The sequence below is a fragment of the Manacus vitellinus genome, unplaced genomic scaffold (assembly GCF_001715985.3).
Source record: "Manacus vitellinus isolate BGI_N305 unplaced genomic scaffold, ASM171598v3 scaffold_2_pilon, whole genome shotgun sequence".
Lineage (NCBI taxonomy): Eukaryota > Metazoa > Chordata > Aves > Passeriformes > Pipridae > Manacus > Manacus vitellinus.
This window is the reverse complement of record NW_021940208.1, coordinates 38,797,844-38,869,932: the sequence shown is the minus strand read 5'-3', so window position 1 is coordinate 38,869,932 and position 72,089 is coordinate 38,797,844. Positions and strand designations below refer to the sequence as shown.

The following is a 72,089-nucleotide window of genomic DNA, read 5'->3' as shown; positions in this document are numbered from 1 at the left end:
CTGGGACAGAAGCCCTTTTGCTGTGGGCACCTCCTGTGAGCCGACTGGTACCCTACTTGACTCCCTACACACCCCACACTGACAGTCAGACCAGGTTGCTTTACTGACTCAAACCCAGGTTTCCCATAACACCGTCCTAGACATCTGAATCCTTAAAATAATCACGCACGGTGCAACAACAGAAAAACAGCTCAAGCTGATGCCTCCGAGGAGGAACCCTGAACGAAGGGCTCCCTGGGCTTTTATACTCTCACAGTCTGTGCTGGTAACCTCTGGTGTCTTCCAGCTGAGCCCTCGGCTCCTGCTGTGTCTCTGGGCTCAGTCAGGTCCCCTGGGTGGGCTGGAAATCCCTGTGCCCTTTATTATGCAAAGGATCGACAGTTCAGGGCCTCTTTCCTGGGCTTCCCAACACGCAGAGCTCAACATTCAGCTCGCACTGCAACTGCAACCCGAGCTACCGGCACCACGTATGTTCCTCAGCGTGAATATCAAAATAAGTTCTAACCGTGATTTTCTGATTAGAGATCAGCGTGGAAACATAAAAAGGATTATAGAAAACAATTAAATTATTCTTTATAAAACATTTTTATCTCTAACTCCATCACCTAAATTTTTAAATGTCGTCAGTTATTTTGAATGAGTTTTTGGAAACCTTACCTGAATTATAAATGTGTCTGGTTTTGAGAAAATGCTATAATCAGAAAATACTAAGCAATTACGCTCTGAAAAGTTGCCCCTTTTCAAGTATCTCAGACAGAAAATTGAAATTTAGATACTTCAAACCACAGGCTGATATTATTAACTATTAGAAGAAATTCAATTCCTGTTCAAATTCTTCCTAAAATTGATTGACTTATGTAGGGATGGTATTGTACAAGTTCTTAATGTAAAAGTTGCTCAACAAACAAGAAACTTTGTTGTTGATTTTTTTTTTTTTAATCAAAGCACAGTATTAGGGAATTTAACTAGCAGAGAAGTTTCCCTTGAACTTCCTTTTCTATTGATCTTCCTCCATTCAAACCTCTGTCCTTTGGTTTGTTTATGTATACTTCATTACATTAAACTATTCCACATGTATCTTAGTATATTTATAGGAAATATCATTCCATCATGGATACCTCTTGCTGATGACAGTAACTTCTATTTTTAGTTGAACAACATATTTACTGAGTGCTGGTGCAAGTGTTTGGCTTCAGATTTGTAACACAGTCAAGGTTTACTGAGCCAACAGTTTCATGGACATATTACTGCAGATGATAATGAAGATATAAATACTTGTGTACAAATTGTGTTTATTCTTACATTTACAAAAATTATATATCAAAAATTTTGCCAGCTTCATTCCTCAGAGTGTGCAAGGTGTTTTTTTGAATAAACCCCCCAGCAAATATGTAACAAAAAAAAAACAACCAAACAAACCACACAAAAAAGAAAAAAAAAAAAACAGGAAAAAAAGGGAAAAAAGAGCAAATACCAATATAGAATTCTTTTTTTCAAAACCTGACAGAGATTTCACTTAATTTATTTAATTTTATTTATTTTATTTCACTTCAATTTATTTCACTTCATTGAAGGCTAGCGTTTACCATTGGCCCAAAACATTCCTATAAAGGCCTGTTTAGAGCAGAAGAGTCCCGGTCCGTGCAACCGTCTCCCATGAGCATTTTGGGAGAGCCCTCCCCCTAGTGGGAAAATAGGAGAGTTTTTGCAAGAGTTATTTTTCTATCACACCACATGACTGATATACATGATGGGCCTGTGCTGCAATATGGGAAGAGGAAAGAAAAAAAGGCAATTTAATAAGAAGTTAGATGCAAAAAGAAAATAATCACTGTAGACCAGGTGCTTTATGTAACTGTATAAAAAGTGATTATCATCTTCAGCTTTTTGTAGAGGGGAAAGATAAAAAACAAACAAACAAAAAAAACCAAACAAAAGCAGGTTTCTTTTATCAGATGTACTGAATCTTTTATTTTCTGTTTTTTTTTTTAATATATATATTTAGAAAAATCCTTCAGAACTTTGCATGACAGCAGGTAGAAAATCCTTGTATGGTCATTGATTATTCTAGGAATTAGTCCAGTTTCAGACTAATCTCTGAGAAAAATCTCTGTTCTTGCTGTATCAGCATTTAACATGAGCATTTAACATACGTGCCTTACTAAAATCCAGAAAAACTACATCCATTGCCTTCCCTTCATCCACTGTGATTCATCCATTCTGAAAAGGTTCATCCATTCTAATAAGGTAGATACACCTTCCTCAGAGGCTGCAGAAGAAAATGTAAACATAGTCTGGAAAAGGTGTTAAAAATGGGAAACCTTCATTCACTTCATATTACTATACCAGCCATTCCCTACAACCCTTTGAGCCCTACCATTCAGCCAGTGCTTCACCCAGCACACCATATACCTGATCATCTCACAGTTGGACAACTTGTCTAAAAGGATGCTATGAGGGACAGTATCAAAAGCCTTACTAAAATCCAGAAAAACTACATCCACTGCATTCTCTTCATCCATGAGGTCGGTGACCTTGTCATAGAAGGATATCAAATTATAGTCAAACAGGACTTTCTCTTTGTGAGCTCTTGTTGATTGTGCCTGATGATTGTGTTATTTTTTTAAATGCCTTTCAGTAGTACCCAGCATGATCTTCTACATAATTTTTCCAGAAACTGAGGTTAGACTAAAAGATCTCTAATTCCCCGTGTCTTCCCTCACTCCCTTTTTGTTGATCAGAATAACTCTGGCCAATTTCCAGTCATTAGGGACTTCTCCAGACTTCCAAGACCTTTGGTAGATGATCAAGAGGAGTCCTGCCATAACATCCACCAGCACCTTCAGAACTCTGGGATGAATCCCATCAGGCCCCACGGACTTGTGAACATTCTGCTGATACAGCTGGTCCCTTACAATTTTGGTGTCCACAAATGGAGAGTCACTGTTCCTGCAGCTCTCTGACTCATGTGACTGGGCACCCCAAGGTTTTCTTCATTGCCATTTGTCACGTGACCAGCTTCATCAAGTTTCAGCCCAGTATTTTCCTTAGACCTCCTCTTTCTAGGAATGTACTTTAAAAATCCCTTTTTATTGTCTTGACACAACACTGGCCAGTTTCAACTCTTGGCCTTTGGTGTTTTCTCCCTACACATGTGAACTACAACTCTGTGATCTTCCTGCGAAGTCTGACCTCACTTCCAGAGAACATATGATTTCTTCTCCCACTTGAGTGACAAAAGGAGTTCCCTGTTCAGCCAAAACAGTCTGCTACCCCGCTTCCTTGACTTATGATACCGTGGCATGGCCTGCTCCTTTACTTTTAGAAGGTGGTTCTTCAAAACTGACCTGCTCTCATAGACAGTCCTATGTCCTCCTAAAGGGGGGGCATTGCAAACTAGCTCCCTGAGTAACTTAAAGTTTGCTCTCTTGTAGTCCAGGGTAGGGACTCTGCTGACCTTTTTTCTCATTACACTGAAAATTTTAAAAAACTCCACCATGTTATGATTCTTTTGTTATAGAGCATATCTTCATCCTACAGTTCTCAATAGGCATTTACAAATCCTCTCCTGCAGGCTGCAGTTCCATTGGCTCCAAATATGCTAAAGCATAAACTTTTTCATTGGGGAACGTGACCATCCTGAGGTATCAGCATAGGAATATGTCCTCAAAATATAATACATTCACTAGCATATCCAAAATACAGTCTAGCATATCCAAAATACAGTGTAAGTAATATTCTCCCTATGTTATTTTGATGCCAACAAAAATAATTCTATTTGTGGAATTTTCCTGAGTTAATGCCTTTGGGACCTCAAGTTCAAACCTAGTCAATAGGATCTGTAAAATTAATTTCAAATACAAATAAACATCATTAATAATCTGATCACCCATGGCAGTTCTGAAAAGAACACTGAAATTAGGAATAAATTTGAAGGAACGTGTATGGTACTATTTAAAAGACAGACATTGGCATGAAAGAAACTAAGAAAAAAAGCTGGCTTCATTAAAATCTATGGCAAAATCCACTCACATTTCTGTGATGTCAAAAATCCATTAATTTACTAGGGTTTAATTTATCTCACGGGGGGTAATAAAAGAGCCAAAGTTTGAAGAGTAGCTGCAGTACTAAACTACATTTATTCAAGAGGACAAGACCAAGATCATAATGCTACACTTCCCTTGCAAATGTCTACTCCCACAAATCCCACACAGAAGCTAGTTCAGGCAAAACCAAAGGCATAAGAGTGGATCTTTTTTTTCAGTATCACAAAGCCATCACACAGATTATACACTTGAATTTTATTTGGGGAATTCTTAAAAAAGCTTAATCCAAGTCCTGCTACAGGAAAGCAATGCAACTCTCCTACATCAACAGATTAAATGGTAGAAATGACTGTCAGGGTGAAACAAGGCATTTTCTGATGATCTTCTCTATAAAGTCAGGAACATTTAAGTGGTACAAGAAATTATAACTGAGAAATCTAAGAAATTATGACAGAAGTGAGATATGGAGATTTCCAACAATTACTATTAAAAAGTTGGAGAGAATTTATGCACCTTTTGTATCTTTAAAATAACGTTTTTAATACCTGAAAATTACTAAGTAAATATATGAACTGAAATTAGAATAAAACTATAAAAACATGCTAAAAAACACTTTCTAATACTAGACTGAAATGATTCAAGTTTTTCTGCTATATTTGGATTCTGGTAAACTTCACCTTTCTCCGTGGCTGCAGAAGAAAATGCAAAAATACTCCTTAAAAATTTTAAAAATCTTTAAATACTATCCCAGCCATTCATAAAATTGCAAACATTTTTTTTCTTTGATAGGAATTGATGAAAATATCAAGTTTATAATTTCCTCTAATTAAATATTATTAAAAAAACTTGGGGGGGAGAAAAAGAGAAGGAAAAAAAGATTCCACAATGCCTCCTCTAAAAACAGATTTAGTGGTTTTCCTCTGGGAAATAATCCAAGTTGCCTCTACAGCATGACCAAGAAGCGGCAATGCTGTGCTCCCTCTCCTGGTTCCGCAGCAACATTGACCTGAACAAATCCTAAACAGGCTGACATCAGAGCCAAGGCCTGTGAAGAACAGAAAGAACAGGAGTGTAAAGCACCATACAGTTTCAGCGTTCTCAAAAAGAAAAATAAAAAGTTGCTTCAAATAGAAATTAAAATGATTAAAAAATTTATTTCCAAGCTTTCTGAAAGTTTTTTCCAAGATCTGACAGTTTGAAAGATATAAAATTGCCTTGCACAATGGACAACAGCCCTTTTTTCCATATTTGTAATACTGCAGTATTTTTTAAGAATCCATTCAGTTATAGAAATCCTTATCTCCCTGGTGGGAAATCTGAAAACTTTAATAGTTTATCTAATAAGTTGTTCACAAAGAAGATCTAAATAAACTTTTTAATGCTAAAATTAGATCCTTTCTAAATGTGTAATTGTAAACTCGGTAACTCCCCAAAACCAAACAGTAACAGAAACAAAAAATAGCCTCATCCCCTCAGGAGTAATTGATTTGTATATTTCTGTAGGAAGAACTCATAGAACCAAGAATTTTTTGCTTCACCATACATGATTCTGTATAGTCTATTATGAAGAAGAATAGTTAGTGTGAACAATACAGCTTTCACCTCAAGTCTATTATGAAGAAGAATAGTTAGTGTGAACAATACAGCTTTCACCTCAGATATAATAGAAGGTATCCTTTAAAATTCTTTGCAGTGTTTCTACTACATTCAACATGGAGCTCTTACATCTGTAGTATGAAGCCATCCGTGCTGGGTTAGTCATCTGACTTTTCAGAGCAGTCTTTAACAATGGCTGGCATTCAGTCTTAACTGAAAAAAATATTTATTTACAATTAAAACTAAATTAGTGGTTTCAAGATAAATGGACAAAGTTCATTATTGCACTTATTTTTTTTCTTAATTTACTACGATTTTGATTATGATCTTAGATAGCTGAGCCATCTCAGAGGCAAAGGAGGTTCCTACTGTGGCTCAGGGATGCCTTATCTCCAGCATGGTGTACCCTGCACAAAAACTCAACAAAGCAATTTTCCTCTACTCTTGTTCAACAGGAAAGTGGGCTGGGCATAAGACGTAGCAGGAAGGGCAAAATCAAGACCCTGCTTACTTCCTCCTATGGTTTTTGTATTATTAACATCTGAAATGGAAAGGGTACCATGTCTTCTATTTCTGTGTAGGATTTGCAAAGCAAAATACACTAGACAGCACCAGCCCCAAATCTGCCATTCCAGGAATCAACTGCCCACATGCTGTGCAATGTGGCCCAAAACTACGCTTGAGGCCAAAAATGGGACAGGGCATTAGGTGGTGTGTAAGACACACAGTTGACAGGACTTTGAAAATAAAATTTGGGATGGACCAACTTAATTAGTAGGGAGCCAGCCTCTCTTCCCTAGCAGTAAATCCCACACACAGCACATGTGCTCCATGACATGAAAGCTGAGACCACAGCACCATCAGCAGCATCACGGTTGCCTCCAGACTCACCCAGCCACTTCCTTGGCTGGTTTGCCCGAGGGAATTGGGGAACGTGGGCGGCCACTTCCCCCACATGCAGGCACAAATTCAGGTGTGGCTCTGCCCCATAATCGTTTGCTCGTGCAAACCACAATGACACAGATGGTAGCTGCTGAGTGCATTAAGAAGATTTCTGGAAGATGAAGTTCTGCTGGTTGGTGTGTGTCATAGGGGCAGAGTTACGAGCTATGTCTTTCCTTTCCTGCTCCACCGAGATCTCGGAAGAAGAGGAAGTATTAATTACAGCTTAGGTCCTTTTAGAGTCATCCTTCCCATAGGCACAAGCAGGGGCTAAGCTTAATTTTGCTGCCATTGGCAAAGCGGAGCAATCCTGCCCCTGTGTTAGTACAGGTTAATGATCAAGTACACAACAAGCTATCCTTGCATCAGTACAAATTAATGACGTTCTACAACACCAGCATCTTGAATTACAAAACTGACCCTTTCTACCTTTTAAAACACAAGGCCATTCAGAGATACACAATAGAGATTTAGCATAGTGTGACTTCAGAAGTGTGATGTATTTTCTTTAATATCCACTAAATATGCACTACTGGTCTCTATATTTAAACAATAATTAAAACCACAGAGTTTGTAGGTTTGACTTTTGACCGTAACAACTTATTATGACCTTGGCTTTCAAGAAAACCTGTTGAACAACTGTTAGGTCATTTCAAAAAAGCACTGCTCAATTCTATAACTTGCAATCTCAAGCTAAATGCTACATGCACCAGCTCCAAAGATTTCAAACACTCATGGCTTTGAGACACTCTGCCCAAAGCCTTTCATAGAATTGTGGCAGGGTTGAGGTTGGAAGGGATCTCTGGAGGTCAACCCTGCTCAAGCAGGGCCATGTTGAGCCCTTTTCTCCAGCTATATCACCTATCTACTTCCTGCAGCAAAAGAAAGCAGGAGACATACATAATCCCAAAGTTTAGGTCTGTTGTATAGAAAGACCATGGACAAGGAAAGTTGTCAAATGTCCACAGCTTATTTAATAATTAAATTTTTGTGGTTTCAAGATTAATGGAAGACATTGACATCTTACTGACTGTCTGCTCTGAGAGCTTCTACAGGCCCCATTTTTTACGTGGCAATGGCTCTGTTTGATTCAATTCACTATGCAGGAGTCAACAATAAAGAAGCAAAGGACTAAACATTCATATAAACATTGATCTTTTTGGGGCACAGTCAAGTAAGAGTAGTACAAAGCTGACCTGCTGCTCTGTGGAAGCGCTATTAGGTGTATTTATGGGAAAAGGCAGAAGTGCCTCAGCTTTCAAGAAGTGATAGACATTTGCTACTTGTGAAGGATGGAAGGGGGAGTATTCAGGTTTGGATCAATTCTGTGACATGATCCTCAAAACTCATACTGATGCCTTCTGAGATGAAACTCACTATAGACAAGCCAAGGAGTATCATGAGGAATATCACTTGACCCTTTTACACAGAGTAAAGGCAGTACATCTACAGATGTGTGTCCATACATGTCTAAATAGCAACTAATAGCAAACCCCAAAACTCTATGAATGCACAAACAAAAAATCTGAACAACATATGGGAATGTTTTTGTTGCATCAGTCCGTTCTGATGCCATCCAGTTTCATCAGCCCTGCTGTTTTAGCCAGTGTGTTGATGCTAGGGACTGTGGGATGCTGCAAGGACGTGGAACCCTCTATGTCCAGATCATCCACTTGGTCTATAATGCTTAAATGCTTTCTCTGGGAGACACTAGGAGCCCCAAGTCTGGAACTGGCATATTATATCCACTATGCCAAACCAGAACCACATTTAATACTGGAAGAAAACCTCCAATCAGAGATGAACATTTAAATCCAATTTCAAATGCAATCACATTTTCCTAAATAAAAAGGTGAAGCATTAGAAGGATAGATTGATGAATTTCATAATGCCATATACCAATCTGGCAGCTTCAAAGTAAAATTAAACTCACTAAAAATCAAAAAAACCAAACCAACCAAAACCCATGCAAAGAAATAAAAAACAAGAAAATTTAACCTTTTTTCCTGCATGACATAAACACTGACTGATGAAGGTAGGATAGGTTTGGCAAAAAGATGAAAGTGTCTGAAAGTTACTCTCTTCTACAATTGCTTTTTGTATTAAAAAATGAAAGAGACAAATATGAGTTAAAAAGAGATCCATGAACATTGAAGACAACGTCAGCTTTCAAAGAAAAATCTTTAACACTTAAAAATTGCACCTTTACAAAGAAAATTGCAAATTGACAAAGATTGTTTATGAGCACAAGTATAATGGCTTTAGAGAGGATTCAGTGAAAACAAAATCTCAAGAAATGTAGGAAGGATCAATATCTCCAGCTTTGCTGGCTACATTCAGCTCTCACGTGAGCAGGTGATACAATAAAAACGTGAATAAATACAACTCATTGTTTGTAGACATCAAAGGTCACTACATTGAGTTAGATAAGATTACTGCAAACTAACTGCACACCAAACCTATAAACTTTGGGAGTTATATGTGAAAACATCCATACTACTCCGAAGAACTCAACAAAGTTTTTATAAACCAAAAGGGCTGTTAGGGATCTGTCATTGTGATGCATGAATAAATAAGAGAATTAGATTTGTATTACTTTATTAACAAAACAATTTATTTATATTTTAGTTTACTGATGTTAAAACGCAGTTTGTATATTAATCCACAGAATATATATGTCTATTTTTGTAGTTTTGAAATTTCTATTATTTAGTTACTTAGTTCTTATGAAATGTTTGATATCCATAGATCATATCCATGATACAGAATATCACTATCATTTATCAGCTGGACCTGATTTTTTAAGTGAAGGTGTCAAATTGTTGAAACCTAAGGAAATGTATTCAGTTCTTCTTTTGTTGCTTTCCAATCTTTTCAAAGATCCATTTTTTTCCTTGTTATCTACTTCAGGGCTTTAATTGTACTGGTAGGGATAAAATCTAGGGTCTGTTTTATTTTCTCTTGGACAGTTTTTGAGTTTTACATTGAACAGCTACAGGAGAAATAGATACTTATTTGTCTCACAGAAATATGACAATCACAGAAGCACAGAATATTCTTAGTTGGAAGGGACCCACAAGGGTCATCAAGTCCAACTCTTAGCTGAATGGCCCATATGGGAACCAAGCCCACAACCCTGGCATTATTAGTACCATGCTCTAACCAACTGAGGTAATCTCAGGGTTGTAGAAGTTAATAATTACTTTGACCCTTTGCACAGATTCTCCATTATGTTGCATTAAATGAAATATGATCTTCATGATGAGTACATTTTTATTTAAGTAAAGACTATTTCTTTTCTTGTGTGTTTTAGAAACTGCTATTAAGAACCTAAAGATGTGTCTTAAATAGAAACCATCTAAGGTATAGAAGTGACTTTATATTTCAGAGGAAATTATTTCCTCAGATCTAATAAATGGTTTTATTTTGTACTCCTCTAATTCTAGCTGTGAAATGAAATTAAATGAGCCTTGCACGAAAAATGCTACAAAACATTGCAGTCACTTCTGAAGATGTGAGATGTAAATATTTATAAGGCTTTTATTATTTCAAGTCTGCAAACTCAAGAACTGGGAATATTAGCAGCATTTATTTATTTATTTATTTCAGTTACTCTGAATATCACCACAGAACTGTGATAACAGTACACTTCTATAAAGACAGAAATGTTCAAAAATTACCACATGCAGACAAGTCTTATCCATTGCATAAAATGTATTTGTGAAAACCTTTTGGTGATCACGAATTTAATTTGCTTACAGCATTGTGCTTCTGAATGGCTGAAAAGCAGTATAGAACATGAAATATCAAACAGAAAAGTTGCTACTCTGATTATATCTATACATTTATGTGGGGAAGCCTTAGAGAATGTGTTTTCTTGCTGCCTGTTGTATACTCAGGGATTGATGGAGTTACAAAGATGAGAGTGGACTGATGCAGTGCTTGCCAGAATAATTTCCACTAGACACTGGTTTTTGCAAAAGATTAAGGGCCAGATCCAGAAACAAATTAAGATTCTTATCACAATGTCTAATTTCTATGTGCCTCTCCCTTCAGAGACCCCTCAGAATCCCAGACTTTGTGACCTTTCTTACATGTTCACGGGGAGTTAACTTACAAGCTGGTTACTATGAGCCAAGGACTTTTTACATGTCTATAGAACAGTCTCCAGAAAAATTCAGGCTCTGATGATTTTCTGTCTCCTGACTGGAGGTGCTGTTCACTCTCCACTATGCAAGAAAACTGAAGTTTATCTTGTAATTGGGAAGTCCCCACTGAAGTACCTACTAAGCTTTCAGTTTATTTGGTTGTCTTGCTACACTCTTGAGTTTTCAACAAGCTTTCAAGGATGATAATCAAGCCACAAATAATTATGGGTAGGCACCTTTAGCCTCCTTCAGCTCTCATTTAGCTGTCTCAGATCCTGGATTTCTTGGCAGTCTCTCTGCTGAGGTCAAGTGGCTCTCGGTGACATGGAAATTGGAAATAAGGGTAATAGTTACTGATGACCCTTGCTCTATTTCAGGTGCAGCAAACTTGAGCTTTTTCAAGCAGAAGTAAATAGTAGTGGTGTGTGGTGGGTTCCCGTGGGCAGGATGAAGCTAGTGAGAGACCTTGAAGGAGTTCCCATGCCCAAAGAACAGGCAGGTATCATACCTTACATCCAAACATGACTTCTTGCCTTCATTCCTGCTCCCTCAGTCTCCCTCTGCTGTTATCCTGACACCGCGTGACAATGGTTGGACTTCAGGATGCTCATAAATTGACAGGTCAGCCAAGACCATCGCTGCTGTGTAATCTAAGTGAATTATCTGAAGTTCATCTCTCTCTGAGAACACCAGGCAGGCAGCTTGAGAGTCATCCACTCTGCCCCAGGAAAGGCAGAGTGAATGATTTTCTTGAAACACTTGCCTTTGTTCCCTGTCTGTGCAGAATGGTTGGCTCAGGAGCTCAGGTGTGGTGCAGGTCCTTCAGAAGTCCACCAACAGACTGAGGCAAATTCAATGTGGACATTTTCTTACAGCACACAGTTAACTCTGGGTACCAGTGAAAGCAGCAGAGTATGAAACTGGGACCCTCACATCAGAAAGACACGGGACTTCACTGCCAACTCCCGTGGGGGAGTACTGGCTGTGCCTCCCTTTTGGCTTGTGAAGGGTCCAGTTCCTTACTGCAGCAACTCCCCTGGTTACCCAGGAGGCCAGGGAGCCACTCTCCCATTGCAGGAATGCAGTGTGTCCTTGTGTTCATGAAGACCAATGGTATCCTGGGCTGCATTAGGAAGAGCTTTGCCAGCACACTGAGGGAGGTCATCCTCCCCCTCTTACTCAGCCTTGGTGAGGCCACATCTGGAGTGCTGTGTCCAGTTCTGGGCTCCTCAGCACAAGAGAGACATGGAACTCCTGGAGTGGGTCCAGGATGATTAAGGGACTGGAGCATCTCTCTTATGAGGAAAGGCTGAGGGAGCTGGGCCTGTTCAGCCTCAAGAACACACAATTGATAAGGGACCTCATCACTGTCTCTGTCTGAAGGGAAGGTGTCAAGAGGATGGAGCCAGGCTCTTCTCGGTGGTGCCAAGCAATAGGACAAGAGGCAATGGCCAAAAACTGATGCACAGGAAGTTTCACCTGAATATGAGGAAGAACTTCTTTACTGTGCAGGTGACCGTGCACTGGAACAGATTGCCCAGAGAGCTTGTGGGGTCTCCCTCACTGCAGATATTCAGGAACCTTTGGATAGAATCCTGTGCAATGGGGTCTAGGCTGATCCTGCTTGAGCAGAACGTTGGACTAGATGACCCACTGTGTTCCTTCCAACCTGAACAATCCTGTGATTCTGTGACCACATTAGCAATCAGGGTTTTCAGGAAACCAGAAAAAGTACATGCGCATTTCAGGCACAAGCTGGTAAAATACAATGGATTTTTATGGTTCTTTTGCCAGTGGAGCACCGTTCCGTCCAACCGCAGACCCACAAACAGCTCATCTCGGAAGGCGCCGACGCCGTCCACCTTCCAGCCTCTCTCCTCGGCCCGGCCCCGCCTCCCGGCAGACCCCGCGCGCCGCCCGCCCTCGCGAGATTCCTGGTTCTCGCGACAGCGCGGCGCCGCCATCTTACCCGTTCGCTCGGCGCTCGCTCTGTCGGGCGCTGCGGCTCCGGCAGCGCGGGGGCCGCTCTGTCTCGTCCCGCTCCGTCCCGTCCCGCTCCGCACCCGTACCGCGCCCGGGCCGCGCCCTGCCGAGGAGCGGCGAGCGCGGGCCCGCGGGGAGCACCGCTGCTGGGCTGGTTCCGCCCCTCCCTGTCGCTGGGCCTCCGGCCCCTGCCAGGTCGGCTCTGCCGAACCAGGAGGCGACCGCGGCCTCGGCGGGGGGTGCGGGGAGGCGCGGCGGGAGCCAGGGGTGCCGGGCGGCGGGGCGGCGCGGACCCCGCGCCGGTGCTGGTGCTGCTGCTGGCGGGGAGCGGGGGGCCCGGGCCGCTCTGGATGGTGTTAAAATGATCATAAGAAAACTTCGAGGCGCTGAAATCCTGGCCAGCAAAACCTTGGAGCCCATGTGAGTAGCCGCGACCCTTCCTCCCCTCCCCGCCCCCTCGAAATAAACCTGCCTCTTGCAAAAGGTGGGAACCCGCAGGGAAGGGGAACGCAGTGCCAGAGAGGCCCGTGGCGACACCCGGGAGGTGCCCTCCCAGCGCCCTTCTCCCCCGGCCGCTTTCCGTGAGGGGCTACGCCGCTCTCCCGCTCTCCCGTCGCCGTCCTCGGCCGGGAGGTAGGACCGTCTCCCTCCGGAGGATGCAGCTTCCCCCCCTAGCGACCGCGTTCTTGTTTCCCTTTGTAGCCTAGGGGAAGCGGGAGACGCTCTGTGTTTGTGCAGCTCGTTGTGCCCCCTCAGCCCCCGCAGAGGCGACGGTAATAACCACGCCCCCCCCCTTGGCCGGGGACCTGCACCGAGACAGCTCAGGTGCCACTGGGACGTCCTCCAAGATCCTAGGATGTTCCCGGTACCATTTGATGTAGACTCCTCGCACATCGTTCTCGGTTGTTTTGAGTATTTGGCGCTCTCGTTTCCATGCCCTCAAATAAAAATTGCATCATAAGAGAGCTTGGGAGTAGGAGCTCCAGAGAATAATTTGCTTGTTTGTGAATATCTCCGTGGCCTCTAAGCATAATATTCATGTGAGTAAGTGGGGCTCCTCTGCAAATAATCTACGTCTTCCTTCTCTGGATGATATTTTAGTGGAACTGAGGTGTGAACTTAGTTTTAAAGGTTTCCTCTTCTGCAAGTATGGTGTCTATAGACATTTCAGATTAAAGCATACAATTGTTTTGTCATTTTAACTACTACTTTAACATGTCTGAATTAAATTGCTGGAGTTGGTTTAAATCAAATGAATTAGAACTTCTAAATTCATTCTGGTGTTAACTTTTGCTCTGAAATGTTTGCCGACGATCGGTTTTACTCTCTTAAGTTTAAATGGGGGGAGGGGGGAAGTCTGCTTTATGCCACAGGTGTTAGTTAAGTGTATGTATGTACAGGTATAGTTTGTATGGTTTATGCTGAAATAACTTGAAAAAGTTGTAAAATGTAAAATATTTTTAGGAGAGTTGGGCTGGGTTGGTTTTTTTGTCTGTTTGGGTTTTTTTTGGGTGCTGGTGTTCTTTTTTCCATAGTACCGCATCCAGACCACACTGAAATGGATGAATCTTAAAACTTAATTTCAGTGGACTTTGAATCTGGCCTGCAACAAATTGCACTGAGTGTCTTTGTAATAAAAGGTTTAACTGTTGAGATATTTATTTTGGGAGAATAAAAGAGCATCATCCTGTAAAGGATGGTGAATTACTCTTCCTCTTGGGTCAATGTAATGTAGTATTCGAATAACACAGCACATTGTGTTCTGGGATAGTAGATCCATCTAGTTCTTTGCTGCATTATACTGACTATTAGTCTCTGGATACTTTCCTGCATGATTATTCTGTTAATGGCAATCACCAGTTTGATGTCGGTATTTTAGAGTGTACTGGTTAAGAGGCTTGGAACAGACTTGGGCTGTTCCATGATTCTCTGTTTGAATATGGAACCATGAGATTTGCTAGCAATAGTCAGCAGTTAGGGGGTGAGATTGGAATTTTCAACTTTACTGATCAGTGCAATTTTCTGTTTTGTTTTTTTTTTTTTTTGTCCTAAAAGGACCAACATGTTTCTGTTAAGTTAAATGTGGTTTATAAGCAGATCAAATGTGGTTCCTGGTCTGGTGGATTTGGAGTTGTCTGAATTTTTAGGTTTTAGGAGGAAACAAACCAGCAGGGACTATTAAATTCAACTGCCATTCAGTTTTCTGCAGTGTCCTATGTAACTGCATTATTGAATAAATGTTGGAATTGGTGGAGATGTACTGTCGTTTCCTAGCAGTCAACCACTCTTGGAGTGTTCCTGATCTCGGTTATCTGATGTTGGCTGTCTGAAATGTGCCTACAGCCATAGCTTCTGGCTGTATGTAAAGTTACTTCTAAAGAAGCAGCTGCTGTTGGTGCAGTAGTGATACAGTGAGACCCTAAGTGCTCGTCCTCTGGAGGTATTGCCATAGCCTAAAAATGATTTTTGGCTTGTCTTTTCCTGTTAATGAAACAAAAACAGGTGCCAGCTGTTTTTGTCTAGTGACTCTTTCTGTAACCTTTAGCTGCAAGATATGCTGCCTGATTTCCTAGCTAGACTAAGGAAGACACTACTGTATTAGATCATTATGGAGGTGCTGTCTGTGTAGTTTTAAGGGGAGAAGTGCAGTTAAGAAGAAACGTAACTAAATTCTCTACACACAGATATAGACCTGTAACTGTGCCGGTTATGTAGAACTGAGTAGTTAGAACATGATATACTTTCCAAGTTGCCCTTTTCAAGCAGCTATCATTTTTAAATCAGGATATATAGCTTATTCCAAAGACCATAACATATGTACTTCTGAAACATAATGGTTCAGATTAGAGTACAGAAGTAGCCATAAAAATTGTTTCATTTTATTATTTAAACTGTCTTAAAAATGCTGGCTTTTTAGTGTAATGAAACAAGTGTGTTACATAATTGTGTGGACTGGACGTCATTTGATTGTTGGATTGCTTGCATGTGGAGCCTCTGGGAAATTGTCCATAGACAAGAAGGGAGGAGAGAAGGGTGATGGAGGGTTTAAGATTTGGAATTTTTTGTTAATGGTGGGTTGTTGGGTTTGTTTGTTTGTTTTGGACTGCTCTAATGCCTGTGGCAAAGCTTGGTGATCATCCATACAAAGAGGCCTTATCTGAGTTTTGTCTTGTTGCAGTGAGGCAGAAACTGCAAAAGCTACCATGCTGGAGCATTTGCAGTCCAGCTCTGCTTGAGGGGTGATGGGTCTCTAGTAACTTGCTACAGCTCTCCAAGGAGAGGCTTCTTTTTTAGTTTTGGAAATAACTCTTTGAGCAGCTCCGTGTAGTGCCCAGAGAATTACTAAATATACATCCAGAACCATTGCAGATACAGCTATGTAAATACAGTACCAGCGTAAACAAAGCAGGAAGAGGCTTTTTTTTTGTGCTGTGGCTACTCTGTGTTTTACTAGAACTATCTTGCATGTTCAACTCCAGTCAGCTCCGTAAAGAAGGCATTTGTCACCAGTTGTCCTCATTGCTTGCAGACAGCAGCACGCTTAGTTTCTAGTGTTACACACCTTCTTGTCCATGGCATGGTTTCTGTCAAGCGTTGGAAAATAATGTTAGACTTGGAATATAACCATATGCCTGTCACCTCTTATTTCTGTACTAACAAGGCACTCACTGAGCCATATCTACTGTGATGGGTTTCTTTTTTCCAAGTCCATTGCAGATACTATATAAACAGTGTACATAGTCCTTGCTGGAATGTCAGGTTCTGGCTTGGCAAAGTTCCAAGGAGAGGTCTCTTCAGGTTTTTTTTTTTTCCTGAATTTGTTTGAATCTCTACTTGTGAAAAACCTACTTCTTTTGTACTAATGCTGCACTCACCCATTTTGCTTTTAAGACATTGCAATGTTCTCCCCCTTGCCCTAATTCTCTACAATGGAAAATTCTCTTGGTTTTAATTACTTTGTGTAAAATAAATTTAATAAAAATCTTTCTGTGGCCCACTGAATTTTACTTTCAACTTGATTAAGGCTCCCATATCTAATTTTTTTTCACTTCACTGTATTTACAGGCTTGTTCCTCTGCTAAATCAAACTTGCAAGGAAGATGAAATAATATCTACAACAACTCTTATGCAGTATTTAGGCATACCTCATTGAAATGGAAAGGTTTTGTGCATTAGTTAATTCTGGAGGTGAACATGATGTTGTAACTACTTATGTCAGATGGAATAAAATCAAAATTGTTTAAAGACTATTTTGAATATAGTTATCATTGGAATATTTTATGGCAAACGATCAGTGTTCTCTGATCAGTGTTCAGTTATGGCTTCACTATTCTATTTTTGTTTGTCATGCTTTTCAACCCTTATTTTTTGGCTTCACGCAGGTGCTGAAGAAAGGTAGCAAATAAAAAAGGTTTAATAGTGATGTAAGGAATATGCTAATAATCCAAGACATGGAAAGAATAGAAAAAAGTTAAAACGAAAACCCTGTCATTCCTTTCTACAAACATGTGGCACACCATCCTCCCAGTGACACTCATTGGCCCATCAGGAAGTTTCTCTCATTTCCTGTGAAACTTCCCAAGAAATTCAAAAGCAGTAGATGTTTCTCTTCATTTCACTTCCTTTGTTAACACTTTGCATGAAGCTATTTATAACTAAGATAAATAAAGCATAAATACCCGTCACTGGTATGTCACTTTTAACACTGGTTATTTTTCCACATGTGTTATGAAACTTGATAGTCTGTTCACCTCATTTATGTAGAGCTACTGTGTTTGAGAAATCGAGATTCCTGGCTTAAAGAGTTGGTACTGCTAAGCTTCTGTGTAAAAATACTGTGTCAGAAGTAAAATATTGGTATTTCAAGGTATAGTTGAAAGCAGAAAATACAATGGAGAAAATTATTCCTGTTACAGGAACTCCTTCTTGTTCTTACAGTGAACATCAGCAGTGGAGTGGAACCCCTTGACTGCATTGCAAGTCATGAGATACTGTGATGAGTTTTGTGTTCTGCATTGAATGTGTGTTGGGCAGCCAGCAAGCTGACAGCTGTTCTGCCTCTCAAGAGCTGTCTTGAATCTGGGGGTGGCATTTTAGGCTGCAGCTGTATGAACGTGTCAGATCTGATTATAATGTAATTTAGAGCTGTTTTAATGACATCTGTAATTTACGTAGCAGCATTGGAGGCTGTTGCATTCCTCGATGTATTTCTATTACATTAAGTACCATTAGAGGGTTAATGAAAGTGAGCATCCTAAGAGTGGTCCTTCTCAGCCGCAGTAGTGCTTCAAGATAAAAGATGGATCTTGCTGAATGAGCCTGTCATTCATTTTACTTACTGAACGCTGTAACTTTTTATAGATTTTTTTTAGTAGCAACACAACAGAATGGTACAACTGCCTAAATCAGACAAACTGCACTGCCCAATACGCAGTGTACATCTTTCTGCACCCACTCAGGCCTGAAAGTACAAGGCATTTCTCTCAACCTTTAAACGTAGCCGTGTCCACTTTGACTGATATCAAGAACTGAGCAGTATTTTAGTAATTAATCTTCAGGCAACAAAACCAGACTCTGAAATTTAGGTTATTAATTCTCTGGGTCAGAGTATGATAAATAACATGCATCTACATGTAATTTCTTTTACAGCAAGACCATTCACTGTCTGGAGGACTTCAGACATGGTCTTGAGGTTTCAGTGTATTGTGGTAGTTTAAATTTGTCAGGGAACTAGTTTCAGGACTTGCAGCACCTCTTTGTTTTGTACATTAATTTTAAAACTGAAGAAAAAGAAATCCCCATAGTTTTTTACTGTCTTAAAGTTGTGTGTGCATACTAGCTGTGTCCAGAATGAAGTCTCAATTGAGAGTCTTTGCATTAGCTTGAAATAAAGAGGATGAAATATATCCGAAATGTACAAGTAGTGTTTTCACTACAAGGAAACTTTTTGAAAGTTTCTTTTCTGTCTTCAGTCTTCTTCTTCCAAGCAGCTTTTATCACCTAAGTGAGTAACTGTGTTCATTTTGTGGAAACTATCAGGTTTACGATTTAACAGCTACAGCATGGGAATTCTTTTTCCTTAGTGCTTCCTTTTCCCTACCCTAGTCCCCCCCCCCAAATTGTAAAAAGGTTACATAATGTATAGTTAAATACTGCTTTTGTATATTTCCCTTGGGGAATTTGTATACATTTTCCAGATATTTTCACCAGAGGGTAGACCTTGAAATACTAGATTTTTTTCATAGAAGAGACATGTAGAAAATTGGGAATTAGGTTATATTGCCCAAAAGCTTAAAAATATCAAATTCATTTTCTGTGTAATGGTTGAGTTGTTGTCTAATAACTGTAAAATTTAATCAGCAGTTTGTTTTGTGATGCCACTGAAATTTTTAGCAAAATAAAGGATTATCCTACTGTTCAACTGGCTTCTCTAGTGTTTGCTACAGCTCCATAGTACCAGACCTGTACCAAATACTGTAGATACTACTTTTTAAAAAATGACCAGAAGTAATTACTCTTGTAAGACTCCAATTCAGAGTGGCCAGTTCACTTATTAAGAGCAGACTTAAAGGTTAAATTGCAGCATGAGAAACTTTATAGCACTGGAAATGTGTTTTTTCTGAGACGAAAATATTTGGGCTTAGATATATCAGATGTTTCCTCAAGCTGATTATTTGATACATTAGAAGACTTCAGCTTTGTATATATGTAGGAAACCTAGAGTATGTATGTTTACTCATTCTGTGCTTTGTCACGTTAACAAACATTTGAGGAAGGTAAAGGAGCAGGATAGGCAATATTAGTAAGCTATTTAAATATGTGAATTTTTCAGGTATATTGTAAACTTCACAACTATCATTCTTGAGTCTGCTTGATGTTTTATAGTTCCATGTATTTCTTCTTCTTTCTCTTGGTTTAAGAATTCATCATATGGTGGGGTGTTTTGGTTTTGGGGGGGTGTTTGGGGTTTTTTGTTTGGTGTTGGGTTTTTTTTGTTTGGGTTTTTTTTGGTGTGGATCTGAGCATTCAAACAGGAGTTATAACAGCCTTATATTCAATATTTGCTTGGTGGAGAGTTCAGAACCCTGTTGGGGAGACATGCCCAAATGTCTCACTTGATAGTGGAATATTTAATCCACCAGGCTTTCAGATCACTCTTCCCTTTTCGTACCTTTTAAATTAAAATTACTTGAACAGCATGCTTTGTCTTTCATTTCAATAAGTTTTGTACTGATGCTGAAACATATTCTTGGGCACTAACCTGACAAGATACGTCCTCAGAATACTGTATTAAAAGTTTGTCTTTATTCTCTCTTAAGGAGTGAGAGATGCTTCTATTCACTGTCTTTTAAAATTGTTCTTCTGCAATATTTATGTGCAAAGGTATTTTTTTAGTTTAGCTTATCTGCCTTTTAAAATTACTTTTAGGAAAGTCTTTCAGTGTAAGCTCTGTGCTAATAAGGGCTTTTGTATGTACAGCTACACCAGTAACATGTTTTTGCAAACACCTTTAGTTTGTATTCCACATACACTACATTTCTAAGTTAAGACTGATGTCTGTAATTGTGTGGTGATTATAAAAGTCAAAGTGCGTTGTCAGAAAATATTTTATATTTTAAAATATGTAAATCTGAGTATTGGAAATGGATAGATTGAGAAGTGTTTAATGAATTGCGAAGTATTTAAATGAGAAGGAAAGACTGTATAGAGGTGAGTTCTCTTCAGCCAAATTACTTTCCCCTTCTCAAATATTCATTATTAAAATATTTAAGGCTTAAAGTTACTTTGACAGTTACAACTTTTCTTTTCTGGTTTATCTTCTTCATTTGAATGGTAATTTCATATGATGACTGCAAAACTGGATGAGATCAGAAAAAAAGGATTTTGAACTTTTCTGTGAGCTTTGTTGCAGTTGTGAACTCTTTGTCCTGTGATTGAGCAAGATATTTGATTGGGTATTACTTTCCATTTTGAAGCTTTTATCTACTGCATAGCAGTTTGAGGTATCCATATAATTCTCTGAAGAACATGTAGAGATCTAGCAGGAGAATTCTTCTGTCTTAAATATTGTTTATTAAAGCAGGATTACATGAGCAATCTCCCTTGTTTAATAGACACTATGTATTCTCTGAGAGAGTACAGACTGGGAAAAAGCATTACCAGAGATAAAAACATTTAACTCTAACGTACTAGTTACAATCGTATATATTCAGAAGAAAACATGTAAGAAAACATGTTATGGTGTTTAATTGTAGCACACACTGTGATGTACTTGCTGCAGTGGAAATTAATTCAGATTACTTGTGCCAGCTGGTGTTTGTTTGTTTGTTAAAGAAAACATGAAAGTGAAAACAGGAGGAGAAATATGATTACAGGTGCTTATTAGTGCTTGCAGCACATGGCTACAAAATGTTGAGGGAATGGAGAATTGGGAGTCAAGGTTGGGAAGTATTGTCATTTCAGTGCATGTGAATGTTTTCCTAGTAGCCAGATTTTAGCATAAGAATGAAGTTATGTATCAACTTCTGCAACACTTTAAATGCACAGATTGCATTTCTGCTCAGGACTGTGATGTACCACACCATGTTCAAGTTCAGCTATGGATTCAAACCTATATTTAACAATTGAAAATATGTATCATTCAGTGAGCACTAGAATCAAAATATAAATTTACTTTTAGTTTTGAATGCAACTTAAAGTATTTGAAATGCGTTGGTGGTATTCTCATTTTTCTGAGTGGTCAATTAAGGACTTTATTAATCTTATAATATGCAAAAATATAGTAAGATATATACTGCATGATAAATCCTTGTGCTACACAGTATATTTTGCTGCCATCAGCATGGGTGCCTTTCCTGTTTTCTTTAATCTCACATTACTTGTTACAAAACAATGTCGACTATAGGAGCATAAAATGCAAGACAGAGAGGTTTAGAATAACTGATATAGCTAGCTCAAAAGGAGTGAAAAATCCACATATGCACAACACAGATAAAGCAAGCATATTGCATATTATTCACATACAAAGGCTGCTATTCTGTAAGAAAATACTGTCAACTAGAGAATATAAGAACTTGTTTATCAGAAAAACTCAAAGCCTCTGTAATCCAAACCAGCAGATTTTTCACTAAACCAGTGGATGGAGAATTTATACACCATACTTAAGAATTCAGTTTGAATGAAAAAATAGAAAGGAATTGCGTTTAAAAAAAGCAACTATCCCCCAAACAAAATCATCAAAGATCCAGAACTCTAATAGCTATAAAAACCAGAAATTTTCAGGCAGACCTCCTGTATTCACATTTTAAATTTTTTTTTTTACTTCATGAGACCAGTTACTCCTCTCTTCCACCGCTTGAAGTTTCTAGCAATTTAATTTTAGCATCATCTGGAAAAAGGGCATTTTATGAGAGTTTGAAAAGGAGTGAAGGTCAGATTATACCTTTGCTAGATCTATCTAAAATACTATTTCCAGAAACAGGCATGGCCTTCACAGAAGTGTGGAGAAGACAGATCAATTGTGGTTTTTTTCAAGCTTTGAACAACATATATGGAAGAGGAGACTTCTGTTTCAAGTCAGTACTTAAGAAAGAAAGTCAGCCTATGTCTGTGTAAAGATCATTTGCAGTTTAATTTTAAAAAGTAATAAGAAAGCACATTAAATCATACTGTTGATCTAGAAAAGCATCTTCTTCATCTCAGTCTACCACAAAATGCATTGTACTCATTATTGCTTAATTAGTATCAATTTAAGTAATTCATCTGTTAGTATTTAAAAAGAAGGTATTTGTTGAATAGCCAAAATAAATATACAATTTTAACTTGAAAGCATGTAAGTTCTTCCTGTTGTAGAAATTCCCCTGTACACATTGAAGAATAATAGTAGAATTCAGGACAATTATTTTTAGCTGTTCATATGTGGTTGTCTTGCATACAGAGTGACAAATGCTAAGACACTGCCACGGGAGAAAGTGATCATGTATTTTGGTAATGAAAAGTACATTTTTAGTGAGGATATTTTCTTGAGACTGTCTTGGAGTTGGGTGGATGGAATTCAAGTCCTGGGATGGACAGTATTGCTAAGGTTTTCAAAGTCATCATGGCAGGGAGGGTTGAAAGCACTAATTGTTCATTATTTTTAAAGTTTTTGTTTGTTTGTGTTTTGGAGTTTTGTTTGTTGGTTTTGTTTGGGTTTGGGGTTTTTTTTGGGAGACTGGGGGTATTGCAGGTTTTGTTCGTCTGTCTTTGGGGGTGGGGGTGGTGATTTGTGGTTTGGGGTTTTTTGTTACCTGTTTTGGGGAGTCTAGGTGGCTTTCCAGAGAAGATTTTCTATTTTCTATCCTGCTCATGAGAGAGGAATTGCTTTAAGCTGAATATGAGGTTGTCATATAGTCAACTGTAGGAGCTGGAGTATTAAAGTACATTGCAGTAACTAAAAGCAGGGTGTTTTTACTTTCTGGACTGACTCTTGGTTTTTTTCTTGTTTGTTTTTTTTTTTTTTTCAGTCTTTTCCCCCCACTAAATTTTGACTGCATGTGTCATTTAAATAAGTTTAGCACATTTTTTAGAGTGACAGCTGACTGTTTGTAATATCAGATGAGAACTAAATTTGTGAAAATTGAAATTAAAAAAAAAATCAGCTTATAATGTTTTATCTGATTTTTGTGAAGAATAGAAAGGTGAAGAAAAACTGAGGATAATCACTTGAAAAAATTGTTTTCCTGTTATGATGAAAACAGCACACTAATTTTCCAAGGCATGATTCAACTTGAAACTGGGAGAGTACTGAAAGTCTCCTGAAGTGCCATTGAAGTTGCATGAAAGAGCGGTAAAAAAAGTTAATAATTTTGCAAATTCAAGGATTAAAAAGTTATGAAACGCTGGTCTTAGGGCCTACTGGGGGCTGTACTGAATGAGAACCCTCATTGTGGCCTGTGGTGAAAACTTTTCAGCATTGGGCTTTTGGATAATCTGCTTGTCTGGTGTGCTCAGGTGCTTGTAGCATTAAAGAGTCTCTGCAGTCATTCTGCTCTCACTGTGGAAGGTTATGTGCCTGCTTCCAAGATGACTTGTGAGTACTTGGACAGCATTTTCTTCTGGATAAAGAATTGTTAAATCTGAGAGGGGCAAACCAGATGTAAAAAATTTCTGAAGAATTTTCAGTCAGTGTGCAGTCTGTTTTTTTATTAACAGTATATATTTTCATTTTGTTCGTTCAGTGTGCGTGGGTTCTTTTGGAATGTAGACTGTGAACTCCCATGTCCTGTATCTATAAATAATGCAGACTAATACAGAATACTGTGGTACATCCCCTAGCATCTCAAGTATCTTTTACAGCATGAAATTCTACTACTGCCTGCTTTCTAGAGGATGCTGAATTACCTTTGAAGCTCTGACCTTTAACTTCAGGGCACTGTGCTGGGCCCAGGCTATCCTTAAGATCTCCTGAGAATGGATGCTGACAGATCAGCTTCCTTTGCTTAGTGGATATGTTTGTGGGGGGATGTTGCTTGCTGTGCAGGAGATAAGTGTCTTTGGGGAGGGGTGTTAGGTGGTGCAGTATGGTGATGGATCTGATTTCTTCCAATGTCCAAAATACATGTAATTTCAATGATCAACATTCGGATTGATAATTAAGATCCAGCATTTAAATCTTGTTTATTGTGGAAGGGATTTGGAACTTCTGTTCTATACCTTCATTGTGATTGTTGGACTTCTATGCTAGAACAGTATTTGTGTAGTATTCATATTCAGTGCAACTCCCTGACCACGGATTAATTTTGCCTATTTCTCGGTTATTTTTGCTAGAGAGAATGTACAGTTAGGATACATCATTCCATTTTTTTTTCCTCTAGTAGTTCTTTAAAATATTAGTACTAATTTTGATTACCACCCAGATAAGCTAGCTGTCTGTCTCACACAACTGATGTGCATCCCTTAAATCCTGCCTGATATTGTGGGGCCCGAAGTCTTCCTTTGGTTTATGCTAAATAACAGTATTTCAGACCAGTGTCTCACCATTTCATTAGTTACTGTCTTTGAATTATGAAAAATGAAATGGTTTTCTGCAGTAGTCTCACTTGCTTTGGCAGGTTTTACTCTAAAGCACCACTACGAAGTTTATTGTAGATTACTATTTGTGAAACAATATAAAAAATACGCCAGTTATATTAAATAATGTTCTACTGAATGTGAATGTACGGCTTACTCCATTGTAAGTTCTTTGTTCATGTGCACGAATCCATCAGCTTCAGCACTGAAGTGCTCCGTACTTAATTTTAGATTGAATTCGGATGCCAAATGGATAATGATCCCTTAATTTCCCTTTATTTTCAGAAACCTCTTAGGGAGGTTTCTGTGATAATATATGACTTTGGAATTTTGAAACTGAGTTTTTTCAGTTAATCTGCTCTTTATGGTGTTCACATGTAACTAATAAGATTCTCTAGAAGTATATTTGAGTCTCTCTTGAGAGACTGATTTCCCCCCCCCCCCCCCCCCCATTAACGGTCACTCAGTATTACATTTGGGATTAGTGATTCCATCTTTGGGAAATTATGAAAGTATTTGTTGTCTTTGTAATTGTTTCTAATACTATTAGGCAGTTGATACTGTTTCACTCTAAATAGTTCATTCTAGTTTACTCTCGTGTTTTCTGTGCAGTATTGTTAGGAAATATTCTAGGCAGTTGTTCTCTTGAAAAGTGATACTTAGCAATCTTACGTATCTGGATTCTGTTTTGAAAAACACCCCTGAGTATTTTTCAGTTACTTTGCTAGGAAGTGTTTTTGCCCTGTGTATGTATTGGTCATACCAGTTTCAGATATTATTTTTGTAATTAATTGCCTTTTTTTCTTCTAATTAATCTGTTTGCAGATGTGATGCAGATCCATCTGCCCTGGCCAAATATGTACTGGCTTTGGTAAAGAAGGATAAAAGTGAAAAGGAACTGAAGGCATTATGTGTTGATCAGCTGGATGTATTTCTTCAGAAAGGTATGGGCTTTGTCTTAACAATTAAGTTAAAATTCTGTCTTGTTCAATTCATTCAAACAATCTTTTACGATGGAATTGTGCACTGACCTCTTTATTACCTTTGTTGAAGAATGTAATTCAGTTTTCATGAAGCAATTACAAAAAAACTCAGGTGTATGGCTCATTATGCATAGATCATCCAATTCCAACCCTCCTGCCATGGGCAGAGGTGGCACCCACTAGACCAGGTTGCTCAGGGCCTTGTCTAACCAGGCTTTGAATGCTTCCAGGAATGGGGCATTCACAACTTCTTTGGGCAAGTGTTGAAATTCTGTATATATATTCCGGAAATATTCTTCCAAATGTTTTATTAAGAAACATTAAATAATTCAAGAATTGAAAACTTTTGTGAAACATTGTCATTGTTGACATGTTTCTTGACTTGGTAAATGTCCTTTTTAAATATAACATTAGGAACAGAGTATTTAAGGAAAATACTCTTCATTGTTTTAAATTTTTGCTGAATGCTGGTTTTGGTTGGCTGGGTTTTTTGTTGTTTTTTTTTTTATTTATTTATTAATTGTTAGAGCAAGTGTTATTCATGGTTTTGGATAATGGCTATTTGTTTGCTCCTTACTTGTAGAAACTCAGATATTTGTGGAAAAACTGTTTGATGCTGTGAATACAAAAAGCTACCTACCTCCACCAGAACAGCCATCGTCAGGAAGCCTGAAAGTAGAATTTTTTCAGCACCAAGAAAAAGAGACAAAAAAAGAAGAGGTGGGCATAAATGTACATAATTTTTTCCTCATTCATGTAATTTGCTTATGTGTTTCAGCTTCATAATGTGTACTTAGTTATTACTAATAGTTTCACAAATTACATGACAGCATTAAAATCTGTCAGAAGATTTGTGTTTGGCACATTGAACACTGCTACATAGTTTTTCTCAACAGAAGTGGGTGCTTCAAAGGTAAACCAAAGGGGTTTCAACTAGCAAAGGTGAATGAAGTTACTGAGTAATGTAGGAGTTGCAGTACAACCTAGATTAGTTCTCTGCTCAAGATTACTGTTGTAGTTATGGTGCCCTTTAATTCACTATAAATCCAGGTTGCCACTCTGAATGGCAATCCTCATTCCTTCAGCTGCTTGATCCAGGTAGTATCCTTCTGTCGCAGGTGTGTATGTTGTTCACTGAGCCAGAAGAGTAGGTTTGTGCTTTTCAACAACAGCCTAGGTTTGCCTGCATGGAAGTGTGTGGGTATGAACTGAACCAGATAACCTGATGGTGAAGAAAAGACTTTGGTGTCAATTTTTGGATATCCCATCCCAAAACATTAATAACGTTTTTTGTCCACCTGTAGCAAAAGCAGGTGTATTTTCATTGCAACACTATAAGGATGGATTATTCTACCTTATTTTCTCCCAAGCAGTGCTTTGAATATTCCTAGAAATTGAAATCTAATACATTATGAAGATTCTTTAATTATATTAAATGGTAAATGTTCCATTTCAGTGTTACTGCTGAATTTGTTCAACATTTTGAGTTTTTGGTTTTAGTAGGTGTGCTGGTTTAAAAGTTAACCAGCGGGGGAATGAACTCAACTCAAAGGAGAGATTATAAGTCAGAATAACAATTTATTAAAATAATGCAGTAAGTACAATAATACAAACAAACAATTGGTCTCAACCCACAAAAACCCAAATGTATAACCCAGTACCCTGGGGCATGAACAAAGTGGTGTTCCTTGGGCCCTGTTTGAGTCCAAAGTAAAGGGAGAGGGGAAGAACCTGCTGGTGGGAGAGCTGCTGCAGTCTGGCCAGAACTGGTGATCGCAGTCCAGTGGTGGTCTAAGTCTGGTTGAGAGCGATGAGATGCAGCCGTCCTCTGGATCCCATGAGTGGGTTGAAAAATGTTCCAAAACTCCAAGATTATATATCCTCCAGTTCAGGCAGGAATGTTCAGTGCTCCCCTCAGGGCGGGGAGTTCCACAAAGGGTGTGAGGACAGAAACATCCTCCTATCTCACAGGCCTCTTAACACCTAGTTTATAGCCTGAGGAGTCAGGCTCTATGGGCAGAGGGTGGGAATAGTCTATTGACAACAATAGTCTAGTTTCTGGGAAATGACATGGAAGGCTGTAGAATACAGTTTTGGGTTACACCCACCATGATGAACTGATCTCAGCTGTCCTAACTAGGACAGTAGGCTGTGCAGAACTCTGGGTTTTAGTATACTTGTGTTTTGATCTAATGTATATGCTTTGAATTCAGATAGTTAAAGAGGAAGAGCGAGAGAAAAAGTTCTCTAGAAGATTAAATCACAGCCCTCCTCAGTCAAGTTCTCGTTACAGAGATACCAGGTAATAAATTTTGCTTAATCCTTTGTATGATATTAGTAGTCAGATGGGTTTGGATTTTTATGATGTTACTAAATTAAATGTTTTCTTTCTCTATTGTCACCTAATAAGCCCAAAAAGAAGACTTTTATTGCTCTTATGCATATGTAGTTAAATGGCGAGTATATAAGTGGCAATGTAACCTGTCTCTCTTGAGTTGTGCACAGCTGTCACGTTTGAGTTTTATAATTCATTTTGATGTTAGATTTGTGGTTTATGTTACAGTACTTACTCTGCTTGGTACTGAGCTTGAATTTTAATTTAGAAGCCTTCCCTTTGATAACTCTTGGTGTTTTCAATTTGGGGAAGATGCAGTATTTGGCAGAAACAGAAATTTATATGTATTTTAAAAATCTTATGGGTGGTAAAATGAATAAACCAAATTAATTTTAAAATTCTTCTGAGACGAAGGGAATAGCCATAGTTAGATACAATTTATAGCTTTTCTTTAATTTTTCACTGCCATTTCTTGAAACTTTTAATGGTAGTTAAGATGTAAAATTACAGCTTCATAATTCTCATAATTAATTTCATGTTTAGAAGCCGTGATGAAAGGAAAAAAGATGAACGTTCTCGGAAGAGAGATTATGACAGAAATCCTCCCAGAAGAGATTCCTATAGGGATCGATATAACAGACGAAGAGGGAGGAGTCGGAGCTACAGCAGGAGTAGAAGTAGAAGTTGGAGCAAAGAGAGATTGCGGGACCGTGATCGAGACCGGAGCAGAAGCCGGAGCAGAACACGAAGCAGAGGTACCAACAGTTGGTCTCTAAAATACGGTGAATGTTTCCTACAAAATTTAGATACTAAGCTTAAAAACTATGTTGAAGATGTACTAGAATTTCCTCTATTGTTCTTGTTTCTTTATTCAAATTTAGCTGAAGAAATGTGGCTTATGAGATAGTGTTCTCAGGGCTTGTTTTCCTCTCTTTCTCTCCATTCTTCCTTAATACCTTTGTATTGAGATGACTATGCTGGACATTTTTAAGCATTGTCATTAGAGAGGCAGAAAAATCCAATGGAATTCCACTTCATTTAATTTTAGGGAGGGGCCGAAATCATTACAGTAAATATTTGCATTTGCGCATACATCTGTAGGACTTAAGGCTCCAGTACAGTAGTTTTTAGAATTAAACTTAGTTAAAAACAGAGCCATTTTTTCAGCTGAAAAGGATGCTTTTTCCCCTCAATAGTTTTTAGTGATAAATTGGAAAAGAGCACTGAGAGTCATTTTTTATGTTTGTCCTGTCTTAGACATAACTGTTCTGTTTTAATCAGGACGATTACTGTTTATTTGGTGGTAATATTAGGAAATTAATTTGTATGTATTCAGAATAAAATTCAGTTTGTATGTATTCAGAATAAAAGGTCATTTTCCTTACTGTATACCCAGGAGTGTTCCACATCTGTCAAGTACCATTATTTCCCCTATTGTGACAAAGCTTTGCATGCAATAAATATATGCATTTGAGTGCAGCATAAAATGAAGATAAAATTAAGATACAGCAATAACAGTGACTTGAAACATTAAAGATTTGTAACTTTTATAGTGTTTTCAAGTGATGGTTACCCTTTCCTGGTCATTGCTTTCCTTTATTCAGAAAAACTTTCTGTCTGAAGTTTGTAGAATACGTACATCACTAAAGAAGGTGTACTCTGCCTGAAGTTAAACAGGGTATCTGCTCTACTGTGGATATAACTGTTATTAAAATACCCCCCGTGTCTGACTAGGTACTTCTCAGGTTATTATTTTTCTGATTAAACCTTTGGAATGTAGAATCATGGAATAATTGAGGTTAAAGGAGACCTCTGAAAGTCATGCAGTTCAACACCCTTTCTCAAAGCAAATAAACTGGAGCAGGTTGCTTAGGACCAGTTGGGTTATAAATAACTCCAAGGATGGAGACTCCACAGGCACTTTGGGCAACCTGTAAAACATTTCAAGTATCATGGGTTTTGAGTTGATATGGAGTAAAAATACTTACACAGGTTAGTGGCTACTTCTACTGAAAATGTGCAGAAGGAATCATCCAATATAATTTTTATTTTTATTTTTTTGTTACAGAGAGAGATTTGGGAAAGCCAAAATATGACATGGATAGAACAGATCCATTAGAGAACAATTATACTCCAGTTTCTTCTGTGACAAATATTTCATCTGGCCACTACCCTGTCCCTACACTGAGCAGTACTATTACTGTTATTGCTCCTGCTCATCATGGAAACAACACTACTGAAAGCTGGTCGGAGTTCCATGAAGAGCAGCTGGACCACAACTCCTACGGAAGACCTCCGCTGCCAAAGAAACGCTGCAGAGATTATGACGGTATGTCTGTAGTTTCTTAATTGTTTCCTATAGCTATGATTAGCCCCTTTCTGAAAAGATTGAGGTAATGTGCCTTTCTTTTCCTTATCCTCTCTATTGCACTGGTTTTTTTCTATTACACAATTTTTGAATGCAAATTTTGTCCCACTCCTTATTAAATTTAGACAGCTTGCTTTGTTGGTTGAATATTTTTTTTAGTTGCTAGAATTCTTTGAGATGAAAAATACTATATTTATATTGAAAAGTTATTAAAAAAATCTGGTTTTACATAGGTTTTCTGTTTTATGTCATGTTCCAGCCAAATACTGTATTTGATAGTTTTGACCTTACTGATTTCATTGTTTTTTATTCCATTTTATCTAAGAGACAATTTTCAACCAGGAAGTTCTAGAGCTGAAACTTCCTAGGCTCATGTTAGCCCACTATTTTTTTCTGTGTAGATGTTTCTTAAGACTGGCTTGGGATTTTTTTTTTTTTTTTGCTTATCTGTGCCTTACACTTTCATTTTGAATGTCTTGTGCCAAACTCCACACTAAAGGCTGCTGCAGTTGGCAGTGCTTTAGCTAAATTCAACCAGTCAACCTGTTAGCTTAGGAGAGTTTAAATTTCCCCATAGAGATTTTTCTGAAGGTTTTGTTGTTGTTGTTGTTGTACCACAATGAGAAGTTTAAGATCTGGGCCAGTTTACATTCAGAACTCTGATCAGAATTTTTTTTTAAGTAAAGAAAATGGGAGGCTGAAGTCTCAAGTGTTGGCAGAGTTGTACTTGTGAAGAGTAGCTTTGCCAGTGTACAGTACAGCAATGCTGTGGAACGAGTCGAGTTGTAAGAGTGTAGTTTTGTTTTGAAATTTTCTCTCTTCAGTAGCTAACTGGTTCAGTCATACTGCTCTTCCTACCTGCACTTTCACATTTTGAGCTTGACCCTTTGCAGAACTTCTGTTTTTCTTTAACATTTCAATTTATGTGTTCTATAACTCTTACTGAAGCTGCTTTTCCACATCATATTTTGAGTAAGTGGACACTCAGCTTTCTTCCTGTTTTACCAGAAAGTGTTTTGACCTTTTCCTCTGTATTGCATTGACTTGTGTTGTGGTGTTTGTTAGTTTGTTTTTGGGGGGTTGTTACTAAACAGGTAATCTAGACCAGTTTGGGTTAGAAGGACCCTTTAAAGGTCATCTAGTCTAGCACCCCTGCAGTGAGCATGGTTGTCTTCAGCTAGTTCCTGTTCCTAAGAGCCCTGTCCAACCTGACCTTGAGTGTTTCCAGGTATAGGACATCTACCACTTCTCTGGACAAGCTATTCTGGTGTTTCTCCACCCTCGTCATCATTATTTTTTTCTTATATTGAGTCTGAATCTACCCTCCTTTAATTTAAAATGACTACCCTTGTCCTATCACTACAGGCCCTACTAAAAAATTTCTTGTAGTCCCCTTTTAAGTATTTGAAGGCTGCAATGAGGTCTCTCCTGAGCCTTTTCTTTTACAGGCTGAACAACCCCAACTCTTTCAGCCTTTCTTTGTAGGGAGAGGTGCTTCAGCCCCTCTGATCATTTTTGTGGCCCTTCTCTGGGCTTGCTTCAATGTTTTACTTGTGTGTAAAAGAAAAGAAGTCAATGTGTATTAATTTTAATCATATATGTGTTTAATATTTACATAGTCACGTAATACATACATATGTAAATAACAATTTTTTTTCCTCTTACATAATCGTATTAAACTATAGCAAAATATTCTAATTCTAATTGCAAAAGAGAAAAAAAATTAATTTTGTCATGTTGGAATTTTATAACATTAACTTTACAGAGGTTTCTCAATCCCAGTGTCTGTGCTTATTACTTAGAAACAATGTGATTTTGTTAATGTGATGACATTTAGATTTCATTCTTTGCTTTTACCATTTGTTAGAATTCAGTGCAAAATTATTTCTTCAAGAAAAATTGAACTGCTGTATTTATTCTGCTGGAATGTCGCTGCAATCTCCCCGAGTGCTGACTCTTAACAATAAAGTTAAATGGTCAATTTCATTTTCTAATCTAAGTTTCTGCTGGTATGGAAAGCTCTTAATTTACAAACTGCCGCATTTTACATGGAATGTCTCGTATCAACTCTGAATCAAGCTACAGCTGTTGAATACTAACAGCAATTCTTTTTGATGTTTCAGAAAAGGGTTTCTGTATGAGAGGAGACATGTGCCCTTTTGATCATGGAAGCGATCCCGTAGTGGTAGAAGATGTGAATCTTCCTGGCATTCTGCCTTTTCCAGCACAACCCCCTGTTGTCGAAGGACCACCTCCTCCTGGACTTCCTCCCCCTCCACCAATTCTGAGTCCTCCTCCTGTTAACCTTAGACCTCCAGTACCACCACCAGGCCCCTTACCACCTAGCCTTCCACCTGTAACAGGTAATTTAAAAAGATTAAACCTCATTTTTTAGTAGAAAAGCCTGGATGTTACTTGAGTTGTATACAGTGCAAAACACTGCTTTCAAGAATACAAACTGTACTTTAGAAGGTTGTACTATGCTCTATTATAGTATAGCTTACCTCTAAGTGATTCTTTTTGATGGTAGTTGTTGCAGAGTTGGTTGTTGTAAAATTTGCATGCTAAATGTGAATCCCGAATATGGAGTAATATTGTAATTGTATTTAAGCAAAACCATGGCATGGCAAAACTCAGTTCCTTGAGTGTTGTAGGAGAAGTTGTCTGAAATTGACTGCTGCCACAGAAGGAGGGAAAATCCTGGAAACAACAGATATTGTTTCATTCGTACTAATAAATTTAAAGATAATTCGTGACCACATCAAATTTACACCTGAAAATGTCATTTGAGATTAATTTTGAAACTAAACTTGTAAAGTAACTAAGAAAAATTCTCCAGCTTGTTTACTCTTTCATTGGAAAGTACTTTAGCTGGAGCACTAAAAATTATGTGAAGACTTATGTGCCTGACTTTCATTTATAAAATAGCAGTTTAGTATTCAGTTCCCTTGGGTGGTTTAAAAGCTGCTATGTTACTTTTATGTGATTATTCCTTTCTCTCTTTTTTTATTAACTCAGATGTCCCACTTGGTAAAATTATTCAGGAATAATTGATATTTGATATTGCTTGGAGGTTTCTTAAACTCTTTTAATTTCCTGCTGATAGTATATTTAAGTAAGCTCTGAATGTATTTATTTCACTTAGTATAGGGTGTAACTTTTTGGGGTGATCAGTTCTACCTTGCATGCTATTTTCAGGTCTACTTGGGAAGTCCAAATATATGACTGTATATCTTTTTCCAAAACCTGATTTTGCCAATGAATAAACTGAAGGTCAGGCTTGACTACTTAGCTTTGAAAGTATTGCATTCCCCGTTGTCAAAAAAGTCAAACCAACCAAACAAAAAATCACCCTCCATTTAAAGAAGAGTTCCACCAGAGTTGAAGGTTTCTTTTTTGGGTGTTTGGAAGAATAATTTCAATCAAGTCAGTTATTGATTATTTTTGTTATATTAAAAATATTGATTTTATATTAAAAATAAGAATTGTTTCTTTGACAAGTTTTATAGAGCTTTAAAATTCTTCTATTGGTAAAGCTAAATACTGGGTTAGCAATTCAATTTTGCTTGTAGAAAGAAGATGTTTGGAGAAATGTTAAACAATTCAAATGCTTTTCTCTGTAATCCAAGTTCCGAGTCATTTGCTGTTGGGAGTGGTTTCATGTGAATTTCTGGTACAGCATCATGTCTGCACTTGTGCCCTTTTTTCTTAAATAGCCTTAAAAACATTTCACTTGAGTGTAGTGAAAGTGTAGTGGATAGTAAATGAATGCAGTGTTTTCCTTTGTTTTTCACAGGACCACCCCCTCCACTTCCACCCTTACAGCCTGCTGGCATGGATGCCCCCCCAAACTCAGCAACTAGCTCAGTTCCTACTGTTGTTACAACGGGTATTCATCATCAGCCGCCTCCTGCTCCACCCTCTCTTTTTACAGCAGGTGTAGTACTGAGGCTTTGCCCACAAGGTTTGCTAAATAGAATAACATTGATTCATATTATACTGTACTTTATAGAGATTATATAGTTTGGGAGAATAAGTTTGTATTGTTTAAACTGTGACAGTAACTTAACGTTCTTTTTTTCAGACTTAGTTAAGGATGAAAGTAAAATTTACATATAAAATGTGAATCTTGACTGTAGAGTAGTATTTTCATTGTGTTTAAGCAGAAAACTTGGCACGACAGTTTTTTATGATAGTAGTTATACAGCTTTTTATTGTAACTGTATCTTGTAATTAAATGAAATATTATATTTGAAACCTTAGGGGTTTTAACTGCAATTTATTTTAATTAGACAATTTCTTTGTTACCAGAAACGTATGACACAGATGGCTATAATCCAGAGGCTCCAAGTATAACAAATACTTCAAGACCTATGTATAGACATAGAGTACATGCCCAAAGACCAAATTTGATAGGACTCACATCAGGTGATATGGATCTACCACCCAGAGGTATGCTCTTAAAGCTATACTTACTTAGTTTAGCTGGTTTCCTTATATTAAAGAAGATCGAGGGAGTTTTCAGAGAATGTAATACTGGAAAACATTGCATTTTTAAAAAAATCTTCTGGAGTTGAGACATTTAATTGAATAGGGAAGTATGTTTATAGTTGCTTTGTGTGTGCATTTTCACAGGTAAAATTAAATCTCTTGCTAGAGTATTGCACAGTTTACACTGAGCTGTAATAACTAGTCACTTTGTATATCTTTTGTACAGAAAATGTTAAGGTTTCTGTAACAGAATCTTAATGTGATTTTTGCTGCAGAGAGGAAGGAGTTTTTTATGTGGTAGCAGACAGTTTTATGCATGAATAATCTTAACCTCACAGTTCCTGTGGCCCTGCGAAGAAGCAGCAGCATGCAGAATGGGAAAGGAAGAGGGATAAAACCATTTTTAATGTGGTTTTTATTTGCATTTGTATGTATTTCTGTTTAATCTTACTATGTTTCTGTTGGTGTATTTTCAGTGAGGAGTCCCCCAGTGTGATTCCTGTTCTTCAGCAAAAGTGACTCCTTTCCCACTCCATCCATAAATCTTGCTCCTAGGTCTTATGCCCCAGAGTACTGTGCATTTCCTATCATGACTGTTTTTGTGTGTGCCATCTAACAGCAGAATGGAGGTGTTAGCAGAAGTGGTGTGAGCCTCAGAGTATTGCATGGGACGTTGTGAATCATTGTGAATCAGAGTGCAGTCATCTTGAGGCAGATGCCTTCTGTCACACCTCTTTTGTTTTCCTTATGTGGGATGTTACTGTGACAAAATGAGTGCTATTAGCTATTTGGATCTGTCACAGGATCTGTTGATAGTTAAGAAAAAAGGTCTGTGACCAAGATTTGATTCAGTTAGAACAAGGATCATAGTAATTTCAAAATGAACAGTTGTGCTTTTCAGTGCAAATTCAATGTCAGCAGAATACTTTTTTGCAATTAAATACACAGAAAATACAAAAAAGAGTAAAATCTTCTCATCTATTTACAGAAAAACCTCCTAATAAAAGTAGTATGAGAATAGTGGTAGATGCTGAATCCAGGAAAAGAACAATTGGTGCAGGGGATGGTGGAATTCCTGCAAAGAAGACTTGGTTTGACAAGTGAGTGATCATTAACACAAGGTTGGCTTAATAGTAGAAATTTTGTGAACCTCTTTACTGTAATCTGAAACATATGTATATCTCTATAAATGGCAAGCAAGTTAAACTGTGAGTATGCTGATAGTACTAAAATAAATCACACTGTAGTGTGATCTGTATTTGACTGTCTTCTCTCAAAGGCAGTATACAGATAGATGAAGTTGCTTTGGATTATACTAAGATCTCTCCTTGGAAGCTGTAATGATCTAAGAAACAGGAAAGCTGAAGTTAGACATGACTGATTTTAGTTGTGAAATGTGAATTTTATCATTGCTATTTTGGTTTGAATTGCCAGGTATGTTACTGAGAAAAAACACAAGGTGCAGTGCTTAGTGACCAGATGTCACCTGACGTGGCAAAAGTTTGGAAGAATTTTTAAGAGATTGTTGGGACTGAGGAGAGCCTTGAAGTAATAGTTATTTGAAATGATTGTGGGGAGATTTCATGGAATAGTTAAGAAATAGTTTTTGGAGAGAAGCAATGTGGAAGTCAGGAATTACTGACATGAGCAAATAAATGTGAATTATCTCTCAGATTTATGTGCTGAGGTATGCTGAGAATATCAGTGGGGAAGACAGCAGGTGTATGGACCTATGTGCTGTACTCTTCTACACTTTTCTAAAATTGCATGTTTTTTAAGTCTGCAGATCTTTGTGGTTCATACACATGTACTCCTGTGTAAGTGTATACAATTTAACATGTGTTTGCTAGCTTGCTATGGATTTCTGGCTTGATTTTTATTTGTTGCAGGCAAAATTTTAACAGAACAAATAGTCCAGGTTTTCAGAAGAAAGTCCAGTTTGGAAATGAAAATACAAAGCTTGAATTGAGAAAAGTTCCCCCAGAACTTAACAATATCAGCAAACTTAACGAGCACTTCAGTAAGTTTGGAAACTTAGTCAACCTGCAGGTAAGAGTCAACAAAGAGAAAGCAGTATGTTTTGATTTAAAGATAGCAGTAGCTGCTAAAAGGAGAATGCCAGTTGTTTTTTTCCAAGTTCCCTAAAAGTTTTCATTATTTTCCTAACTTGTTTCTTAAAGATTATCTCATTGTTTTTAATGGAATTGCCATTGAAGAAGCAGAAATTATTTTGAACAGCTGTGTTTCTCACAGATAAGACTTTTAAGATACATTGTTTAAAACATTGAAAATTGATTGCATTTTTTTTCTTGACCCATTTTCTCAAGTTTGACTCCGATATTGTAAACCCTCTGTAAATATGGAAAACCTTTATTTCTCCTCCAGAAAGCAGTCCCTGTGATACAATTGCTTTCTAGTCCCATAGTAATGATGGTTTTTCCTTTATAAGTACTTTGTGGTTTATTGGAGTCACCCACAGAAATAAGCAAACAATTAAAGAAAGATAGGAAAGAGATGAAAAAACTAGGGCCTGACTTAGGCTGATGTTACATATTGCTGGCTGCATGTGTAATGCCAGTATTTCATACCCAGTCTCTAAGCTACTCAGTCTGATCTTCTGCTGTGCTTCATTATCAACAAGTTTCAGATGGTAGCTTGTGTTTTTCTGTACGCTTTCCTGTTTGCAGTGAGAACTGGAATGAAGAATGGTTTTGTGTGTACTGATACAGTACAGAGTAAACCTTCTATGCCTGTCCGAACACTGAGGGATATTAAATCTCACTTAATTGCTGCTAAATATTTCTTAAACCTTTCTGTGGATTTACCTAAATATGTGGGTGTATTAGCAGGAGTATTATTCAGTAAGGCAGGTAAAATAGTGTTGTGCATGTGTATAGAGAGACAAGATATTCATGAAGATATCACAAGCTCTGCTCTTCTGCAAAGGGTATAATCTTGGCCTTAGAAGCTAAAAAATGTGCTAATGGTCAAAGGAGGCAAACCAAAATGAACTTTGCTGTCTAGCTCTGACAGTAGCTAGGACATTTTTACTAACTGACTCCTATATTTTTTTGTAGCAATTTTCTTTACTTCAGGGATGCTTCCTTTTGTCTTTCAAAAAGCTACTTATGTTTGCAATTAGAAATACTGGTTGACTGTTTGGGTTTGCTTTACTTTGTTTGTTTAGTTTTTTAACTGTTCCTGAAGTTTATTAACATAATGTCATAAAGTTTATTAACATAATGACACTAGACTTTTCAAACAGAATCATGAATGGGAAGTATTTATCTAATGACCTGTATTGGGCTTAAATTGTAAGCTTCTAAGCTTAGAAACTAGTGATTTTATGATAATCTAGACACAAATGAAAATCCTACATGTGGTAAGTTTTGTTCTTCTGTTTTAAATCTTAGGTTGCATATCAAGGTGATCCAGAAGGTGCCCTTATTCAGTTTGCCACACATGAGGAAGCAAAGAAAGCTATATCAAGTACAGAAGCAGTATTAAATAATCGTTTTATAAAAGTTTATTGGCATCGAGAAGGCAGTGTACCGCAAATCCAAACTACCACACAGAAGGTGGAGGATCTAAGTCTGTTCTATGTAGAATATTATGTAAAAAAGAATATTCTAAACTTTTTAAAAAGTCCTTTTGAAATAATGACTACTTCATGTAATTCATTTCCAAATGTTATTCTTTAATTGTAGATTCTTTGACCTCAAATGCAAGGTTCAAGAGTTGATTAGCAAGATAAGACCAAAGGCATTTAAAGAAAGCCTTTGGTGACTTATGGAGAATTTCACTTTGTTGTCGTCTGATGTGTGAAACAAGATTTGATGCATCTTTCTGCTGAATAACATCTATTTTGCTTTAATTAGTATAGACTTTTTTATTTCTTTTGGTGAGCGTAAGAAAGTTACATATCTTCTCTTGGAAGATGATCTCCTTTTTCCTCCAAGGTGCTATTTTTTACTCTTTTTCATAAAGAGACTAATTTTGTGGGAGTGGACCCAGGGATATTTTTAAGTAGGGAGGTAGTTGCTGATCTCCCTGATATACAGTGACAGAATGTGTAGGAATGGATCGGAGATCTATCAGAGGAGGTCCACACTGGACATGAGGAAGCACGTCTTTACCAAGAGAGTGATCAACCAGGGGAACAGGCTTCCTAGAGAGGTGGCTGATAGCCCTAAGCCTGCCAACAGTTTAAGAGGTATTTGGACAGTGCCAGATAGCAACCTGCTTTAACTTTTGGTCAGCCACAAAGTGACCAGACAGTTGGACTAGATGATCATTGCAGGTTCCTTCCAACTGAAATACTCTATTCTACATTTTTTAGTTGAATCACAGTGGAACGCTTATTGGTAGTTGTCATGTTTGTAGTAGTGTTGGGAACACTTTAAAAAATAAAACAGCAGTCACTGTTGTGAAGTGTAGATTTGTAACCTGTAGCAAGCCAAATCAGATTTGTCAGCAGGGATAGTGACTCTACTCAAACAGAAGAGGAACCTCGGGTTCTCCCAGGCTGTGTAGGTTGTTGCATGAGAGTCTTGTCAGCATCTGGTGTAGCAAGTCTTTGGAAATACTTGTGTATCCTGCTTTATTGGATTTGCTGTCAGTGTGGAACAACACATTCTGCATTTTTAAAATATGAGGCAGACTCTGTAGAAGAAATGTTCACTTATTTATGTATGCTGATATAATGTATGAATGAGTTGTTAGAGGATTCTTTCAGTTGCTGCTCTAAGTTGAGAATTCCCTCTTTCTCTTGATGATGTATGTCATTCAGAATCAGTGACCCAATTTTCCATAGCAGTCCTGCTGTACAGCATTTTAAGTTTCCTTTCTCTCCTTTTGTAATAAGTGCCCTGATGTTTTCCTAAAAAAATGCAGTTTTAATGACACTTGTCTTCTTAGTTATAATTGTTTAGATTTTATAAATATCCTTGATGCTTGGTCAAAAAAGCTGCTTGCTACTCAAAATGGTATTTTCTAAGCTTGATTTCCATCTCCTCAGCCAGAAGAGGGCAGTGGAGTACATCGTTTGCATTCCTACAGATATTCCCTCTTGCTCGAAGGATAGCTCGGACTATGCTGTCATCTTATTTGCTGATTATGCTATCCAGCTTGGATTATTAACTATGTATTTCCAAACACATATCTGATTTATATATTTGTTATTTTAAATAGTGCCATCACTTTTAGTGGTGTTACTAACTTCCCAGCACACCACCTTTAGCCAGTTAACCTTGATGGTTTGAAAATTAATTTCTCCTTAGTAGCAGGGAAGTGTTCCTGCCTCACAAAGAACAACCATTCAGCATGTGTCAACAGACTACAGTTTGAAGTCTGTTATCGGCAATAGAAGGCACACAGTGACAAGAAAAACTTGTTACAGGAAATTAAAGTTCTAAGTCCAATACTTCTACCCCAAAATGTAACAGCTATCAAATTGTTGAATCAGTAAAGAGGTATTTTTACTTCATAAGCCTTTCAGGAGCATTTCATTGAAATTAATATCTGGTGTCATACCTACAAGTAGTATGAAAACTCTTCTTACAATTCTTCACATACTATAAGTATTTGAATTTTTGTCAAGATTTCTATTTCTTAATTAATTTCACCTATATTTATAATGGTTTCAACCAGATTTTGTCTGTCAGGTACCAAAGACAGGCTTTTGAATTTTCTTCAGTGTAAAGTCAGTTGACTTTTAAGTTGTCCCTTCAGTAGTATATGGTCCAGCACGATTGCTTGAGCACTGCTATTTCATCAGCAGGAGTACTTTGGAAAATATTTATTGTAGAGTTTCTGAAAGAGTGGAAATACTTAGATAAAGATGATGGGAGTCAAACATAATAAATCATCAAATAAAAGGCTTCTGCCAAGAAGCTGAAATAATGTACTCTCCTCATCTGAAGTAGATAAAACAGGAAGTTCTGGGCTTAAAAGGCAGCACAAAGAGATTTAGGTTAGATATTAAAAAAACATTTTCTAATGCCAAAGGATACTGAAACACTTTTGCCTAAAGAGGTGACAGGACCTCTTTCATCAGAAATCTGTAAGAACTAGATAGATAGATACTGTCAGTAGTGGCATAACTGACTTTGCCCTACAGTGGAGAAATGGATTAGGTGACCTCCTGAGGGTCATAAATATGACAATAAGTTTGCTTGGAAGCATATTTTTTCAGTCTTAAGTGTTTAATGTTTTTGTCAAAGAAAAAAAAAAGGAAAAATGTTAGCTGTCAGAGTATATCCATGGAAGGTTCAAAGATTAGCTGCTTTTCTTTTTCCTGTGACTGCATGTTTCTATATCTTTTTTTTTTCCTATTTTGTCCACATTAAACACATGGGAGATGAAAAGTGATATATCACTGTAAAAAGTGGGAGGCTTTGTAATACAAGTTTGTATTCTGCCTTTTCATAACTAAATGGTTGATGATAAAAGAGTTGTAAGAGGAATCAGAAGACTGCTTCTTGCTTTTTATTCAGTTCTAACAGGTAGGATCTAAGTTAGTTTGAGTAGATGAGATAAATCAGAGTTGTTTCATCACCTTTGTGAGCTGCAAGTGCAAAATAGATGTTATGGCTGTTTGCGCTGCACAAATATTCAGTATAACATAATAAATCTCATGAAGCTTTTATTTTTCCTATGAGGTGAAAAAGCCATTGAATGATAGAAAGGAAGACGTGTAAATGTAAATGCCATTGCAGTAATTTCATTGTGTACTTATTGAATGATAAATGTAGCAGTCTTTTGTTGTTAATATGGTGATGTGCTTTCTCGGGGATGGGGGTGGTGTTACAGGTAATACAGCCCTTAGTTCAGCAACCTAGTTTACCAGCAGTGAAGCAATCGGTGAAGGAGCGACTGGGCCCGGTACCTGCAAGTAATATTGAACCTGCAGAAGCACAGAGTGCCAATACAGAAGTCACTCAGGTGTGTATTATAGTAAGAAATTCAGTTGCCTGTTTTTCTTTCTGTGATAGGTTCCATAATGTATGAATGTATCAGTTACAGTTACTCACATAGTGCAAGTACACATTGACTACTTCTAAGTGCATCTAATTGTATTATGAATGGTGTTTTCATATTAAAGTTTTCCTCAGTGCATGATACTTGGCTTTTTTACTTGAGCACGGTACTTAATTTTTAAGTATTCTAGCTTTTTGCTTTGTTGAAAAACTGAAAGGCTCTGGATATATTTCAGTATTGTTGTGTTTAATTGCTCGTTTCAGATTTCAAAATAAAGTGGGCTTCTATCCAAAGAACTAAAAGCTGTCTTTTTTTTTAAATATATTTTATCTGTTAAGCAGCTAAAACCATTAGAGACCGATGGTCACCATCTAGAAATGTTTTCAGAATTTGTACATCAACCCTAATACAAGGAAGAATGTAACTGCAATACCAGCGCGAATAATGACAGACTCTTGACATGTCACTCCCATTAGAAATAGCCTTTAATTTTTTATTCTGTTAGAAATATTTCATTATTAGCATTATACCACTGCTGTAGTTTTACTTCTGGAAAGTAAGACCACCACATTTCAGAACACATTTGTAGTTTGAATTCAAACAACAGATTTCTGCAGTTGATGCCTGCAAATAGCAGGTTATAAAATACAAGAACTGTAGTGTATTTAAAAGAGCCCATGCAGATAATCCTCTTCTAGCTGGCACGTTTTTGACTTCTTGCAAACAATATGTAGTATAATCTTTGATTCCAAATTTGGCTTTATCTTTGTCTTATCCAATCTGTAGACTTCTGTTAACTGCAAAATCAAATATCTAAAATAAATTTTATCAACTGCTTAAATATTTTCCTTGTATTGTTGCTTAAAAGTCTGTGGTTTTATTAGTTAATTTTTTTTTCTAAATTGCTAATATTTGTAGTTACAAAGGAAACAGTAAAATATTCATAAAGTACATTTGAACTATAATTTTGCTTTGTTTTCTTAGAATGTGACTAAATTATCTGTGAAGGATAGACTGGGTTTTGTGTCAAAGCCAGTTACTCCAGCAACTGAAAAGGTAAGAGAATGTCTCATATTCTCTCATATTTAATTTCAGTAGAATTAATTTTTTTTATTGTGTCAATATTAAGTTTGTTTCATAACTATGAATAAGTTCATTTGTTCAAGATTAGTTTTAGGAAGTATAATATATCAGAGCTCAGTGGATAGCTAAATGATTATAAGAAGAAGAAAACATGCTAGGACAGAAAGCTATTCTGTGGGTTTTGTTTTAATATAGTAGGTTCCTTTTATTCAGTCATGAAAATAACTAGATATGTTCCATAATCCTGAGTTGTTTAGAAGTATACAGAAATAATTTTTAAAAATAAATAAATTTTGACACTATATATGAAGCTATAGAAAACAGTTCTATAAAAATGTTTCTGGACTTCTGTGCCCCTTAAAAGGTGATGCTGTAAACATTTATCCTCTTATTTGGTTTTTCAATTTGCAGTACTTGTAGAAAGATAAAAGTGGAAATTTATCAGTATAGAAAGGACAAAGAGAGATAAAGTGGGAAAGGTGTGCCTGAGTTGTGCTTATGAGTTATTTATTTTGCCCAGTGGTTCCAATTTTCAGAATACAAAGTTGTGGACACGTTTACTTTAGTAGCAAAGTTTGTAATGCTTGTTTCCAGATCTGTTTAGCACTTTAGGGGACAAGCTTCCACAGTGTTTATAACATTCATTTGAGAAGAGTTGTAGTAGAAGGACAGCAAGTCTTACTCTGTAAAAGGATTCCTCTGCCTAGGTACATATCTTTTCTATTGGGAGTTGCCTTGATCTGAAATAAATGAAGCATCTGCTGCATTTACCCCTACACACATCCCCCACCCCTTTTCAGAATGGTAGTTGATAAGATTAAGTGTAATCTAACGAGTAAAATTCACTCCAGAGATACTATGCTGTACTTAGCTACTAAGCTAAAAGTTGAGTTGTAATGTTAGAGGAGGTCTCTCTGATTCATTTCAAGCCGAGCAGTCTGCCTAAATACAGTGATCTAGGCTTCTTGCCTGTATTTTGTTGTTGGTTTGATTAGTTCCATTCTTGTCGCCCAAAATTAGTTGCAGATAAATACCTTGCTGTGTATTCCTGAACTACATTTTACATACATACTATATGCTAACTTTAGAAATAGGAGGTCTGCTTCACTTTGCAGTTTGAGTGGAAATACTTCTATTTTTTTTCGCATTCTGTAAGAGTTGAGTTATCCTGAAAACACTTTTCTACAAAGAGTAAATTCATGCTAGAATGGTTTTATGCTTTGTTGTCTTGCAGTATTTTGTTGTCTTATAATATTTTGATGAGCTCATAGATTTTGATGAACTACTGGGCTGTAACTGGATTGGTTGTAAAACAACAGTTTCCTTTGACATTTTTAGTAGGGTTCTGAAGCTTGAATTGACCTGGGTTTACCTACTACTGTTCCTTTACAAGGAAATAACTTGGTTAGTTTGCAGTGATTACATTCTACAACCATTAGAAATTAAATTATTTACAGCTGTCAGAAAACATAGATGTCATGTCCTAGATCGTTTTTTGTTTCTGATGGAATGCAGGGTTTAACAAGAACTTTCTAGTAAGAAAGGAGGTAGCTATGCTTCCCAAAGAACAGGAGGAAAAGGAGATAATGTGATGCCTTTTAGGATCTGTATAGGGACTTAAAATTCGTGAACTTGTGAAGAGATTCACGCTGTTCTTTCTCTTGAATAGTATTAAGAGATTTAGAAGACATGAGTCTTGCTTTTTACTTGTCTGTGTTAGTTGATGCAAGTACATCTGCTGTGGCATCTCTCCTTATATTAAAAGAGATGCCGAAATGTGGTTCACTCTGCCATGAAGACAGTTCAGGGCAAAAGGAGTGCGTCAGTATTTTTGTCTTTACTTCCTTTTGTTTGTTTGTGATGTAGCCTGTCCTAAAGCTACTTTGTAATAGAAACTGTATGATTGGGACATGCATACTTTACTGTGCTTTAATAAGTTTAGAAAAAATCCTTCATCTTTGTAATGGCCTTCTTAGAGCATTTTATATCACCTTATATAATACCCCTTAACATGCATTGGTTTTTTGTTTTTTTTTTTGCTTTTGTTTTCTCTGCAATGCCTCCTCTAGAAAACACTTGAATGTGGGAAGAAATAGTATAAATAGCACACTGAAGTGAAAAGGGTTTATATGAAGCATTCTTGTTGTAAATTCTTCTGATCTCTTAGTCTTCTCTGTCTTTCTGTTTCTCAGCTGTCTCTTTTTTTTTCTTCTGTTGGTGGGCATTGTATCTATTTTATGGAGTGCATGGTGACCAGTAGAATCTGCATGCATCTTTTAATTTTCCACATATATAGAAAATATTTTTAAACTTGTGGAAACGATACCAATTGCATAATTTCTGCGTTTTGCTAAAAAGTGGACAAGGTCATGCCTATATTATCTCTAGGACTTAGCCATGGATTTTTCAATACTAGTATGGCCAAAATGTTCTTTAAGGAATGTGCTAAGAAAATAAAATAGTCCAAATCTTCAGGTGGTGTTGCGATGTACATAGTATACTTTACAGAGATTGTAAAGCAGGCAACTATTTTCTCAATAAGTCATGGAGAAATTTCATACCTCACTACAAATGTAGGAAAAAGAACAGAGAGATATAGGAGTCTCTTCCTTTGCTGTATGATGTTGAAGACTTCCCTGTACTTGAGTTACTTCTTGAAAATTGTGCAAACTCTACTTTCCACAAACTGCATATGAAAAGGAAATGTTGTATTTACTTTGGACCTTATTGTCTAAAATTATGTTGACTTCTTGCTTGGAAAATTCATGCAGCCATGAAATACTGTATTTTAGACTTCAAAACAGAAAAGAAAAACAAGTTATTCTTGTGACAGTCTCAATCTTCTCTTTCCTATATTATGGTCAAATACGTAAATTTTTATGTATTTGAAGCTTGGAAGTACATATGAAATCTCAATGAAGAGGATTCATAATCTGATGTTTATAACTTAAATCTCTGATGTTGTGCTTCCTCTTCAAAAATTGTTTAACTTCAGCAACTCCAAATTGTTACACCAGATTTTTATATTCCATATCATCAAAACAGACAAAAGAAAAGACGCTTACATATTTTTCAGCACTCATGTGGGTTTTTTAAAAGATTGAAATTCACTGGCAAAAAAATAAAATGATTTCCTCCTATAGGTTTTATCCACTTCTACTGGCTTGACAAAAACTGTGTACAACCCTGCTGCTTTGAAGGCAGCACAGAAATCTTTGCCTGTTGTTTCCACTTCCGTGCTAGACTCTAATGAAGCACAGAAGAAAAAACAGGTAAATTAAATATGCTTCTTTATAAAATGGACCTAGGTTGGGAACTTGTGACTTAGAGATAGAGCACTATGTATATTCATCTCAAGAGCATAGATGAAACTAGTCGTAAACTTAAATTCACTATGTTTTTTTTCCTGCAAAGGACAAGAAAATTCAGCATTGTTTTGTTATTTTTCGGTGTATGTTCAGGCAGCATAAGCAGGTTTAAAACTGTAGAAATTCAAAATGTGAAACACTTTTTCCTGGAATCAGAGTCTCCATGTTGAGGTATGAATTGTCTGTTTTAAGTGAAAGGGAGTGTAGTGTAGTCACTGTTCTTCTCTCTTAAGCCTTTTTGGAACTGGCCTCTCTTCTCAGTGTATTCTGTACTTGTGACCAAAATTGCTTCTTCACTTGAGAGAACTGAGGATTGTATGACTTGGCATTTTGTTGTTTCCAAGCCATAATTCTTCTGCACCCATTTTTATTTTTACATACTAGACTTCCTCTTTTTTATTTGTGTTAGAGAGGAAATGCAACAAAAAAATAGGCCTTAAATTAGGTCGTCCAGTTGTAGTTTAGCTTGCTTAGAACTTTCAAAAGAACCCAGCAAATCTTGTTTTTCAGGTTTATTCTGAAAATTTATTCTGTCATTTAGAAAAACTAAATATAGGACAATGTTTTATCTTTCTGTTTTTAAACCACAAATTGAGAGTTCAATACTAAGTTAGATACAAACATAAGTATTAAAAGCAATACACTTGTTAAAGGTTTTGGTCTATTGGTAAATTTCTATAGTTCATATCTAACATAATTTGAACAAGCAGTTTGTTAGCTGCATGTCAGTTATGGCATTGGTCCAGATTTAAAAGAAAATCAGTTCTAATTTTGGGAATTCATTTCATATTTGTCCCCTAACACATGTTTTTCAGAATTAGAGCCTTCACCTTTCAAGTTAGAATGCTAAATGCCTGTAAAATGGGAGAAAAATTTTAATAAAATTATTAACTTGACATAACACCTGTAGAGGTTTTTTGAGAGAAGACACTGAAGATGTGCTAAGTGATTGGCTCATTTTTCACTTGGTCTTGTGCTCCTACCTGCCTTCAGAAATTTCTGGTACAATATACTAGTACTTGTGGAAAAACATGATTTTGTGGGACTCACTCCCTTCCTTTCCTTCTGTCTCCCTAGTTTTTCTTAGCATTCATCCCCTTGTCATATCTTCCCTTTCCCTTCAGAAAAATTATTTGCACGCTGTATTGCAAAACTAACGTTTCATGCAGCAGAATTTGTCAGTATTTGGGTAGACATACAGAAACTTTACTATTTCTTTTTCTACATCTTTTGTGCGTTTACACTCTTTGTATAAGATATTCCACTTGCAGTGGTTCCAGTTCATCATCTTCTGCCTCTCCTCTTTCATTCCATTAAATATGTTGATATCAAAGCTCTTAATGGTTTTCTGCAAGTATGCTGCTGTTTAAGACTTCTTCATTCTGTATTTGAGAGCAAGAAGCAATTGCTTTCTCACAAGCAACGTTAGTAGGTGCTGAGCACAGCAGTGGCATCTCCTCCTGCTTCTCATTCCAACTGCAGTATGTCACATCCTGATGGGTTTCAGTTCATTGTGAGTTGCCCATTGCAATGCCAAGGTTCTCTTGTTGGCAGATAGAGTATTTGTCACTTCCCAGTTAAAGCAGTCAGATGCAAAAGAGGTAGTTTTCTTTGGGTAACACTTTAGAAGAGTGTTTAGAAAATAGAATGTGTTTTCTTTTTGCTTGTAAGAGTTTTGGAGAATGTGTTTTAATTGATGGACTTGATTTACATTTGCTTTCAAGATAATTGTCCTTGCACTTTAAACTCTTGCATGCTGTATGTCTTGAGGTAGTGTAATACGTTGCCTTTCATCTTTCATTGGAGTTGTGTAAGGTATTACTTTGTATGTAAGCAGTGGTGAAATATCCCCAGCATAGATCTAACTGAGAAGGATAATTAGAACTTTCAGTAAGTTGGTGACATGTTGTTTTCCAAAACATAATTGGAAATACTGCCTATTAGTATCTTGAGTTTCTGTTACTATTTTTTCCCTATAATTGTAAGTTACTACTGTATAGTTGCCAAGTATAATACATTATTCTTCTGGCATTATGTTTCAAAGTCTAGAAATGTTCTGTAATCTTTTTATGCTTCTAGGAGGCATTACGACTTCAACAAGAGATGAGAAAAAAGAAGCAAGAAATCTTAGAGAAGCACATTGAAACACAGAAGGTAAAGTGTTAGCATTAAAGACAGTCAGAAATTCAGTTGTATAATCTCAGTTCACTTCAAAATATTTCAGATTTTGTAAACACAAACTAAAAAAAAGACCTATAAAATAAGCATTCTCTTAGAATGGCATTATTTTAATTATTTTTAAACATTATTTTAAGTTTAGAGTTTTAATCTAACTTGTCTTGTTAGTTCATTTTAAAAAAACCTTACGAGCTTATGCAATTTAGGTGCAATTTTAGTTGAAATTGCCTAATTTGGGTGCAACGTGCATATATTTGTTGGGAGAAGGGAAAACCTCAGTTCTGTTTGACAAGAGCAGGAGAGGGTGATGTAGAAAAGTATGTATGACTGCACTTAGGCTTAGGAAGAGGAAAAAGGCCAAAATGTCAGTTAGTTGAATAAAAATTTTGAAATAATTCAAATGTGTCTCATTGAAATGGAAATATCAGATGTTCATTAGGCAACAAATAAGAAATTCAGACAAAGATTTTAATTTAATGTAAGCTGCTAAAAGCCCTATATGTTGAGTTTGTGGGTCGCAACAAAAGAAATGCAATATTCAGTTTACCTATTAGTTGTAATGAGTACTGGAAAACAGATCTGTAATAGTAGTTGCTGAGTAAAAAGATTTTTTTTTTTAAATTGGACAGATGCTGATTTCAAAGCTGGAGAAGAATAAAACCATGAAGTCAGAAGACAAAGCAGAAATCATGAAAACACTGGAAATTTTGACTAATAGCATTACCAAGTTAAAGGATGAATTAAAAGGTGTATCACCAGGAGGAGGGACTCCTTTAAAGAGCATGAAAACTAAGACTCAGGTACTCAAGTTTTGATCAGCTTTTAATAAGATGAGTTGACTTGTTTGTGTCAGCAGAATAAAAATATGCAATCACATCAGCAGTATTTAGAACCATTACCAGTTTAATTTTCAAGTCCTCTTTGAAGTGAGATTGGTTTTGCCTTCTGTTTAAGGGAACATAGTTAATTTTAAAACCATGCTGTTTCTAAAAGATTTATCTTTTGTTACACAGATACTGCATCATTTGGAAAATCAAAAAACCAAATCAAAAGTCTTATGATATTTTTCTTTTGCCTTATTTAATTCTTTGTGTTTGGTCAATTGCTTTCTTAAATTTTAAATAGAAATTAAATAGTATTTCTAATGTAAAAGGATTATAGTTAGGCCACACAAATATCTTCTCAGGTTTAATACACAAAATGTACTGGACTGATATATCATTTTCTGGGACTTTTTATGTCAGTGAAATTTATCTATATATTAACCTTTTTAGAAGGAGGATTATACTGCTCAGTTTTCTTTTGATAGAGCTGCCCATGTTTGGGTTTTACATGTGAAAAAAGTTTTTCCTCTATTATCATTCTTGTTGCTATATGATTTGTAACCAGTTTCCTGACTGCTTAAAGATGCAATTATATTACCTTTTTAAAATGCAGTATTTTGCTTTTTGTAGAAGTATTTGTTCCTGAAAAAATCATAACATGGTTAAGAATTAAGCAAGTCTTGGAGAAATAACATTTTAAGAAAGTGTTCTTTTAAATATATTACAAGCTTTCTTGCTTTATCAAGTGAAGAAGTGCATACTAATAAAATAGCAAATTTTTGTACAGTGTATTTTCCCATTAAGAAAAAAAGTTTTTTAACCCTTTTCATTCAGTTTTTAAATGTTTAGAATGCTTAGTCTTCTTTTGGGATGTTTGGGATACTGTTTTACAAAACTGGTGTAATGTTACAGCCCAGATATAGTTTAAATGAGTTATTAGTTTTCACTTTGAAACAGTATTTCTACTGCTTTATTTTTTGTAGAAATATAGGCATTAAAAGTAAGTGCAGTATCAATTACAATGATGTACAGTTTTGAAAAGAAATACCAACAAGAAATACTGAAATTACGTGTACATGATCACTGTACCTTCCTATATAATTTGTCAGGAAAAAGTTGAAGTAGCATATATTTGTCCTGAAAATGGGCATGGATTGTAGTTTTTGGAAATCAGTTTACGCCTCTTAAAACAACTTCAGCTGCAGTGGAATATTCTACTGTGTTTTAGAGAGGGAACTGAATGTAATAATCTCAGAATTCAGGCAATGCCATAATGAGATAAAACTATTCGATTTTTTGGAGATGAGAGAACTTTTTTATGTCTCTGAGAGTGTGGACATTGTCAGGTGAGAAGATATTTCTAGGAGGCCTGAAGGATGTTACCTGTCTGTAGAGTGAATTTGAACTACAAAAGTCCTAGAAATTGGCAATATTTTTAAAGCTACATTTGATTGTTAAAAGCATCATGTTTTTGACAAATATTCTTCTGCTGGTGGTGAACATTGCTTCATACATTTGATCCGAGAATAAGTTGTTTGTGGATTTTGTTACATGGAAGGAAATTAATCCAGGCCCATAGAAATGAAGAAGCAAGTTGAATCATGAAATCTTGGTAAATTCTTTACTTCAATGCAACATTTTAACCCATCACAATCATTTTACGCTGAGAGTGGTCCAGTAGCTGAAATGTACAAGAAAATAGTTTGGTAACACAAAATTGTTCAAAATGGTTATGATTGAAAGGGATCTCTGGGGGTTGCTTTATTCCATCACCAGGTGTCACTATGAAGAGTCTAGATGGTGTCTTTGCTCATCCATACTAAGTATTTATATACATGGGTAAGATTCCCCCCTCCCACCTTCTCTTCCTGAAGTTAAACAATTGCAGCTCTGTTAGCCTCTGTTAGCTCATACAGGGGATGCTCCAACCCCTTAATCATCTTTGTGGGCTTATTCTGCACTCTCTCCAGTGTGTCTCTTTCATGCTCAGGAGCCTAGAGTTGGGCATCGCGCTCCGTATGTGGCCTTACCACAGCAAAGCAGAGGAGAAGGATCACTTCCCTTAACCTGCTGGTGGTGCTCTTCCTAATGCAGCCCAGGAGGCTGTCAGCCTTCTTTGCCACACGGGCGCATTGCTGGCTCACGTTCAACTTCTTTTCTGCTACCAGGACCCCTCAAATTCTCTTGATCTGGGCAGCCCCCAATCTACTGGTAGCTGGGGTTATTCCTCGTCAGGTGGAGGACTTCACATTTCTCTGTGTTTAGGTGCAAGAGGTTCCCCCTGCCCCATTTCTACATCAGGTCAAGATCCTTCTGAATGGAAACACAACCAGCTGATGTACCAGCCGCTTATTCAGATTTTGTATTTTCCACAAACTTGCTGAGAGCACACTCTGTCTTACCATCCAGGTAACTAATGAAGATGTTAATGGTGGGATACACCACTAGCAACTGGTCTTCAGCTGGACTTTGTCACTGGTCGGAACCCTTCAAAGCCAGCAGTTCAGCCGGTTTTCAGTTCATCTCACTGTTTACCTGTCTAGTCAGCACCTCATCCTTTTGGCTGTGAGGATGTTGTTTTGAAACTCAACTGAATCTTTACTGAAGTCAGGATAACAACTTGGACTACTCTCTGCTTTTTGTCCACCAAGCCAGTCATCTCACTGTAGATGGTTGTTAAGGTCAAGTATGATTTCCCCTTCCCTTTCCCCAGTCACCTTCTTGTTCTTAATATGCTTGGAAATGGTGTCCAGGATTATTTGCTCCTTCATCTTCCCAGGTATTGTGGTGAGGTTGGCAAGCACATAGTTCCCCAGATCTTCTTGCCTTTCTTGAAGATCTAAATGATATTTACTTTTTCTCAGTACCCAGGAACCTCCGACAAATGTCATCATTTGTCAGAGATAGCTGAGACTGGCTTTGCGGGGTTGTCACCAAGCTCCCTCAGTACTTAATATTTGCATCCCACTGGGTCCCAGGTTTTTGTTTACATACAGTTTGCTTCCTAATTTGGTTTTCTTTCAGCAAGTCTTCTTGACTTGACCTTGACAGGTCACTTTGGCCACAACAACCCCATACAGCACTACAGGCCGGGGGGCAGAGTGACTGGAAAGCTGAACAAAGGAGAAGGACTTGGGGATGCTGGTCAACTGTCAGCTGAACATGAGTCAGCAGTGTGCCCAGGTGGCCAAGAAGGCCAATGGCATTGTGGCTTTTATCAAGAATAGTGTGACCAGCAGGACTAGGGCAGTACTGTATTTGGCACTGGTGAGGCCACACCTCGAGTGCTGTGTCCAGTTCTGGGCCCCTCACTTTAAAGAGCACATGGAGATGCTGGAGCATGTCCAGCAAAGGGCAACAAGGCTCATGAAAGGTCTAGAAAACATGTCTTATGAGGAATGGCTGAGGGAGCTAGTTTTGTTTATTTTTGAGAAGAGGAGGCTCGGGAAGGACCTCATTGCTCTCTATGACTACCTGAAAGGAGGTCATGGTGAGGTGGGGACCAGTCTCTTCTACTATTCCTGCAATGAGAGGACAAGAGGAATTGGCCTTAAGCTGAGACAAGGGAGATTCAGATTAGATATTAGAAAAAAATTTCTCACTGTTAGGGTGGTCAGGCATTTGGAATAGGTTGCCCAGGGAGGTGGTGGAGTCACCATCCCTGGAAGTGTTTAAGCATTGTCTAGATCTGGTGCTGGGTGACGTGGTTTAGTGGTTTTGGGGTTACAGAGGTAGTGCTGGATTGACAGTTGGACTTGATGATCTTAAAGGTTTTTCCCAACCTTGATGATTCTATGAATCCTGTGCCAGGCTTTTCCAGTCTCAGGATATGGGATTGATGAATCAAATCATTCCAGTAAAGACTGAGGAGTAGGAGGTATCGAGTACCTCCTCTGTTCTAGTGTCCTTTGTTGCCAGGTGCTCTTTCACATTCAGCACTCAGACCACATTTTTCACAGCACAGTGTTTGTCTCGCTGCTGAGAGATGTACTGAAACCCTTCTTCTTGAATCTGGCAAGGGGGGTGAGGAACAGCTCTAGGTGGGCTTTGGCTTTCCAAACCAATGCCTGCACGCTCAGACAATTTCTCTTATGTTCCCTTTGTACTCTCCCTGCTTCCAACTCTTGTACAAGCTTGTTTTTGGATTTAAGTTTTGCTAGGATCTCGCTGTTCATCCAGGCAGGCATCTTGCTGCCTTTATTTCCTACATGCTCTGGAACTTGGAGGATGCAATTCTTGAAAATCATCCTACCTTTTCAGCAGATGCCCAGACCCAGGGTATTCAAACAGGAGGCCTCTTCCAGTTGTCTGAAGAAGGCCTCATCTACATCTTTTACCTGATTAGACAGTACGCAGTACACAGCCACTGCAGCGTCACTCACGTTGGTCTGCCATCTTAATCCTGACTCATAAACTTCCAGCTGGCTCATTGTCTGTCCCTAGGCAGAGCTCTGGGCACTCATACTGCACTCTCTAATGAAGGGCAACTCCTGCTTCTTGCCATCCTGACTCATCCTTTTTAAGAGACTCTATCTGTCCACTGTACCACTCCAGTTGTGTCAGTTTTTCTGCGATGTTTCAGTAGTCCCAAGGAGACTGTAGCCCTGTAACTGCACACAGACCTTCTCTGTGTGCCTTCTCTTTGTTTCACCTATTTTGTGTATTAATGTCTAAGCTCTTCAGAGAGGCACTGATTTACCAGAAAAGAAAGGCGATCTTCCCCCTGTGATACTGTTCTGTAGACCCTCCCTCATTTATATGGATTGGTATGTGTATGTTTGAGGTGGTCCCCCTTCAGCCCAGTTTTGTTGATCTGGAGATCTCTTCTCCCCACATCACCCTTTGCTTGTAACCTGGTCCACCACTTCCTTACATGATTCTTGTTCCTACTAAGCAAAAGTGAGGCAATATGCTAATTTTGAATTGCAGTTTTAATGAAGTTTTTGAGCTGCTTTTCTATTTTCTTTGTAATATGGAAAATGAAGAAACATTTTAAGCAAACCCACTTCATAGAAGTAGAAATTGTAGAAAAAGTTGATTTTATTGACACCTTTCATTTTAGGGATATTGTGCATTAACTGTGAGCATTGTTTTGTTAACATTTTAAATAGAGAAAACAATGAGTCCTATCTAACTTCTGTGAAAGTGAAGATTTTACAGAGCCTTCAGTTAAAGTTAACAACTTCGACAGTTTTCTAAAGGACTTTGCTCTAGGTTCTCTTTCATTTTCTTTGTGTTTAAAAGCTAGGTAGCTCTGAAGAAGACCCTGCAGGCTTGGAAGATGAGACCCATGTGACCGTGCCATTATCTTTACCTATTTCTGTCTTCTTCCAGTTCATTCAGATTACAAAATGCTCTTCCCCCTTGAGTGAGAAACCTTTGCTGCCTCTTGGTGTATCTTGAAGGAGGTATTTTCTTCTTGAGACCTGGCACAGCTCTATAAAAGAAGTCTTCGTTAAGAGCAATAAAAAAACCCCTCAAAAGTCTTTATTACACCAGTGTCTCTGACTGCTCTGTGAGTGCTAACTGCTGGTCATTGTTAAACTTCAGAAGTGCTTGTTTTGCCATGTCACTGATGTATTGCAACACAGTGGGATTTGAGAGAAGCACTGATTTCAATTTTGAAAACTTGGAAAACTATTATACAGGAGATAAAAGACTTTTTCTGTGGTTGCTGTAGATAATCAGAAAATGGTGCTGAATGGGCTTGAGGTTGAAGTTGCCAGTTGAATAATCCAGCTTTTTTTCTTTTAAAGCTTCCAGGAAAAAACAAAGAAACAAAACCATCCTTCTTTATCAGTGGTGATACTTGTTTTCCAACTGTCACAGCTGCAAAACCTTCATCTCTTGACATCCAGCCTTTGAATATATTACATGCTGTGATTTTGAAACAATGGGTGTAAATGTAAACTGTTTCACAGTCATCTATAATTTTATCCTTTATTTGTGATGTCACTGGAACATTTGGGTGCTGCTTCTTCCATTAAAAAAAAGAAAAAAAAAAAAGAAAAGTTTCGGTTTGGTACAGAACTTCTAATAAAATTTTCGTGGTTGCCTCAAGTCTTTCTCTGCACCTCAGTGGTTGCAAAGAACATGTCTAAATTGGGGTTCAGAGACACCTTTCAGTTTCATGTATATTTTATGAACTTTCTAATAATTTTTTTAAGATTCTGGAAGGCAACTGCATCAGAGACTATTTTTTTTGTTAGCAGATGTCTTATTACTTACTGTGTTTTTATTACTGTGGTCTGAACAGCACTACCATTTGTGCTTTTGCTTTATGGAATTGCAGTAAATTTAGATACATTTTCTCAGTACTGATTATAGATTTTGTATTCATTAATACTTGTACTGCCTTTCTTTTTTTTGTAGAATTCTTTTTATCTCATCATCATTACCGTATGATGTCTTGCATTTTCTACTTATTGTATCTTCAGTTTAGAAAAAATTCCGTTGGCTTTGGCTTTGCGTAGTAGTCTAAAAGGTTTGACATCACAAAGCTCAGAGTATGCTATTGCACGTGGAAGTTTTATCTTGCCACAAAGGCTCCTAAGCTTGTGCTTGGTTTCTTTTCAAAGGTGGAAAATCAGCGTACCGGCCAAGAGCTTTTTATTGAAAAATTATTTCCTCAATAGTGAATGTGAACTGTGGAACTAATAATTTACTATTACGGTTTCTTAGATGCAGAAAGAATTACTAGATACTGAACTGGATTTATACAAGAAGATGCAAGCTGGGGAGGAAGTTACTGAATTAAGACGAAAATATACAGAACTACAGCTGGAAGTATGTTTGCCTCTTCTTTTTTAGCAATTAACTTCTAATCAAATATTTTCCCCTATGTTTATTAGCTTGTGTATTGTATCATAAACTTTTTTTCCTAGAGTGCAGTATTAAGTTGCATGTAGAGGGAGACGTTTAGCAATAATATTTAAGAAAAACCAGTTTCTCTACTTCAGTGGCATCCAGAAATAGTATTGTCTCTAATTTTGATTGCTAATCTATTTAAATTCTATAACTATTTAGATGACATGGTGTTTTACAGATTTGTGGTAATAATACTTCCTTGAGAACATGCAGTGTTTTTTAATTGTTTCCTGTAGGTAATTTTGTGTTTAATACAGAAGAGTTAAAAAACAGTGCCTGATCTTTTATTCTTAAGTGTCAACATCCTCTTAATGAGGTTAATCAAAAAACCGGAAGTGCCAAAAGTAATATTGTTGTAGCATTGGTTTCAAGAAGGACTTAACAAAAGCAAATACAATGTTTCAAGGAGTATTCGATGTATAGAAATACACTTTTTCTTCAAGTACTTGCTTTTAAAAAAAAATTGAGATGGCTGTGCAAGATTCTTCATATCTGTGTCTAATTTTGAGAAATTATGGATGCTGTGGGTGCTATTCTGTGTTATTTTGCACTGTCTTAAATCACATGATAATCTTATCTCTTTTTACTGTTAAGCAGGCTGCTGTGTTGCTTAAATCCCTCTTGTCTTAATGAAGTTTGGTCATGTCTTATGTATAACTACATATGAATACAGTGCAAATACGTGCGGTGAAGTTGCATTAAAATCTTGCTTCAAAACTAAGTTGTTATGCAGCTTTAGTAGTTGTGAACATAGTTTTGTTAATAAACCAAGCCAATTGAATAGAGATGGCACAAAAGCTTATGTTAACAGTATATATTCTGATGGTGAGTAATATTTCATACTCATATGGACTGAAAGCTTATTCATAAATTGTACATTCCAGAAAATATGTGAATTGAATGACTTGTAAAATAGCAGCAGAAAGCAGGTGCTTATTCAAGATAAAGTTACACCACAGTTGAGTGTGCTAATCCTACTCCGTCTCTCATTAAGTCTGTTTGTTTTTTGAGTTGAGGGCAAAAAAGAGTAGCTCTTTCAGGGAAGTAATATTTGCTAGTAAAATGAATTTTCTGAACCCTTTAGCAAATACCAAGCAAAGTAGATGGAGAAAAACCGGGTTATTAGTGATGCATGTTGATATGTTTCAAGGAACAGCATGAAATATATCCCTTGTACAATGTACAAAAGGGTGTTGTTTTTTTTTCCCATTGACATTTGTTTGATTCTTCAGTATTCTTACAAATTCTTAAAAAAAGTTCTAATATTCACACATTGTGTTTGTGACTCTGACTCCCACAATATTTCACATTTCTTCTTTGACTTATAACCTGCTGTTCCGTTCCAGGTAACCCTGATTTTACTGTAAGAAAACCCACATAGTTTACAGCTTGTTTGTTGAGTCAGCATACCTTGAATTATTCATTTAAATATTTTAAAGTGTTTAAAAAAAAACCTGCCAAAGAACAAAACTAAAAACCCCAAACCCCTTAGGATTCTCTTTATAAAAAATTAAAAGTGAATTAGATACTATTGTAGAATTATCTGAATAATTTCATTAATAAAGCTGTAACAGATTGATCTCCTCATGGGTGCTGTCACTGGCATGTATTAAAGTAGTGCCATCAGCGCTTGAGTTGTAAACATAGTTATGGTGATTTCATTTAACTTTTGATTCTTATGGCAGATTTACTTGAGTTTAAAAAAAGTGGTTTTTTTCTAGTTAAAAACATGGAAATTAAATACCTGAAAGAACCCTTTTGAAACTTAAAGTAACTTTTGCAGATTATTTTTTAAATGACTTGTCTGTCACTGTTATTGGCCTTTTGACTGTTCTTGGAGGGTGCATGCCAGTTCTTTAGAAGGGTTACGCAGGTATTGTGGGAATGGAAATTATTGAGTACGTAGAGCCAAGTGTTAGTGAATATTTTGTTCTTGGTAGGGCCCGTTAAAAGCCTTTGTTTCACACCTTGCAGTTCTGTGGCCAAAAGCTCTTATGTGGCATTAATTCTGGTCAGAATAAAAGTCTTGCCTGAACTTTCAGAGACAAAGAAGCAAAAGTAAAGAGACAAATGAAGTAGATAGACACCGTATCAAGAAATTTTGCTAATGAAATTTCAGTTGCACTGCAGTTCCTTTTTTTGAGAAGTTAATGCTCACAGATAAGGGCTCTGTTGATATCTGTATTTAATATCTGGTTCTTTTTTCCTATTTCCATCCTATTTTTTATCTGTTAATAATTAACAGTATTAGCTTTTGAATGGTATTAAAATGTTCACCTTTTGTTATTTTAAGACCTGCAAGCTGCTCTTTCTGAGGCTGTTTTGGGGATGTGTTTTTAGGAAGAATCAGAATATGTGTTTGCTAATTTTGTATAAATATGTAGATTGTGAATTTTAATTTATGAATATGTTATGTATAAACATCTTAGGCTGCCAAACGAGGGATTCTTTCTTCAGTTCGTGGTAGAGGGGTTCATGCAAGAGGTCGGGGTGCATCACGTAGCAGAGGTAGAGGAATACGAGGCCGGGGAAGAGGCAGAGGAGTTCCTGTGCATGCAGTTGTGGATCATCGACCTAGGGCGTTAGAAATCTCTGCCTTTACAGAAAGTGATAGAGAAGATCTTCTTCCTCATTTTGCGGTATGTTGCAGTTTCACCTTTTTTGTTTTTTGGATGACATTCTTCTGTTGAATGACTTGTTTCCTCTTGATTCAGTTCATCTTGATTCAGTTCATCTGGAAATATTATTTAGGAGTAAATCTTTAACAAGATATGCAGAGGATGCATCAGAAAAAGCTGTAACAGGAAAATTACACGATTGATTCGACTAGTTATAAGTGTAATCTCGGCATTTACAAGGCTTCTGGATTTTTTTTTCTTAAAAGGAAAGGAAAATGGCTCATAATATTTATTTTTTCAGGATATATGTAAATTTTTTACAAGTTTTTAGTTACTGAAATAAAATAACTGAAGGGATGGTGAGAATACAGACTGTCAGTGCCAAACTTTCAGTATCTGAAGTGTGTTTATCTTTGCTGAATTATCTTGACAAGTGCTTAACGAAAATTTTCATTAAACATTTTCAGTGCTTTTGCCTGACTTTCTGAATTTAAGAATCAAGATGAAAATTCTGCAAATATATGCAGATCTTGGAAGAGCATCCAGACATTTCTGTCTGTTCATGTATTTAAACTTAAGTCAGAACTTTTTCTACTTTTTTTCTGTTTTCAGTCTAAGAAATGATAACTTGACATACATCATTTTTAGCACATTTTTCTTTGAAAATATAATAGTGAAAAATGAACATAAATTTATAAAAATCCTTTTCCTCCATTAAATAAAGAGTATGATAAAAGCAAATTTGTTTATTTTGTGGAATGAATGCTAAGAATATCTAGTGGCAAAAATCATGTGAATTGCTGACTGTGCCCCTTTCCCCCTTGTTTGTTTGGGATTTTTTTCCCCAACATTTAATAGTAGTGGTCCTCTCTGAAGGAAAAAGTCAAGAAGCCAGTAAGTTCAGTAAATTTTACTCCAGTCAATGTACTTAATATTTCCTGTCTGGCAGTCATGCAAGCAACTTTTCAAAAGAACAAGAACCAATAAGGATCTGTCTCTGCTTTTTAAAATAAATAAAAAATTCAAAACAAAACAACAAAAACAACAGCAACAAAAATTACAACCAAAAAACCCTTCCACTGTTATACTGGGTTTTTTAAGGTGTCTTGTTTCCAGGAACTATGTGTGCACACATACATAAGGGTATATATATATTTTGTTCCCCTTAAGTACACTGTATCGATCCTCTATAGGGGAACAAAAAAGGAGTTGTCATACCTGTAAGAACAAAATTACTTCCCATGGAGATAAATAACAGATCATACATTTATACATATCTATATATATATTTGTGTGTGTAATGAAGGGGAATAAAAGTACTTTCTATAGAGATGTATGAGGGATTGAACATTTGACCATGACTTAACAAATCTTTCTGTAAAAGTAAGAACATGTAACTTTAAAATGAAGTGATACGTTCTACTTGGAGGTTTCTGAATCCAGTTTTGATGATGCATGTTAGAAAAAAAATTATTTGTGATATACAGCATTGAGATGTAGTCTGTCTTGCGAATATTGCTAAATGAAATATTGCTGGTCACCTTTCATAGTTTTCATTTCATTATGTACTTTTCTTACTGCAAACTTCATGTTTTCCTATACATTATTTTTTTTGAGAAAATAGAAAACTTACAATCATTAACAAGCAAAAATATTAATCATAAACTTAGTAACATCAACAAGACCATTCCATTCACCATGTTAGTAGAATAACACTGAGGAAAAAAAAGTGAATTACTTAATTTTGCAGGTTGTGGGTTTACTTCAAGTTTTAAACTTGCTGCAAATTCCATGGAAATATTCTGAGATATATTTCTATCTCTGTGATATGGTACCGCAACTGTGCACATCAGCAGTGCAGTCTGCTTGCACAGACGTGTTTGATGGGCTTTGCAGCTCACAGTGATGGCAACATTAAAGGTAGTGATACCATAGCAGCCATTACTGGAATAGATGGGAATATTAAGATGCTGAAGAACAGTTAAGTTTTGAAACATTTTCTACAGTCCCTGCCACTAACAAAGCTTGTGGTGGAAGAGTTTTGCAATAGGCTAATGAAATAATCTCAAGATTCCTTCTTTCTAGTAAAAAAGAGAAATGTTGAAGCAAGGCAACCTCTTTCTGTCATAACTTTACTTCATATCTGTAGGAATTAGGAAATCCAGAGACAAGAGCACTTTGGTGTTTTAGAAATGCAAGTACAAGGAAAAGTATTCTTGACTAAGACAAGTACTCTGGCATTTAGACTGTGAATACACTATTCTAATTTTCTGTGGTTTTTTGAGGGCATTTGATTTAGAACTGCATTTTTAGAGGTGGATAACTATTTTACTAAGCTTTTTTTTATTATTTACCAAAAGCAATATGGTGAAATTGAAGATTGCCAGATAGATGACTCTTCTCTCCATGCGGTGATTACTTTCAAAACAAGAGCAGAAGCTGAAGCTGTGAGTATAGACTTTCTCAAAAATATTCTTCAGCATTCAAGTACTTTCTGGTTATGTTACACTTCTATATTTGATTAAATATAATACTGCTAGTTATTTTAAAACTATTGACACAAAAGTTGAATTCTAAATAAAACAAAATTGTCAGAACAGCATATTACTGAAATATTTAGGAAATGAGGATGTTTATAGCAAGTGGAGGATGTAAGAGAGAAATTAAGGGAAACACTCAGGAATCAATAGTTTGATGTCTTGGTTCATCTTCATTTAATTGTGATGGTTTTTTACCTGAAGACTTGCTACCCTCACAGTCTTCCTGAAATGTCACTGACATCCTGCAGAGCGAGCCTGTGTATTTTGTTTGTCTTTGATTGGATCTAGCTTTGCCTGAAAACCTGTGGTAGTGTAAATGATATTTGATCTCATGGGATTTTCTTTTTGTTTTCTTTTTTTCCCCCCTTTTATTTAGAAATTTATGAAATTGTAGAAGCACAGAATTGTAGAAGTAACTTCTAGACACTAAAATCTAGAGTTGACTTATGTTGTAATTCAGCATCCTTACATGTGGATTATTAGGACTTTATACATTTAGCTCAGTGGCACTCCTGCCTTAACCGGTCCGTAGCGTAGGTATTATGTGAACCTGCACAAAATAATGAACATAATTGTTCTGCAAATTATTTTGTTTCCTTTAAAATGCATCCATCACTGTTGGGAGGGAGTATCCTGAAAATAACAGGGACTCCAGAAAGAATGGATTCATATTTATGGTATGGTTGTATGGAAAGATTTCATTTTATATTTTGCACAAAGTTTATCTTGTGCAGTTTACCTGAACATGATTTTCATACCTGGCTAGACTATTCTCTTTCTCGTCTTGAGTCACCAGTGACCTGATTGACAGAAATACTGGTATTTACAATGCAGATTAAGCCAATGGGGGCAATAGTTTTGAACACTTAGAATATCATTTATGATTACATATTTTGAGAAATAGTTTGATCCATGTACCAAAGATGTTTTACAGAAACATAAAGTTTTGTTTGTGAAACTCTTAGGTATAGCAGTGATGAGCAGTAACTGTATGAAGATTGTAATTATTCTGTAAAAAAGGAAGAGTAATTAATGGTAGGTCATGTATACTGACTCATGGGGAAAAACAGTATTGTACAGCTGTATCGAAGGAACACAGTTCAACAGTTTTGTGGAGAATGAGAGATACTGCAGATAAAAGCAGTTGTAATTAATATATTCACAAGTGAACTGAAGTAAGGTTGGGATTTCAGTTTTAGTGCTTCCTGGCACAGGATACTTCATTTTGCAACTTCATATTCTTTGACATTGTAGTTTACAAGAAATACTCCTAGGTATTGAGAGGAACGTCTGCTTCCCTGAAAAGAAAAATAGGTTACCTAGAGAAATAATCTGTTTTGTGGACTATCCAAATAAAGGCTTTACTTCTTCCAGATAGAGTATGATTCACTACAAGGATCTTCTCAGTATCTTGCTAAAGATATTTGTTTATCAGCAAAATATATTAGAACATGTTTAGAACATGCTTTACCTAAAAATTGGCAGGTAACGTCTTCTCTGCCTTACCTAAATTTCTACATGTAAAAAGCAGGGAATGGTAGTATTTTGGAATCAAACACAGAAGTGTAGAGACAAGAAGCACCTGAAAAGGAAGGTAACACAGAATAAAAAAAGATATGGGCAGGGGGAGAAGGGACGTATATTTGGTGGAAAGGTCAAAGTCAATGTTATGTACTTCTCTCTCTTTTTTTTGTGATGCATTTCAGTGCATTTAAACAGCAGTATAATTTTCCTCAATCACTCTCAAATAGAATAGGTGGAGTTTTCAAGCTGTATTAAAGGTGAAGTTCAGAATGCCCTTCTGAAAATAGGGATATTGCACCTTTATTTTTAAGTGAAAGTGTTATGAAAACTGGGTTCAATCAAATCTAGTAAAATATGTATTTTCCTTAAGATATTCCTATTTATTAAATATATTTCCACTGGAATTTCTGTGTTTATGGCTAAAGCAGAATTAGTTATAGAAGGTAATCATTAAAAACCTCTGTTGACGCCAATTGTGAGGTAAATGCAGCTAGTATTTTACCTTCTAAATTTAAAATAGGCCTAGGCTTTATGTTCATATATGTTGTAGTCTGGAAGAAAGAGGAAGATTCCCTGTTGTAAAATGTTGCATTTTTATGTAGTAGTAATTTCTTCCAAAGATTACAAGTTGTTTCTGGACCTAAATGTCACGTGTAAGTACTTTTACAAATTCTGGTTGTATGACATTGTGATGAGACCATGGACAAAAAGCTCCTGAGCTGCATTTTAATAAGCATAGAATCTTTTAAATTTATCATAAATTTATATGTACAGATTTAAAATTTATACCTGGGGACTTTAATATCACACAATTCATGTTCAGATGTCATTGAACATGTAATTGTTTCTACATTTCACATTATGCTGTGCTTTCAGATTGTACTATAAATCTTTTGTGACCATGACGGTTATTTCGGAATGTTGCTAACACTGATTTATGCTCATTCATGTTACTTTAATTTGAACATACTCTTTCCAAAGCAACCACTTAATGCAGCTGGTACTTAGAAGGGCATGAATATCCCATAAGTTAAAAATTTTTACATTTCAATTACAACGGCTTTACAGGAAGTGGAACATTTTCCAGTAGATTAAATTGTAATCACAAAGGGGCTTTTTTTTTAGTTGTTTGGTTGTTGGGTTTTTTAAAATATACTAAATCATTTGTGAGATATCTTACTTCTTCCACTAAGTTATATGTTAACAGTTTTGTGTCCATCTTTGAAAGGTGAGGAACCCATCAAGATAATATTAAAAAACAAGGCGTTAGTTCAGTATGTTGCCTACATCACCTAATGATTGATGGTTTTCCAAGCTTATTTTCTTCTGAACATATTTTGATCATTTTCTTCAAAGGATGTATGAATTCCATGTGCAGTGAATGAAGTTGTTTTGTTTAGCCTATTAACAGTATTCAGTGATGAATATATTACAGCTTGGACTTCTTTAGTAAAATCACGTATAACTAAGATGTTTAAACTTGTTTTAGGCTGCAATTCATGGATCTCGTTTTAAAGGACAAGAGCTGAAGTTGGCATGGAACAAGCCTGTTGCTAGTATGTCAGCTGTTGAAACAGAAGAAGCTGAACCCGATGAAGAAGAAGTAAGCTTACTTTTTCTTTAATTTTCATTTTTTCCTCTTTAAAGTAAAATAGCTTTTTCAAGAAAAGTTGATTCATGCTCCTATTTTTTTAATCTAACTCATATTTTGATATCAGAAAGTGTATTTTGGGGGTTTAGGTTTTGAAAGTCTAGATACTTTACTTTTCCTTGGAGAAGTGTTTTACTTCTTACACAACAAAAAACTCTAGAGGATATATCTAGAAAATGGAAGTGGTGGGTTTTAATTTTCATGAGAGAGATTGAGGATTTTGTCCAAAACATGAGTTTGTGCCATTTACATTTGGCACTAATTTCTTAGAGGATCAAATTTCAGACTCTTTTGTTCCTTTATAGAGATATTGCTTGGAGGATATAGGTGAAGGAGTAATTCAGACCATTTACTGACTTCATTCAGACATGTAAAGTAGCTCTGCTGAGTGTTAGTCCTCATCATTGTGCATGAAAGATACTAAAGCCATGTCCAAATAACTTCATGTAGAAGTGGTGGGGCAACAAGTCATGATCCAATCTAACTCATTACATTCAAAATACAGATATTTGTGAATTTAGAAAAATAAATGCCACTTGGGGATGAAGTCAAGCAGTCTTTTTCCTAATTTATTTACCGTAAATTAAGTGTACACGCATAATTGCCATAGAATGGCTGAAATAGAAGTGCACTTTGACTTACTTGATGATAGTATTTGTATGTATCTTTATTCCTGTGGTATTTTGGCACATCAACCATAGAAGCAGCTTCACAAGTTTGCTTTGATATAAATTTGGTTAGTTCTTTTACATTTGGTAATGTTCACTTTCTGTTTTATTTCCTGAAGACACCAGTTTGTCTGTTTGTTTCCTGTCTCCAAAAATGCTAATTTGTTTTTAGCCTGCCAGTCAAAGACAGTGTAGTCTACCTCCACCTCTGTGTATTCATATTAGGCGTTTGTGCATTGTGACTTACTAAATGCTACTTTCCTTGTGTGCACAAACCTCAAGCATTGTTAGGTAGTCATGAGCTGTGAGTGAACAACAGACTACATTATGGAATCTTGAGAGCATCTTAGATATTTTGTCACATCTCCTTCAGGGATGTATTACCTGGGAACATCAGCAACAGTGCCTGTTGCTGCAAGGGGTGCGCGTTATTGAGAGGTCTCACTGAGTAACCACTTCATTGAGATTTGGGTGATGAAGGAAGGGCATTCAGGGATATGCAAAAACTTCAGCAGAGTAGAGGAAGGAAAGTACATATTTGTTGGTAGGTGAACTACAGAGAGATTTGCCTTCTAACTGCCTTCCCCTTCCCGAGACACTTGAGTGTAGGAGGGAACCTCTGGGATATAGTGGGGAAAAAGGGAAAGAAGATAGTAAAAGTGACATGCCCTGGCAAAGAGAAAGAACAGATTTACAAACTCAGACCTAGATGTGTGATGACAACTTGTCAGCTGAGAAGTGCTTGTGCTAGTGGGATATATCTATTTTAGGTGATGGTTATTCTCCTTAACAGGAGTCATCAGGTATGGAAAGAAAACTCAGGGAAAAGACTGCATACGACTGTTTTCTGCAGTTCATAAATTGATGGACTCATCTAAAACTTTCCAGGTTTTCAAAATTTAAGTAAAAAGGGGGAAGTAACTTGTTTTTAAATAAATAATTTAATCATTGGAATGTTTAACTTTATTATAGATTGTTTTTTCCCTGACCTTTTATTTTTCTGACACTTTTCTTGAGATCCGATTTTCTTCTTTAACTGCTTTTATTTGTTTTGGGACTGTTTTTGCAGTCATTCCTCAGCTAATTATTATTGTGGAAAATATCTAGCAGCTGATCTAGGGTTAAAACAACCCTTAGCTGTTCATTGGTTTTGTCTGCTTGCTGAAATCTTTGCAATAACAAATCTGTAATATAAAAATGTTAGTTTGCCTATATTTTTGTTAGTAACATTGCTGGATACGTATTAGGCCCGGCGTTTACAGATGTTTTATGTAACATGATTGATATGCTTACCTCTGACCCTTTCCCTTTTTCAAAACAAGACAAATATATGTATGTAGCTCTCCCATGTTCCTTCTGTAATGAGATTGGAGTTTATTTGGATTTTGTACAACTGAATTAGTCCTCCTAACCCTCACCAAATTTCTTTACATCAGGTATTTCTACTAGATAATCCTTGGGAAATTTTGCTTTTAAATGCCATTCTTTCATTCTGTGAGCTCTGTATTGCTTCTAACATTTGATTAAGTTAGTATTTGAAGTGTAATGTTATGATCCCTATGTCCCAAATGAATGAGGTCAAGAACTTCATTTGCTGAAGTTCAACCAGTTGCAAAAAGAAATTTTACATAGTGTTACTGTTTAAAATTTATACTTAGGCAGGCTTAGTTTGAGATTAGGCTTGTAGTCAGTGGCCTGAATTTCAGTCATACATTCTTTATACATGTAAAATATCTTGAGTTTCTGCATGCCTACTTATTTAACTTGATTTTATAGCAGCTATTGTAAACACATGAAAAAGGTTTCCTTCATTTTTCCATGTCTAAACTACCATTTTAGTTCAACTGAGGAGTATTGATGCTAAAGAGGGATAGCAGGCATAGGACTTAGGTGAAACTTGATGTTTCAAAGAAAAAAAAAGAAAAAAAGGAGCTAGATCATTCAGCAGAGTGAGATTCTTAATAACAAAACAGGGTTCCTAGTCTATTTATGAAAGTAAGAGGAAAGCCTTTTGGACTTGAGTGCTTTAGAAAATCCCTGGTGAATAACCAGCTAATTATGAAAGCACTGGGTCTTCCTAGATGCCTTATGTTCTACACCTGGGTGCCTAACAAAAGAACTGACTCTACTGAGTCAACAACTGATGCTTAGGAAGAGTACAAAACACATAAATAGATATAAGCTTTTAATCAGCCGTGATTTGCAGTTCAGGGACCTGTTGAGTCAGAGATGTTGAGTCAGATGTAGTTGAAAGCCCTTGATATGTGTTTATTACGTGAATTTATCTGGTTCTTTGGAATCTGAATAGCATCTGTAATGTCCTGTAAAAGAGAATGCTACTGTTCACCTATGTCTACCCAGAATAAGTATCTTCCTGTTGAATCCACCACTTGCATGTTTAATTTTGATGTTCTCCTGCTCTTGCATCGAAAAGACAACCATCATTCTCTCTTCACTTTCTCTTAGATACTTAATATAGAACGATAACGTCTTACTTTCCCTCAGTTATTTTCTCTCCCTATAGTTGTTCCCCTATATGGAAGTCGTTCCAGTCTTTTTGATCTTTTTAGAGATAGTAGTTTCTCCCTGTTGTAAAAGAACCTACTGGAAAGAGAAGACTTAGTTTGAGGCTTGCTTCAGCCTAGAGCCTCTTATCTCTCCAGAAGAGTTCCTAATTTCACAAATCAGCCTGCACACCACTTGCTGAATTTGGAAGTTCTGTAGCAAAAACCCCGCAATTACTGGGACAAAAAGAGTAAGCAAGGAAGACCATAGCTGTTATTTCACAGCTGAGAGATTTTGCTAGGGAAAGACATCCTTGTGTTTTAGTCCTTGCTTTAGCTAGCACAGAGTTTGCTGGGTTAGGTACCACTGTCAAAAAAGTCCCAAAATATAATAGTAGTTTATATACACCCCTGTGTCTATATGTAGATAAAAATTGAAACACCTTACTGTTTAACTTTGCCTTTCTACAGCCTGCTACTGTTGACCTGAAATATTTAGGGGTTTGAAGTCTGTCAAGTTAGTGTTGTTACTGAAAGGAATAGAAATACAGTAATATATCTTGTCTGTCTCCCTGCCTCAAACTTTTAAATTTTTATATTAATTTTAAGTTTGATTAAGCTGTCAAAATCAAAAAGTCTCAGATTCAACCTTTTTGATACTGTGACACAGGTGGATTAAGCTCTCAGATGAAAACCAGCATAGTTACTGTGAGCATGAAAAAAAACATTAGTTTTCAGTATAGCATCCTAAGTTCTGAAAATGTAGCAGCTTGGGCATGAACTATATGCTGAAGAATCAGAAGAGCTATTTAAGGATGAGGTGCATATGTCTTGGTAATTTTAAAGTCTGTTGAAGAGAAAAAAACTTTCTTTTGCCATTTGCTTTTATATATATATATATATATATGACATATATATACAGTATACTTCTTTGAAAGCACTACTGTTTACCTCTTAAACCCCAAAATATTTTCTTTATCAAATTGCAAATATCAGAGATTTGTATTTTGCCTTCTGATTTTTAGCATTTTCTGGTGTAACATTGTCACCTTTATCTCTTGAAGTTTCAGGAAGAATCTTTGGTGGATGACTCATTGCTTCAAGATGATGATGAAGAGGAGGAGGAGAATGAATCTCGTTCATGGAGAAGATGATTCAACTGATCAATGACAGTGCTAGAACTGCACCTGTGTTGCATTAGTATTACCTAATGTACTTCTGCATCTTTGTATTAAAAGGGGTTTTGTGATGAAGTTGGATTCAGATATAGATTAAAAAGCAGCTGGTCAATTATACGTTTTGAGAGATTGATGTTTGAGTTACATTTCAGTAAATGATTGCTAAAGACATCATACTAGGAACATATGCAATGTTTTTATTACATAGTTCTACAGAAAGTTACAGAATTCTTTGGGTTCTTTGTAATTTACTGAATTGGTCAAACACAAATGACCAAAAGTTGTTATAACATAGATAATTTTTGTTCTATTCCAGATACGGAATGAAAATTTGCATTTAAAATCTTTGTGAATGTTTTCAGAAATGAATAGATAACAGTACTAAACCGAAGTCTCTAAAGTTATGTATTCATAATATTGCATAGTAGTATGCTTAGGCTTTACTATGTACTAGCCTTTTGTTGGATTTGTGTACGTATTTTACCTATGGGTTTTAATGATAAAGTGTATGACTGCTTTGCATATAAGTCCTTATGACTTTAAGATGTTAAAAAATAAAGAAATGGAATGGTCTTCAAAAAAAAAAAGAAAAAAAGAAAAAAAAAAGCAATAACCAAAAAAAGCTAAGGCAATGGTCCTTCATGATGAAAAAAAAAAAAAAGAAAAAAAAGAGAAAAGACCATTCCAAATGGCAACCCCCACCCCCATGTTCACAAAAGGAGCTTGAATCACTATCACTCATACTAAAATAATACTGAATATATATATATGTAAAAAATCTAAATCACGTTTCATGTACATTAACACAAGTATACTCTACAAAAATCTTTTGAGTGTTCTGAACTTGAAAGTGATGTAAGTCAAACAGTAAATGGAATAGTATTCCAACAATAAGGATTTTTTTTCTATAACTCTGCACTGTGCAACAGTAGAAGAAAATTTGATCCCACAAAAATAATATGCAGTACTGAAATATAATTTAGAAGAATACGTGAGAAGTGGAATATTTGGTAGATAATATTCTAAAAAGTTTTACTGTGCACACTAATGCATCTTTTATATTCGTGTGTTTCTGTGATAACATTTTTCCATTTCAAAAGTAACACTCAGCAGATAGTAAGTTCACACAATCACGTATATTCATCATTCAAAAATATACGTATGCAAAATTTTAGTGTACTCCACAGAACTACTTCATTGGCTCTTTCTAACAGGTCATTCTGTTATGTGAGGTCTGAAGTTTCTCTGCTTCTTAGGAAGGGGAAACTGCCTAGTCCTTTGCAGTAAAGGACATCTCAGAAAGACTTGTTTTTATTCCCATTAAGTGGCATTTTGCTGCACTGTTTTCAAAAGAAAATCCATTTATTAACTATTAGAGTAATGGGTTTTATTTTTGTTTTGGAGAGGACGAGGAGGTTGTTTTGTTTTTAATATTTTCTTCCCCCCCCATCAATTCATTAGTGAGTGTATCATAAAACCATCAAATAGATGGACATGGACCTGTATGACCATTAACTTAAGAGTTGGACCCGATGTTCCTTGTGGGTCCATTCCAATGCAGAATATTCTCTGATTCTGTGATAGTACTTCAGTTAACAGGGTATTTTCTTTAGTCCATGATTTTGTCTTTTGCTGGGGAGACAGGAGAACTAGTCTAAGTCATGTCCCTGCCCTTTTTTTTAATTCCAAAGTAGGAAAGTAGAAGTAGTAGCATTTCAGAAAGATCTCCAGCTGTAGAATTTCTGTTTGTGCCATTGAATTACTTGAAGGGATTTTGAGACCTGGATCTTGGTTTGGGTTTTTTTGTTGAGGGGGTTTTTGTTTGATTTGGTTTGGTTTTTTTCCTCTGTCCCTGTGTGTATGCATATCTTGTGGCAAAAAATATGCACTTAAAGTTTTTGTATAGTCTTAGTTTCACATTGAAATGTCACAATTGACAGCCATGCTTGTTACAGTAAGTTCTAAATTTGCCAGAAGGAATTGAATTTGGGAAATTGATTTCCTTTTACACTGAATTTCAGGCAAAATAAAATATTTTAAGAACCTTTTTATCCAATGCTCTCAATGAGCTGTTCTAGTTCACTGAATTAAATACAAGCTTTTCTACTTTGTTTTTTTAATGATTTAGTACATTTGAAAAGTGCCAAATCAACGGTCCAGGAAGTGGAAGTTTTTTGTGTGTTGTCTTAGAGAACAGGTACAGCACAGGAAAAGACTGTCCATGCTGCCTTAAGCATGGCATGCTTTATCTACTCCTCAAACTTACCTTTTCACTGCAGTCAGTCAAAACACAAGCTAATGACAACTATCAGTGTGTTTTTTGCATGGGTGCTTCTTACAAATCATCTGAAATTGCTGTGTCACATAATTTTAAAACCAGTATTCCAAGTTTGCCTGCCTGTTTTGAATTCAGCCTGGTAATGCATCCATGCAAGATTCATATCATAACTTTGCACCTTGATCTACTTGTAAGGGGATGAAACCTTTAAAAATTCTTTTTGCCATCTTCCTCCCACAAACTTCCTACTGGTGTGTATTTTGTCCCCTGCTGTTACCTTGTGACACTGAATGGTTGAAGAACACCTGGATCAGAATGGCTTTGTTTATTCTCACCTTAAAAACAAGCCCAAGTGTTTCTTTCAGTCGAAACCCATCTGTGGTTGTATGTCATTCAGCATAAGGAAACAGTGTCCCTGTTGCAATCTGTACATATTTCTGTCATTATCAAATTACTTTCTTCGTTTGATTTCCTTTTGGCTTTCTCTGTCTTCATATTCCTTGTCTAGCTTCCTCTCCCCTCCATTTTTTTCCCAACTATTGTAATTTCAGTTCAGTCAGATCCTTATTAACATAGCCTTCAGTGAAATCTGTTGACAACTGGAGCAGCATCCTTCCTTGTTTGAATCAACAAACCAAACATCCTGCTGGCTTGGTTTTCCTCAGACAGCTTTTCAAAATTTCCATGGAAAAAAAGGTAAACATTTTAGAAGGTATTTTCTTTTCCACTTGGATACTAAAGGGCTTGAATAAGATACAAGCTGACATGCAGTTCAACAGCAATATGATTTTAAACCACATTTGGTTGAACTACAAAAATTTTGAAGTAACGGGAGTCATTAATTCAGAATATATTTTAATCTCTACAAAACAGTAAAGTAACAAGAA

General features: G+C 36.7%; 1 protein-coding gene across 3 annotated transcripts; it reads left to right on the top strand.

The window, feature by feature from the left end:
• Nucleotides 1-12,808: 12,808 nt before the first annotated feature.
• RBM26 (RNA binding motif protein 26) lies at nt 12,809-69,585 on the top strand. 3 transcript variants are annotated; one of them, XM_018071168.2, is made up of 22 exons: nt 12,809-13,135; nt 25,592-25,710; nt 26,333-26,469; nt 27,963-28,051; nt 28,628-28,839; nt 30,153-30,413; nt 32,576-32,815; nt 34,249-34,389; nt 34,764-34,904; nt 35,932-36,043; nt 36,833-36,992; nt 38,357-38,521; nt 41,754-41,885; nt 42,906-42,977; nt 46,148-46,276; nt 48,452-48,526; nt 49,180-49,350; nt 56,056-56,160; nt 58,671-58,880; nt 61,220-61,306; nt 64,413-64,526; nt 68,811-69,585. In XM_018071168.2, the coding sequence occupies exons 1-22, from the start codon at nt 13,077-13,079 to the stop codon at nt 68,898-68,900; spliced, it is 3,021 nt and encodes a 1,006-aa protein (XP_017926657.2). In that variant the 5' UTR covers nt 12,809-13,076; the 3' UTR covers nt 68,901-69,585. The 3 variants fall into 3 exon arrangements, with proteins under 3 accessions (XP_017926657.2, XP_017926656.2, XP_017926658.2); XM_018071167.2 differs by having other exon boundaries at nt 34,249-34,416; XM_018071169.2 differs by lacking the exon at nt 46,148-46,276 and having other exon boundaries at nt 34,249-34,416.
• The last annotated feature ends 2,504 nt before the right edge of the window (nt 69,586-72,089 follow it).

What these genes read in the sequence shown, in the direction of transcription:
- RBM26 (XM_018071167.2), top strand. Translation starts at nt 13,077, where the DNA reads ATGATCATAAGAAAACTTCGAGGCGCTGAAATCCTGGCCAGCAAAACC. An exon ending in AGCACATTGAAACACAGAAG is followed by an intron (nt 48,527 to 49,179) that starts GTAAAGTGTTAG and finishes TAAATTGGACAG; the next exon opens with ATGCTGATTTCAAAGCTGGA. An exon ending in GCATGAAAACTAAGACTCAG is followed by an intron (nt 49,351 to 56,055) that starts GTACTCAAGTTT and finishes ACGGTTTCTTAG; the next exon opens with ATGCAGAAAGAATTACTAGA.